This window comes from Lathyrus oleraceus, chromosome 3 (assembly GCF_024323335.1).
Source record: "Lathyrus oleraceus cultivar Zhongwan6 chromosome 3, CAAS_Psat_ZW6_1.0, whole genome shotgun sequence".
NCBI classification, from domain to species: Eukaryota; Viridiplantae; Streptophyta; class Magnoliopsida; order Fabales; family Fabaceae; genus Lathyrus; species Lathyrus oleraceus.
In genome coordinates this window covers 306,974,956-307,047,044 of record NC_066581.1, presented here as the reverse complement: position 1 = coordinate 307,047,044, position 72,089 = coordinate 306,974,956, and the positions used below count along the sequence as shown (strand labels likewise).

Here is a 72,089-nt window from a genome sequence, read left to right as displayed (position 1 = left end):
TTAGAAACTACCTTTGGGGTTTTTAGTAATCGGAAAAACCTATGCTTCTTCCTCTTATCTTGACATACGCGACGTGTGAATGATCTTTAGTATTTGTATTCCTTTGCGAAAAACATGGAAAAATTTCATGCATTTGCATATCATCAACATGAATTGCATATCATTTTCATAAACCAGAAACAAAAACTTACACCATATTCTACCCTTTGTCCAGTAACGCTGACTACTCGACACCGGTTCAAGACACGCCACAACTACAAGATGACACTCGAACAACTTAAGGCAAACCAAGTTTCGATGAGGACATACATTGACGCTATGCAGGCGAAGATGGATCGTCTGCTTGAAACTACGTTGCTCTTAGCCCAGAAGGAAAAAAATGTTGTGACTAGTGCCAAAGCCAGAAAAGTTGCTGCTTAGTTTGGATTGCCCTCGCTTAGCATCCCTGGAGTAACTAACCTTGATGGTAACCCTTCCCATCCTAGAGGAGGACCGATCCTTATTCCTATTCCAATGGACAATGTGAACCCTCATGAGCATTCTGCTACATCTGCTCGACATGGATCCGTGATGGGAGATGAAGATCAGTATGATGCTTTCTTTATGCCACAACCTACCAAACCTGTCGTTGGAGGTCTCCTAGACCTAGCTGTTGAGAGACTCCATGCTTTGGAAGAGAAATTAAAGTCCTTGGAGGTTCACACTACTCCCGATTTGGACGTCGTCGATATGTGCTTGGTGCCAGGTTTGGTGATTCCGCAAAAATTCAAAGTCTCGGACTTTGACAAGTACAAAGGAATTAGCTTCCCTAGAACTCACCTTAGAGCTTATTGTCGTAAGATGGCTTCCCACATCAGCAATGATCAACTCTTGATTCATTACTTCCAAGATAGCCTCAGTGGGACATCCTTGGAGTGGTACATGCAGTTGGAGAGAGGACAGGGCCAGTCATGGAGAAACCTCGCTGAAGCCTTTCTCAGGCATTAGCAATACAACACTGATCTAGCGTCCAATCGCACACAGCTGCAAGACATGACTTAATGCAACAATGAGTCATTCAAGGAATACGCCCAGCGTTGGAGAGAGCTAGCAGCTCGTGTCCAACCTCCTCTAATCGACAAGGAGTTAATTGATATGTTTATGGGAACTCTTCATGCTCAATACATGGATAAAATGGTAGGATCCAATTTCCCAACTTTCACTGAGGTCATTTCTATGGGGGAACAGATTGAGAGCCAGATCAAGAAGGGAAATTGGATTGCGCTGTCAATACTTCAAGTGGAGTAAAGAAGCCATATCCCAATCTCCCGAAGAAGCCAGAAGGTCAGGCCAATGCCATAATGGAAGGAGGAGGATATAGGGCACATCCGTATGTTCCTATGCCTTACCATCAGGCTGTTGCTGTCATCCTAACACCATATCAACAACCCTATCAGCAACCATATCAATAACCTTATCAGCAGCCTGTAGCGGTGTATTCGTCGCTATATGATTTATTGATTAAACCATGAGCAAGGTATACAATGATTTTCGAGTCGCCACCGAACTTTTATTTATCCAAAGGACTGGCTAAAAAGCGAACAAAAGCCTAAGAAGTTTTACACGTAGAAAACTAATAAAAAGATCAGAGAGTCTGGGTAAGGGGTAAATTACGCAATGGGAAGGTGTTAGGCACCCATCACGTCCTAGGTACTCCTAGGGAGCCCTTTTCACACTTGTTGTATTAAATTGTTGTTTGTTATGACATAAGTATTGTGCAAACATGATTGGGATGATGAGAAAAGAATATACAATTTTATTATTGGGTTCGAACGGATGAACCCGCTGCCTACGTACCTTCCATCAAAGGTAAGGATCAAAACGCCGTAGTTCGGCTAAAAGATTTCCAAAAGTTGGTGGATTCAATTTTAAACAATAGCACTGAGGCTCTTCATTATCAATGGGAGAAAACTCGACCAAGACCAACATCCACCATGCGAGGATAGCTTCGACGTACTAGAGGGGTTAACCCTGTTTTCAGTACGGAAGTCTTATAGTCGACTCACTAAAGATAAGGTGAGGTTTACATCAACCACAATGATAATTGAAACCTATGGCTAATGGGTGAAAAGATTAACAATGGACAAAGCCAAAACAATTGAATGTGTGAAGTTAATTGATTGTGCTTGTGAAAGTAGGGTCAAAGTATGATTAAGATTGATTCAAAAGAAGTATTATGAAATGGAGTTTGAAAAAAAGTCAAGGACTTGGGGTCCAGGTTTTTAATTTGAAAACATGAAGATGTTTGCACAATATCTATGTCAAGTTTGAAATCAAAGTGTGAAAAGGTTTAGGACATAATGGGGATGAATGGATGGGTATGGATTATAAAACTTCTTAGAAGGTTCACTTCTTGAAATCATATAGAAGATGATTCAAGTGTGTCCTTTGGAATGGGCAATAATAATAATAATGATCAAATAAATGATACCGGATGCCACTCAATGGACTTACTCCAATCTCACAAATAAAAAGCGGATACCGGATACCAATAGATGGATTTACACCAATCTCCTAAAACAGAAATGGATATCAGAAGCCACTCAATGGACTTATACTAATCTCCTCAACAAAGAAACTTGGATACCGGATGCCAATCTGTCTGGGCTTACACCAATATCCAACATATGATCATAGGAAAACAAATGCCAAATTACACGGACTTACAATTGTATCCTCACATACAACAAACAAATGCAACTTATGATCACAGGAAAGCAAATGCCAACTTACAGGGACTTATAATTGCATCCTCACATAAACAAAGAAAAGCAAAACATGGACGTCAGATGCCAATCTATCTGGGCTTACTCTAACCTCCACAGTATGGTCCTAGGAATACAAATGCCAACTTGCAGGGACTTACAATTGTATCCTCACATACAACAAACAAAATAACATGTGATCATAGGAAAGCAAATGCCAACTTGCAGAGACTTACAGTTGCATCCTCACATACAATCAAATGCATCAAGCAAAGATAAGATGAGTGGCCAAGGTGATGGTCTTATACTCACTTCCACATCATAGGAACAATAGCCAATGAATGGTCTTACAATTGTCCTCAATGGGTAAACAACAATGACAAGTCATAAAGACAAATGAGATGATCATGCAATAATGAGCAATTAATGATGATAAATGAATAGAGCATGCAAGCAAACATGTGTATATGAAGCAAGCAATCAGTCAATGAAGGTCAATCAGCACACACTATAACCAAACAGAGAGGCTCATACAAGAGGGTTAGGCATTGAAGCCAACTGGAATAGGGTCACTGGTGCTCTTAACCTTGCCATTGAGGGGGCTAAGGTGAAGCAGATGAAAGGATATGAGGGGTGTGCCTCATTGCTCTTATCCCTGGTCAGGGAGAGCATTTGAATATCAGAAGGTGTGGGAGTTCAGAAAGTAGGAACTCTTTCCACAGATTATTGACTCGATAGATCTTGGGTTTGGATCTCAATGCTACAACCATGTAATGGGAGCAAGGAGAAGACTCACAGAATAGTAGGAGATAGGTTGCTTATCTCTTTGATCTACCAATTGCCTTATTTAAAGGACTTTTCCTGCTTGGGACAAATATAAACACACACAAGCATTGCCTCTTAAGGAGGACTTCAGACAGTTGCCTGGCCAAGTAACAGGCCAGGTCTTCCAGACTACATGAAGAAAAGGAATTATACCTCAATGCAAATTTCTATAAAGCAAAGCAAAGCAAGTTCAAAGAACTAAGCAACTAATGGTACCTGAAATAGTCAAACAGAATTAGTACACAATTCAAAAGTCAAAGCAAAAGGAGGTAGAAACCAACAGTCAAAACAAACAGACAAATGTGCAAAGCACAAGACTCAAGTCATATGAGTCAAGCCACCTACAAAGATGTTAGCTCATGATAAACAATCAAGCTTAATCAAATTGCATTGTTCTCTTGGAAGCATTTGTTGCTTAACCTGAAAACAATGAACTCAAACATAAGCAACAGGACCACTAGGACAAGCCTAGGGTCAAAAGAGGATGAGAAAGTTAAAACAGCAAATGATATCCAATCAAAATCAAGTTCAAACATATAAGAAGCAAGCTCAATTGGTCCCACATCCATATCATTCATCATCATGATTTCATAAGCAAAGGAAGTCAAAGCATGGCAAATGAAAGCTCATAGAAGTCAACAGCAAGACTCAATTCAAAACCAATCATAAACAATTCAAAAAAATCATCAAATAATTCATGATCAATCACAATCCATAATATGACATTCATATCAAATTTCAGCTCATTTGGATCATGGGAAGATAGTCAATGAAAATCAGAAAGTCAAAGCAAGTTTAAGCATGCTCAAAGAAGTCAACCAAACATGATCAACTTGAAAAATTCATAAATCAGTGATAACAAATGATAAATGAATGGGATCAACACCATGGCAAAGCTTAAGATGTCTAGTAATCACATGTCAAATTTCATGTTCATCAAATAAAGTATGAGAATTTCACAAATGAAATGGCAACATGTATCACACAAGTCAACATTTTGGTCCAACAGGGTAGAAAATCTCAAACAATTAGGAAATGACACAAATAATTCCAAGAAAATTCACATGTGAACTAGACATACAAAGGTAGGTTCATGCAAAAATTCACACCAATTGGAGGTCAGGAAGCATGGTATCAAAAATCATGAAGTTGCATATCATTGGTGTGACACAAATTGTCACACCCTAATTCAAAAATTCATAACTCAATGACCAGATAAGATAAATTCACAAACTCTATATCAAAATCACCATGGATGAGTCTAGTTTATGCACAAAATATTTCAGGTCAAATGGATAATGCATGACTATTTCACAAAGGATTTGGCAAAGGGTACAAAATATGCATACATGTCACAAACCCTAATACCATTTAAAACTCGACCATGCAAAAATTCTGGAAAAATCATGATAAAATACTAGACATCAAGCAGAGCACAATGGAAAAATTTTCATGAATTTTGGATTTGATATGAAGCTGTTATGATTTTTGTAAGATTGTGTAACAAAGTGAAATAAATATTGAACAATAAAATGAATTAATTGATTTAATATGTGACCGATGGCATTTGTGTAATATTGGTGTCCTTTAAGTGAAACGGTGCGCAGCATGTGGGTAGGTGGCACGCTGGGACAGGTGCATGGCAATAGCACAGTAACATTCATGCAACACAAAAGGTCAAAATGCAGAAAACACGATGAAATGGAATTTCTGGGTTTCTAGGGTTTGCTACAGTGGTGTTCATCACCAACAATCAATCGAAAAATCAAAGTGTCCAGAAACAGCAATTAAGCACACCATTCGAACAAGTAAACCAAATACATTCATAATCCAGCCATAGTTTTCAGTAAATCGAAACATACAACACAAATCATACAAGAACATGTTTGGATGTAAAATTTGAAAACCAGATTTCTCACATAAATCGACCATTTCAAGTGATACAAAGTTCAATGGACTCAGCAATCTAAGATCTATCATAAACATCTCATGATTTTTGAAATAGAGAGAGTTGAAAACTTACTTGTTCTTGAAGGAATTTGTGAAATGGCTGTTGTTTGGTGTAGTAAGCTCGAAACAGATGGAGCTTGTGGTTTGAAATGATGACTGGAGGGTGGCTTGTAGCTCAACAACTCTTGGAAACGCTCAAATCGAAAATCACCATTGATGTGTGCTTGGAAAAACAGAACCTGAGAATGCTGTTCCAGCTGGTGTATGGTGCTTCAAATGGCCTCCAAATGGTTGGCAAAATGAAGAACAAGCCAGTAGAAATCGTGTGCTTTGAAGGTTCTTACAGAATTTTGATATGAAGGAAATGTGTGTTTGTGAGAGCAATCGATTTTTTGAGTGAGTGTGAGGCTGCTGCTAGGGTTTAATTTGCAGAAAAAGATGCCTTTATACTTCTGTTTAATGAGCTAAGTAAGAATGCTAAACATGATTATCTTAAATGAAGCCAATTGCACCTTTTGCTAATTTTCACCAAGTGCACATGGAGGTGTATGGTCTGCCCGAGTTTGGGCCTCAAACATGCTTCAAATATCATCTCAAACAAATCCCAATTGGCCAAAATGCTTAGAAACCAATATTTGAAAAAGTCAAAATTTAACTTCACTTGAAATTAAATAATGCAAGTCCAAAAAGGTCATTTTGAATGGTGAGGTTTTGATGAATGATGAATACATTTTTGGAAAGAGGGGAACAAATAGGACTTGTAGGAAAAAACCCCATCAAATTTGGCCAAATGGTTTGAGAGATATGGCTTTTTGAAGTTCACAAATTTTTGAAAATGATTTGATCATATCTTGCAAACCATACATGGGAATTGAGAGTTCTTGGACTTTTTGGAAATGGGAGAACAAGATCTTCAACTTTAATGTTGGGCAAAAATTCATTTGAAGCTTGTATCATGATGCAAGATTAAGATCAAGAAGTTTCCATTTTTGGCAAATTTGAATTACAGGTCAACTTTCTATTTCTGGAAATTTCTTGTCTGACTTTATTTTCTTCACTGTGGATGCTTGACATGATATATGAAGCTTGTATAAGCATGAATGAGACCTCTCAGACCAAATCCCATCACCAAATCACTGATTAAATGGACAGTTGACCAAGTTTGACTTTCTAGGGTTTTGCTTGACTGAAGCACCTTCTGATGAATTCCAAACCCTAATTCCTTGATATCTTGATTCCAAATGATGTCCCAAGTCATATGAACTCTTGATTATTGATCATGGTGCCCAAATTCTGCAAGAATGGCCACCATCCACTGCAATGACTGACTTTGACTGATTTTGACCTAATGGGCTGATGATTGCTTCAGCTGCAAGCAACAAGGTTAGATGACAATATTTTTGTACTTTTTTGGTTAGTAAACATATGAAAAGCAAAGATATACAAATGCAAAGCATGCTTGGTGATCAAGAAACACACTCACAAGGCAAACCACCCATTAGGAGGGAAGCTAGGGCATGCAATGATCCTTGAGGCCATGATATGATATGATATGGGCCATGAGGGATCTTAGGGCCCAAAATTGGGGTCTTACAGATGCCCCTATTTAAGGTCATTCTAGCCGGAGAAGTGAAGTTTAGAAATCTTCATCTCGACGCGGTAGAATGGGCTTAAATAACAGTAATGAGACAAATTTTTGGTCCCTAAGAGACCTCATGATGCGAAATGTATGCATGCAAAAGACACAAATTCTGTGGGGAATATGATTCACACAGAAGAAAAGACGATCCATCGGAGTAGTACACTCACCAGGAACAGAGACTCTAACAAGACTCTAGTTGGGGATAAACAACACTGACACAGCGTAAACAAGACACGACTCTGATTAAGGGAAACAGAAAGAAAGATTGGAGACCTCACAAGGGAGTGAAGGGCTCACACTGGGGAAAAGAAAATTCCAAAGGAGAATAGATCCATTGGAGAGACACAAGCTGACTCGTGGGGAGAAGCAACAAGAAAACTTTACCGGGGAAGCACCAAAGAAATGAGATGTCACCAGTATAAGGGTAACAAACTCAGGACAATCTGACTCCACAGGGGGACCGAGGTCATAATAGGGAGCAGAAAGGAAGGAACACCAAGGATACCGGGTTGTAGGTATGTAACAGGTGACCGATCAAAGCGTGAATTAGATGTGTGTTCCAAAACACTCATCATCCTGAAGAGAGCGAAAGCAAACTTGTTTATAGGATGGATATTTGATTCTGTAAAGAATGCAAATCTTACTCAGTTGGGGAAACAAACAAAGTGTTCGACAAGAGAGTGCATGAGATATATTATCTATAGCCGTCAAAACGTAGATAATGTACTCGCATGGAAAATTATCCTGAACCGGGTTGTAGGTTGTTTATAGGATAAGATCCGAAGACGTGAATTGGTTTGTGTTCCAAAACACTCATCACCCTGAAGAAAGCTAGAACAGCAGACTTGTTTATAGGATGGATATTCAATTCCACAAGGAATATGAATCTTACTCGACTGGGGAAGATCAACAAAGGATTCCGACCAAAGAGCGTATGAGACATAATATCCATTACCGTTAGAACGTGGATAGAATACTCACATGGAAGATTATCCTGAACCGGGTTGTAGGTTGTTTATAGGATAAGATCCGAAATCGTGAATTGGTTTGTGTTCCAAAACACTCATCACCCTGAAGAAAGCTAGAACAGCAGACTTGTTTATAGGATGGACATTCGATTCCACAAGGAATACGAATCTTACTCTGCGGAGAAAACAATCAAAAGATTGACCCAAGAGTGAACGAGATATAATATCCATTACCGTCAGAACGTGGATAGAATACTCACATGGAAGATTATCCTGAACCGGGTTGTAGGTTGTTTATAGGATAAAATCCGAAATCGTGAATTGGTTTGTGTTCCAAGACACTCATCACCCTGAAGAAAGCTAGAACAACAGACTTGTTTATAGGATGGACATTCGATTCCACAAGGAATGCGAATCTTACTCAACTGGGGACACAAACCCAAAGAGTGCATGAGATACAATATCCATTACCGTCAGACCGTGGATAAGAATACTCGCATGAGATATATTATCTATTACCGTCAGAACGTAGATAATAAACTCGCATGGTAAGAAACACCAGAGATACCGGTTACTGGGTATATAATAGGTGATCTACCGAAAACGTGAATTGGTATATATGCCAAACACGCATCATCCAAAACACAAACTGGTTAAAGGATGGATATTCGATTCTACAAAGAATACGAATCTTGCTCAGCTGGGGAAAATCAACAAAAGATTCCAACTAAAGAGCGCATGAGATATATTATTCATTACCGGCAGACCGTGAATAATATACTCGAAAGGAAAAGACACCAGAGATACCAAAGTATATAATAGGTGACTATCCAAAACAGAGAGACAATCGATACCAAGTATCCGGGTAAACGAAAGACAACTCAAAGGGATAAATTGCAAGCATCCGGCAATTATCCGACAACAAAGAAATATTCGATTCCACAAAGGGAAATAACGAATCTTACTCGACTAGGGAAACACAAAAGGCTTCGACTAAAGAGTGCATGAGATATATTATTCATTACCGGCAGACCGTGAATAATATACTCGAATGGAAGATTATCCACAACCGGTTACTGGGTTAATAAAGGATAAATCAACCGAAAAGAAAGGCATCGGGATACCAAACTAGGTATATAATGATGACCAATCAAAAGGAACAACAGACATTACCAACAAAAGGGTAAATGAAAGGCGATCTGCTGAGGATGCATTGATGAAAATCAATGATCCGGGGAACACAATCACTGACAAAAGGTGAAAGGACCCGCTGGGGATAAAATTGCTAGCATACGGCAATTATCCACAAAAGACTTGCTGGGGATATAAGTGTTGATCTGAGCAACTCATCAAAGCAAAGGAAAATCAACATCAAGAACTAGATGAAGATAACCACAAGGGAGATTGTCATCGGTTGGGATGAACAACAAAGTTAACTCTGCAAGTGGAGAGAACGGGGTTTACAACTACCGGTTCGTAAGTAAAAAAAACCGCAAAGATAGGACTTACGACTGCTGGTTTGTAGGCAGAAGGCCAAAAAGGTGGAGGTAACCACAAAATTAGGGTTTACATCTACCGAATATGGGGTAGAAGACCAACAACTCCGCGTGGGGATAGAACAAATCACAAATCCGCACGGGAAACCAAGATAGGGTTTATAACAAACCACAAACTGCTGGAGAGCAGGAAAATAGGATTTACAACCACCGATATGAGGGTAGAAAACCAACAACTCTGGCTGGAGAATAAAAGGTGTATAACCACAAATTTTGTCAAGAAAGCCAGGAGAAAAGTAGGACTTATAACTACCGGTTCGTAGGTAGAGGCCCACGACTACTCCACTGGTGAACAACCCACTGGGGAGCACAAGACATTTGACAAATAGCCAATTCGGGAATAATCCGAAAAGACGGACTGAATCAAGACATGTCCTAATGAGGATGTAACTCAAATAGGAAAATCCATCCCAATATATGTGTTGGGAGGAAACAGAAGAAACCGTCATCCACGAGGATATATCTCAGTGGGGAACTGCAGAAGGAAAGACCGACACTTTCTGCTTATGGGGTTGACTCTATATGGAGAGATTTTAACACCCGACATCTGCTTGGGGAGATCTGTAAAGAGATCTATATCACCCAAAAGCAGGGCACAACAAACAAAGGATATATGGCAAGAAATGCAACATGAATATCTGAATGTTTTATGAATATGCATGAATATGCGTGATTTATGTTTGATGAATGCTGACAAAACAAACAATTCTAACACAACAGGTCCAGGAACAAACGCCCGGTATTATACTTCCAGGGGAAAAACCAGCTGGAGAGCCAATCTGCGGAGATCCATATGCTATAAAGCAAAGATCTGCGGGTACTGCTGAAGAAGCATAGGATCAGAGATATCAGGAAACAACCCAATCCGGGTACAGAAAGTCACAACGGGCGAAACAGCCACCAAGACAAATCTGTCGGGGAACAAGAGAAAATCCAAGATATCTGCAAGGGATCCCAGTGTCAACTGAGAAACAAAAGGTGCATTGCACAAGCGCGAACTGCTGTAGAAGCAACTCCACATAACTCCGCTGGGGAACAACCCACTGAGGGAGAATGATATCATCCAAATAGAATCTAACTGCATAAGCAACTCTACTGGGGAAAACTGTCGGCTACTCTCTTGGGGAACAAACCACTGAGGGAGGACAGATCAAACAAGTAGATTCTGCAACGAACCACTCTACTTGGGGAGAGTACACATAGCAAACTGATCACAACAAGTAGATTCTGCAATATAAGCCACTCTACTGGGGATCACAGACAGTCAGGAAATCAATCCGTTCTCTGGAGGCCAAAGCCATCATCCGACCATACTGGGGGATTGAAAGAGTATTCAACAGGCGAAACTTGCCACAACAAACATTCTGCAGACTACGCTGAGGAAAAGATGGTTGAAATACTGGGATGTCGACCCAAATCATCCACTGAGTAGGAAAATAAATCCTGCTCTGCTGAAGAGAAAAACTCTGATGGAGAGATAGCAACAATTCCGCAGACGACTTCGCCGGGGAAAAGGTAAAGTACCGGGTATCAAACCGCTGACTTACCAAGCCTTTTAAAAGGAAAGCGATCGTGCTGAGGAAACAGACAATTCCGCTGGCAACTGCACTGGGAAGAGTGATAACAACTCTGCTCGCGAATCCGATAGGGATATTAATAACATCTCTACTCGTGACTGTGCTGAGGAGACAAATAAAGTCTGGGGCAGGCGACCCACTGGAGAAAGTGACGGGGCACCAAGATGACAAACCATCAACCGCCGAAACTTCTACAAGAAAAACACCCATGCTAGGAAAACTGCTGCTGGAGAAAACGAAGTCTTCAACAACATTCTGCTTGCGACTATACTGGGGAACAACCCCAACAACAACTCTGAAGAAAGAAGATACAACCAAATCAAGAATATGAACAAATGTCTTACCTGTTGGAAATCATGCCACCCTCGGGAGAGCACTGAGATATTCTTGAGTATCCTTTCAATATTGTGAATGTTCACTTTGTTTAAAACAATGTTTTGAAAATTTTGATTTGTTTAAAACAATGATATTTTATCAATTTAAAACATGCAAAACATTTGTTGAATTGAAACAAATAAGAGTGCAAATAATTGGATAAAAAGCTCAAATTTATTTGATGGAATGGTAGCCTGCAAATGGCAAGACTCCATAGATCTGTACAAATTTGAAATCAGTGATATATATTGGAAGAGGGCTACATTGAACATAATGATCCTTTCTCTACCAATTTAAATCTCGATGTATCCGAAGCTTCAGTTGACGACGAATCGAGAATCTTCTGACGAAATGACGACTGATGAACCAGAAAGTCTTGTCAGGATGCAGTTACTTGCCAATTCCCTAATTTTTGCCTAGATTGCCCCAGGATGAGGTACTCAGTCTAGCGGGATGCAAATATATCTCTTTTTTTCAAGTCTCTAATTTTTGCCTGGATTACCCTTGCGGGTTCTCCACCGAGACGCTCATTTTTGCCTAAGCCGCCCTTTCGGGTTTTCAACTTAGCGAGTTATTCTGTTTTTTTCATTTGCATATACTTTTTTTTCTAGGCAAAGTATCTCTTGACTGCATCTGAATTCACAGGACGAGTGAAATCCTCCCCATCCATTGTTGTAAGCATCAAAGCTCCGCCTGAAAAGGCTCTCTTAACAACATATGGACCCTCGTAGTTTGGAGTCCACTTGCCCCTGGAATCGGGCGCGAAAGACAAAACTTTCTTGAGCACAAGGTCCCCTTCTCGGAACACACGAGGCTTAACCTTCTTATCGAATGCTTTCTTCATTCTCTGCTGATATAACTGACCATGACACATGGCAGTTAACCGCTTCTCTTCGATTAAATTCAATTGGTCATAACGACTCTGAATCCATTCAGCATCAGTCAACCAGGGACTTGAGGGTATAATTTTTCTTTTTCTTTTTTCTTTTGAAGAAATATTTGGAAAAATTTTCCTGATTTTTGATTTTTCCATCTTTTTCACCCTCTTCTCTTTTTTCTTTTTTTTTTCTTTTTTTTTTAATTTTTGATTGCATTTGCAATGCCCCAGTTTGACTGTTTTGCTGATTCTCATGATACAGCTGAATGAGCTCCTCTTTGTGCTCAAGAAGGCGGGTAATCTCATCAGGAATCCCCTTCAACATCATCTTCCTCTGCCTCAGATACAAGGACTTCAAGATTGGGAGATGGCGTTGGATCATTATGTTCAATGGGTTTAGAAATCCCTGCATAACGATTTTGGATAATGAAAAGCTTTTGAATTTTAAACAAGCAAATCATTTATGCAGATGAAAAAGCTTGTTTTCTTGTTTTCAGGGTTTTTTGTGATCACTGATTTCATGCAAAAGCAAAAAGTGAAAACAAACGGAAAAACAAATGTTAAACAATGCATTAATTGAATGAAAATATCATTGTATTAAATGCTGCCAACAATGTCATCACTTCTCCTTTTGGCATGGGAGAAGGGTTTTGAACAAAGTGAACAAATCACGCTGACTTATGAATGACCGTAGGAACATCCACAGCGACCCAATTGTGGCAGACACCACCAGGAATGATGAAATTGTTCAGATCTTCTGCATCTTCTTCCAAGATAGCAGCCTCTTCTTCTTCTTCAGGTTGATCAGCATGGATGAATCCTCCACTTGCAAACAAACCTTTCTCCTTAAGTGCCCCAGAACGGCAACCAATGCCAGCCCGGGATTGGTTAACCAGGAATAAATCCATCAACAGTGCTTAGTCTGGCAAATTCCTCCTCTGAGTCCACAACTCTCTTGCTCAGGATAATCCATCAATCTGGCAGAGTTGGCTCTGGTATAATACCAGCAAAGTGCGTCTTCAAAATAAATGAAGATCGCAGGGTCAAACCACAGGACGGGAGACCGGAACAAAACACCTGCTTATGCAAATGATGCATGAAGTGTTTATGCATATGCTTGTTTTTATTTCAAAGGAACTCGAGGGTTCTATTCGCAAACTTTGAAATATTTACATTTTGATCGTATATGAGAATATCTCATCAGATAGATCAGGTGAAAAAATTTTCCCGGTTTTTTCATGTTTTGAAATTTTTTGCAAATAAACTCCTTTGAGTTCCTTGAAAATTTTCTTTTTTCTGATGATATGAATGCAGATGAATGCGTGAATGTATGAATGCAACAATCACACTCAAGGATCAAGCAAAGCACACCAAACAAAGGTCGTGGGAAAGCTCAATGTATCCCTAATATCAATCATCCATTTTGGTGGATTTAGGTTTTCACCTTATCGACACCCAAGTTCCATTGATATTAACGGTACGTGAACCGGCTCGAACATCCTTAATATCAACCAACCGCTTTGGTGGATTTTAGGTTTTACACCTGATCCGGGATCCATTGATATTAACAATGTTTGAACGACTCAACCACGAATCACGGGTTTGTTGAGAGTCACGAGCATGGAGTCTCGGTTAAGAACCACCCAAAGGGAATGTACTAGGGTTTAAACCTGCCAGACATGTTCTATCAGAGGTTCCCATAATCATCGTTCCATCTCTCGAATATTATCGGAGGAACGAATACTCGTATTCCAAGAATATTCTCAAGAGAAACTCTTATGAGTGTAGTATCGCGTAACAATCGTATCAGAACTGACATCTGAACGACCTCCGCACTACGGTCCTAAAAATAGGCCAAGATGGGTTTGGTAAACTAAGGTCCTTGGCTTCTGCGGCACATGATTGAAAGAATAATGCCTAACCACAAATAACTTGTGTGACATTATTAATCCAACATGACCTCCACCAAGTGAATGGACTCGCAAGTCAACTGGCTAAGGAATACTCCACACCAGTCAACAAGACTATGCCATTCTCCTATCCTAGAGAGCACTCGAGTTCGGGTATAGAACTCATCTCACAGATCACCAAAGCAAACAGCAATTGTATATCAAGCAATTCAAACATTACAATCAATACAGTGATCCCAAATTGTACAAAAATATGTCATATAACAAATAATAATATAGCACAACAAGGGTGAAAAGTAGGCAATACCACCAGGGATTCTGTTCTTCCCCAGCAGAGTCGCCACTTTTCTGTAGCGGTGTATTCGTCGCTATATGATTTATTGATTAAACCATGAGCAAGGTATACAATGATTTTCGAGTCGCCACCGCACTTTTATTTATCCAAAGGACTGGCTAAAAAGAGAACAAAATCCTAAGAAGTTTTACACGTAGAAAACTAATAAAAAGATCAGAGAGTCTGGGTAAGGGGTAAATTACGCAATGGGAAGGTGTTAGGCACCCATCACGTCCTAGGTACTCCTAGGGAGCCCTTTTCACACTTGTTGTATTAAATTGTTGTTTGTTATGACATAAGTATTGTGCAAACATGATTGGGATGATGAGAAAAGAATATACAATTTTATTATTGGGTTCGAACGGATGAACCCGCTGCCTACGTACCTTCCATCAAAGGTAAGGATCAAAACGCCGTAGTTCGGCTAAAAGATTTCCAAAAGTTGGTGGATTCAATTTTAAACAATAGCACTGAGGCTCTTCATTATCAATGGGAGAAAACTCGACCAAGACCAACATCCACCATGCGAGGATAGCTTCGACGTACTAGAGGGGTTAACCCTGTTTTCAGTACGGAAGTCTTATAGTCGACTCACTAAAGATAAGGTGAGGTTTACATCAACCACAATGATAATTGAAACCTATGGCTAATGGGTGAAAAGATTAACAATGGACAAAGCCAAAACAATTGAATGTGTGAAGTTAATTGATTGTGCTTGTGAAAGTAGGGTCAAAGTATGATTAAGATTGATTCAAAAGAAGTATTATGAAATGGAGTTTGAAAAAAAGTCAAGGACTTGGGGTCCAGGTTTTTAATTTGAAAACATGAAGATGTTTGCACAATATCTATGTCAAGTTTGAAATCAAAGTGTGAAAAGGTTTAGGACATAATGGGGATGAATGGATGGGTATGGATTATAAAACTTCTTAGAAGGTTCACTTCTTGAAATCATATAGAAGATGATTCAAGTGTGTCCTTTGGAATGGGCAATAATAATAATAATGATCAAATAAATGATACCGGATACCACTCAATGGACTTACTCCAATCTCACAAATAAAAAGCGGATACCGGATACCAATAGATGGATTTACACCAATCTCCTAAAACAGAAATGGATATCAGAAGCCACTCAATGGACTTATACTAATCTCCTCAACAAAGAAACTTGGATACCGGATGCCAATCTGTCTGGGCTTACACCAATATCCAACATATGATCATAGGAAAACAAATGCCAAATTACACGGACTTACAATTGTATCCTCACATACAACAAACAAATGCAACTTATGATCACAGGAAAGCAAATGCCAACTTACAGGGACTTATAATTGCATCCTCACATAAACAAAGAAAAGCAAAACATGGACGTCAGATGCCAATCTATCTGGGCTTACTCTAACCTCCACAGTATGGTCCTAGGAATACAAATGCCAACTTGCAGGGACTTACAATTGTATCCTCACATACAACAAACAAAACAACATGTGATCATAGGAAAGCAAATGCCAACTTGCAGGGACTTACAGTTGCATCCTCACATACAATCAAATGCATCAAGCAAAGATAAGATGAGTGGCCAAGGTGATGGTCTTATACTCACTTCCACATCATAGGAACAATAGCCAATGAATGATCTTACAATTGTCCTCAATGGGTAAACAACAATGACAAGTCATAAAGACAAATGAGATGATCATGCAATAATGAGCAATTAATGACGATAAATGAATAGAGCATGCAAGCAAACATGTGTATATGAAGCAAGCAATCAGTCAATGAAGGTCAATCAGCACACACTATAACCAAACAGAGAGGCTCATACAAGAGGGTTAGGCATTGCAGCCAACTGGAATAGGGTCACTGGTGCTCTTAACCTTGCCATTGAGGGGGCTAAGGTGAAGCAGATGAAAGGATATGAGGGGTGTGCCTCATTGCTCTTATCCCTGGTCAGGGAGAGCATTTGAATATCAGAAGGTGTGGGAGTTCAGAAAGTAGGAACTCTTTCCACAAATTATTGACTCGATAGATCTTGGGTTTGGATCTCAATGCTACAACCATGTAATGGGAGCAAGGAGAAGACTCACAGAATAGTAGGAGATAGGTTGCTTATCTCTTTGATCTACCAATTGCCTTATTTAAAGGACTTTTCCTGCTTGGGACAAATATAAACACACACAAGCATTGCCTCTTAAGGAGGACTTCAGACAGTTGCCTGGCCAAGTAACAGGCCAGGTCTTCCAGACTACATGAAGAAAAGGAATTATACCTCAATGCAAATTGCTATAAAGCAAAGCAAAGCAAGTTCAAAGAACTAAGCAACTAATGGTACCTGAAATAGTCAAACAGAATTAGTACACAATTCAAAAGTCAAAGCAAAAGGAGGTAGAAACCAACAGTCAAAACAAACAGACAAATGTGCAAAGCACAAGACTCAAGTCATATGAGTCAAGCCACCTACAAAGATGTTAGCTCATGATAAACAATCAAGCTTAATCAAATTGCATTGTTCTCTTGGAAGCATTTGTTGCTTAACCTGAAAACAATGAACTCAAACATAAGCAACAGGACCACTAGGACAAGCCTAGGGTCAAAAGAGGATGAGAAAGTCAAAACAGCAAATGATATCCAATCAAAATCAAGTTCAAACATATAAGAAGCAAGCTCAATTGGTCCCACATCCATATCATTCATCATCATGATTTCATAAGCAAAGGAAGTCAAAGCATGGCAAATGAAAGCTCATAGAAGTCAACAGCAAGACTCAATTCAAAACCAATCATAAACAATTCAAAAAAATCATCAAATAATTCATGATCAATCACAATCCATAATATGACATTCATATCAAATTTCAGCTCATTTGGATCATGGGAAGATAGTCAATGAAAATCAGAAAGTCAAAGCAAGTTTAAGCATGCTCAAAGAAGTCAACCAAACATGATCAACTTGAAAAATTCATAAATCAGTGATAACAAATGATAAATGAATGGGATCAACACCATGGCAAAGCTTAAGATGTCTAGTAATCACATGTCAAATTTCATGTTCATCAAATAAAGTATGAGAATTTCACAAATGAAATGGCAACATGTATCACACAAGTCAACATTTTGGTCCAACAGGGTAGAAAATCTCAAACAATTAGGAAATGACACAAATAATTCCAAGAAAATTCACATGTGAACTAGACATACAAAGGTAGGTTCATGCAAAAATTCACATCAATTGGAGGTCAGGAAGCATGGTATCAAAAATCATGAAGTTGCATATCATTGGTGTGACACAAATTGTCACACCCTAATTCAAAAATTCATAACTCAATGACCAGATAAGATAAATTCACAAACTCTATATCAAAATCACCATGGATGAGTCTAGTTTATGCACAAAATATTTCAGGTCAAATGGATAATGCATGACTATTTCACAAAGGATTTGGCAAAGGGTACAAAATATGCATACATGTCACAAACCCTAATACCATTTAAAACTCGACCATGCAAAAATTCTGGAAAAATCATGATAAAATACTAGACATCAAGCAGAGCACAATGGAAAAATTTTCATGAATTTTGGATTTGATATGAAGCTGTTATGATTTTTGTAAGATTGTGTAACAAAGTGAAATAAATATTGAACAATAAAATGAATTAATTGATTTAATATGTGACCGATGGCATTTGTGTAATATTGGTGTCCTTTAAGTGAAACGGTGCGCAGCATGTGGGTAGGTGGCACGCTGGGACAGGTGCATGGCAATAGCACAGTAACATTCATGCAACACAAAAGGTCAAAATGCAGAAAACACGATGAAATGGAATTTCTGGGTTTCTAGGGTTTGCTACAGTGGTGTTCATCACCAACAATCAATCGAAAAAATCAAAGTGTCCAGAAACAGCAATTAAGCACACCATTCGAACAAGTAAGCCAAATACATTCATAATCCAGCCATAGTTTTCAGTAAATCGAAACATACAACACAAATCATACAAGAACATGTTTGGATGTAAAATTTGAAAACCAGATTTCTCACATATAAATCGACCATTTCAAGTGATACAAAGTTCAATGGACTCAGCAATCTAAGATCTATCATAAACATCTCATGATTTTTGAAATAGAGAGAGTTGAAAACTTACTTGTTCTTGAAGGAATTTGTGAAATGGCTGTTGTTTGGTGTAGTAAGCTCGAAACAGATGGAGCTTGTGGTTTGAAATGATGACTGGAGGGTGGCTTGTAGCTCAACAACTCTTGGAAACGCTCAAATCGAAAATCACCATTGATGTGTGCTTGGAAAAACAGAACCTGAGAATGCTGTTCCAGCTGGTGTATGGTGCTTCAAATGGCCTCCAAATGGTTGGCAAAATGAAGAACAAGCCAGTAGAAATCGTGTGCTTTGAAGGTTCTTACAGAATTTTGATATGAAGGAAATGTGTGTTTGTGAGAGCAATCGATTTTTTGAGTGAGTGTGAGGCTGCTGCTAGGGTTTAATTTGCAGAAAAAGATGCCTTTATACTTCTGTTTAATGAGCTAAGTAAGAATGCTAAACATGATTATCTTAAATGAAGCCAATTGCACCTTTTGCTAATTTTCACCAAGTGCACATGGAGGTGTATGGTCTGCCCGAGTTTGGGCCTCAAACATGCTTCAAATATCATCTCAAACAAATCCCAATTGGCCAAAATGCTTAGAAACCAATATTTGAAAAAGTCAAAATTTAACTTCACTTGAAATTAAATAATGCAAGTCCAAAAAGGTCATTTTGAATGGTGAGGTTTTGATGAATGATGAATACATTTTTGGAAAGAGGGGAACAAATAGGACTTGTAGGAAAAAACCCCATCAAATTTGGCCAAATGGTTTGAGAGATATGGCCTTTTGAAGTTCACAAATTTTTGAAAATGATTTGATCATATCTTGCAAACCATACATGGGAATTGAGAGTTCTTGGACTTTTTGGAAATGGGAGAACAAGATCTTCAACTTTCATGTTGGGAAAAAATTCATTTGAAGCTTGTATCATGATGCAAGATTAAGATCAAGAAGTTTCCATTTTTGGCAAATTTGAATTACAGGTCAACTTTCTATTTTTGGAAATTTCTTGTCTGACTTTATTTTCTTCACTGTGGATGCTTGACATGATATATGAAGCTTGTATAAGCATGAATGAGACCTCTCAGACCAAATCCCATCACCAAATCACTGATTAAATGGACAGTTGACCAAGTTTGACTTTCTAGGGTTTTGCTTGACTGAAGCACCTTCTGATGAATTCCAAACCCTAATTCCTTGATATCTTGATTCCAAATGATGTCCCAAGTCATATGAACTCTTGATTATTGATCATGGTGCCCAAATTCTGCAAGAATGGCCACCATCCACTGCAATGACTGACTTTGACTGATTTTGACCTAATGGGCTGATGATTGCTTCAGCTGCAAGCAACAAGGTTAGATGACAATATTTTTGTACTTTTTTGGTTAGTAAACATATGAAAAGCAAAGATATACAAATGCAAAGCATGCTTGGTGATCAAGAAACACACTCACAAGGCAAACCACCCACTAGGAGGGAAGCTAGGGCATGCAATGATCCTTGAGGCCATGATATGATATGATATGGGCCATGAGGGATCTTAGGGCCCAAAATTGGGGTCTTACACAGCCGTATCAATAGCCATCTTACCAACAGCAATACCAAAATCAACAGCAACGTGCTCCACAACAACGTCAACCTAACCAACAGAGGGCAAGGAGGCCAGAAAGACATTTTGATCCTCTGCCAATACCATACAGCAAGATCCTTCCCTACCTGCTAAAGAATGAATTAATCGTTTTGAAAGAGCTAACGCCTACAACTCCACCCTATCCACCAGGCTATGACGCCAATGCTCACTGCGAGTATCATATGGGTGCCCCAGGGCATACAGTGGAGAATTGTAAGGCTTTCAAACACAAAGTCCAGGACCTGATTGACAGCAAAGCAGTTTCTTTCACACCGGTTAGGCCAAATGTTGTGATAAATCCCATGCCGGCGCATGCGGAGCAGAATAAAGTTCGAAGATAAAGTTTCACACTGCCCTGAACGAGCAGAACAATTCCTAAATGAAGAATCAAGAGATGAAGATCCGTGTCATTGAATGAAGGCAATCATTATGCCATTTTTACCGTTTCGCATTCTTGTAATTTGTTCTTGATTGTTTAAGTACTGTATGCTTTAAACATTGTTATTTGTATTTGGTCTTATTAATGGGATGATTATGCATGTTTTGAACCAATCTTTTCATATTCACTCATTTATTGCATTTGCAAAGCACAAACACGTACTTTTCCACTTCACTTTCTTTATCACACTATTGATTAGTAAAAGTCGGAAGGAGGATGACAAAAACAAAATACTCATAATTGTTGACTGTATGCTTCCGGATAAAATCCTGCTAATAATGTACAAGCATTATTTCAAATCCCCAAATACCGGAGAGATAAGGAGTTAATCCCTAGTCAACCACTTCGAGCCTAGAAGTAGGAGTTTCTTTCTGATCTTAAAAAACCCTTACGCTTAACCAGGGGCAGGGTAGTGTTCAGTTAATCTGACTACGCTTCAAATCACAAGAGGAAATATCCCATGTGAGGATCAACCACATGATATTCTTCGCACACATCCTGAAGTGTCGAAGGAACCATACAAAATCCAAAATATATGTTAGTTATTCTTCAATGACCAATGACTTGGCAGTCACAATTCTCCAAAATAAAAATCAAAGAAAAATCAAACACCCTAAAAGGAGACTTAGGCAAAAACTGGGGCAATCCCGATGGATTAAAGCTTCAAAAGGCGGTCCATGCAAAAATTAGGGATCAAAACAAAAATCAAAGGAGATAACAAAAGTCCTCAACAGAATAAAACAAGAATCGGTGACCACCATACCAAAATCAAAAGGTCACCAATATCCATAAAGAGTAAAACAAGATGGCTGCCATTCAAGAGATTTGCACTGCTGAACTCTTGTAAAAGTAAAGCTTGTGTTGAATTAATTGAACGTAGGATTGGAAATCATCATGAGGAAGGGGTGGGTTAAAATAGACCTTGAGCCTTATATCCTTTTGTTTTGATAACCATGAACCAAACCACGTTACAACCCTCAAAATACCTAATTGAAGTAAGGTTTATTTTGAAAGCATACTACAGCAAGGTTGCGTAAACTGACTCCTAGAGATTTGCTAATTTTCTATTCTCATTATATCACTCACACGCTAGCTAAAATCAACACCGTGTTTGGACTCATGGTCCACTCGTCACACACTACCACGACACTCCAAATGAATGATTGTTTTTTCAAAACTTGCATAATTATTGCATTAAAATCACCATTTCTTGAATGAACAATTCTTAAGCTGCAAGTCAATACTTGACATCAAGGAAATTCCAACAAGGGGCAATTCAAGAGGCATTTGATCGTTGGTGCTGACACGAATCAATGCCATCTCATAATCCTATGGATCAGGGGCATGGCATCTTTTTGACTACGTTGACTTAAGAAGTAGTCAATGTAAGACAAATCTCCAAGCATCGGTTGATCATGGAGGAAAAACACTTCAATACTCAGCCCAATCAGGGGAAAGTTACTCCAGGAGTACAATAAAAACCAACTTCTGAAGATCATTCGATTAAAGAGAACCGTCTCAAGGGCTGGCTAATCAGGGGCAGACCATTGCAAGATTTAGACATTGGAGGAAACAGACTCAGACCATGTCATGGGATAATCACCCCTAAATTTTCCTTTTAATGAGAATTCCGTTAAATACCCTATAGATTGGGGCAATACAAGTTGCAAGGGGCAAATTCCCTCCATATCTTTAAGTCGGTCAAGCAGACTATGTCAGACACTGGAAACTGTCTATGATCACAACCAAAACGTCAAAAGTTCATGCTAGTACAACATCAGATGTGGGCAAGATTCCTTGGGACACGTCAAAGGCATAATCACCATGCGTTGAGCACGTCGCCATGCTCAATTACAGGCTGGCCAAACATCTCAGAAGAAGAAGTCGAGATCGCCTCAGGGGCAAAGACGCGACGTAACAGCAAGAAATCAAACTTGGGGCACCAAGAGTATCCATATCCGTTGTTTATTCATCACATCATCAACTATCGAGTGTCGGGAAGTCAGATCCTTTCACCTACCAATGGTCCAACCCACATTGACAGTTACCAGAAAAACCAAAGCCCACCTTGTTGACATCCTCACAAAAACAAATACAACCAGCATTGGTATCTAGAAAATACATCGCCTTTGAAAAGGGAGGCCAATCCCAAACAAGCCAATCATCCTTTGCATTCAAACATGCACTGCATGCATCACCTCGTACATAACGCATACATGGCATTTATGCATATAACACGAATCAAGATCCAAGGTTTAGTCGTAGGTATCCAGGCCAACCCTCAGTTGAGTCATTGTTATTTTCTCTGATTGAGTTCCTACCTTGTATTGTTGGGTGTTCCCCATTGACTTGCATCCTTTAACCTTTTGTTGTTGAGATGTCATCCTTAGTAGAGTCAATGATTTCTTTGAATAAATTCCAAACTTGTTTGTCCCTCATTGAGCGATCCTCAGTGAGTTGTTTCCTTTAAACCTTTTGTTGATGTAAATTACATCTTCCCGAGAATATTTCTCTGCAACCTTTTGTTGTTAATACCCCAAGAAGTCTTACCCATTAATGTTCCAATACTACCCAATAAGTCGGGTTTAGTGAACTTTGTCAGTAGCCTTATTTTTCCAATGTTTTTCTCACTATCATGCTTTTGATGGAAGTCCCTTAAGGAATATTATTAATCATCGTCCTGTTTAAGATAACCGTTATCCTTTTGGTAATGTTAAATCTTGGGCCTTTATGATCTTACCGTCATCCTTTTGGTGTCGGCGATCCTTGAAGTTTTGGTATAACCTTCATCCTTTTGGTGAATGGTGACCTCTCATTATTAAAGCTTATTATCATCCTTTTGGGGTGATAGCAAGTTTCGACATTTGTGATCTTACCGTCATCCTTTTGGTGTCGGTGATCCTTGAAGTTTTGCCCCAACCTTCATCCTTTTGGTGAATGGCGACCTCTGCAATTATTATAGCTTACCGTCATCCTTTTGGTGTCGGCGATACTTGTGATGATAGGGATCCTTGTCATTTTGGTTCAACCATCATCCTTTTGGTGATGGCGTCCAGTTCGATCTAAACATCATCCTGTTGGTGATATAAATTATGGAGTTCGGTTTAAGCTATCATCCTTTCGGTGATTATGACATTGGGAAAGTTTAAGCTCACTGTCATTCTTTTGGTGTCAGTGATATTTGAAGTTATTATAACTTGGTATCATCCTTTTGGTGGTAACAAGTCTCGAAGTTATGATCTCACTTTCATCCTTTTGGTGATGGTGATTATGGACTCATTATCATCCTTTTGGTATAACAAGTTTTGTTATTGGTTTCACCTTCATCCTTTTGGGGATGGTGATTGTTGACTAATTATCATCCTTTTGGTGATAACAAGTTTTGTTGATTGATCTTACCTTCATCCTTTTGGTGATGGTGATTGTTTATTTATTATCATCCTTTTGGTGGTAACGAGTTTGTTGTTTAATCTTACCTTCATCCTTTTGGTGATGGTGATTGTTGACTTATTATCATCCTTTCGGTGGTAACGAGTTTCGTTGTTTGACCCCACCTTCATCCTTTTGGTGATGGTGATTGTTGACTTATTATCATCCTTTTGGTGATAACAAGTTTTGTTTTGATCTTACCCTCATCCTTCTGGTGATGGTGATCATTTGAGTTGTTGACTTATTATCATCCTTTTGGTGGTAATAAGTTTCGTCGTTTGATCTTACCATCATCCTTTTGGTGGTAATAAGTTTCGTCGTTTGATCTTACCATCATCCTTTTGGTGGTAATAAGTTTCGTCGTTTGATCTTACCATCATCCTTTTGGTGATGACTACCTTTGAAGCTTAGTATTCCATCATCCTTTTGGTGATGATGATCCTGAAAATCGTGGTAAATTACTATCATCCTTTTGATGGTGGCAATTTTTATTCTACTGTCATCCTTTTGGTGCCAGAAAACCTTTCAGTTTTAGTCCCACCATTGTCCTTATATCAATAATGACCCTGGCAAGATCGGAGTATCCTACTCCTAATGCCTTGGTGCTTTTAGAACTCGTTACTTGTTTCTTTCTGCATACTCCCGTTGCATTGCAAAGGAAAAAATTCGGGTCTTTTCCATATTTAATTATCTTCCACCATGAATGTACGAAGACTGTTGTCCTTCTTACCTTCTGGTTCAACATAATTAAATAGGGGCAACTGTCATACCCCAATTTTGTCCAGGCAATTCAAAAATTTTGTTAAACATTTATAACCGGGGGACGTGGTGCATAAACTCAAAGCTTAAGTATCTTTATTGGATCCAAGCTTCACAAACCTCAATCATGTCTAGTATTCTTTGGGTGGCTTCCCAACCTTAAATCCTTTCACCATTCATAGTTTGTTCTCCTTTGCATGGGTTGATTTGAGCATTCACTTGTTCATAGCCATTGACCCTAGTCCCAAACTCTTGGTCTAATGAAAATTTCATTTATGCTCAGTTCATTTAATTACTCTAGGCACATTTCTTTCTTGGTTTGTTCATCTTGTGTCCTATGTCGGCTCGTTCCTAAGGAGGTTCTTAAAGCATAAGGTGTTCTTTAGATCTTATACTATCCACACATGTCCATTGGTTTGATTGTGGTTCTCCCATATTTTATTCATGGATATTTTGTTTAGGTTGTAGTCTTGTTCACATGTCCATATGCAATATATCAAAAAACTAATTCAAGTCATTCCCATACAATGCCATTCATAAACAATCATCAAAATACCAAAATTTCATTTACGTATTGATTATCCAAGGTCCATGTACATAAAGAATTGCAAGTTTGCCTAGTTTTACAAACAGTTGACTTCCGATCAATTCATTGACCCTACTCCACGAACCTACATTGGTTAACATAAATCTAGTCCATCTTGTTCCATGTCTACCTGCTTTCACTCTGATTTCAAAAAAAGGGCAGATATACTTGTTCATACCATACCTACAAAGTCAACTAGGGCGTGTTTACCCACAATGAACATGTTCATGTTTACTCCAAATGTTTCAAACAAGATTCAAGCATATAGGAACACACATAGTTAGAAAATTCATACATAAATGTCCATATGTAACAATTCCATCTCTTAATCATACTTATTACAAATGTGAGTTACGGCCATTTACAAGGTGTAAAAAGGAAAATCCTTGCCTAGGATCCAAATACGTAATTTTATGTCAAGCCGGAAACAGCGGATCATCTGACCATAACAGACTCCTTGTGCTCTTTTCTTCAAAAAGTTACAAGCCACGTCTTAAATAAGCATATTGCAACCTGCACAATTGAGAAAACAACCACACATTCTTAGTAAGTTGAAAAAGGAGAGTCCAAGAACGAAGTTGCTACACTGGCAACAAATTTTCCGCCAACTATATTCCTACAGTGTTCGGCATTTTTAGTGCAAATAGGGATTGAAGGCATAACTGTCAAGTTAGGCCTATGGGATACAACCAGGCAAGAGGATTACAATAGGTTAAGGCCTTTGAGCTACAGGAAAGGACGTTCTCGCCTTGGGTTTTTCTGTTGATTAGTCTTGACAGTTACGAGATTGGTGTTCAACGAAGTGGGTCTTTGAGTTCCAGCTTTTTGCTCCAGGCGTTCCTGTTGTACTGTATGGAACCGAATTAGATCTCTGAGAAGACAAACAATATCTGGCGGATCATCTTGGTATGGTGTCGTTGACTACTGAGCAAGATGAAGAATTTTAGACACAAATTGGGGCTATGTACAATATTGAAAGCAACCTGCAGAAATCAACAAAGCAGATATCAGTTAACAAAATTACCCTGCTATGACAGTCAAGGGGATCTTAGTGCACAAACCCTTTTGAACCAAATGTGGAGCAACAACCAGGACATGAGCCGAGCTTCATTTGAAGCCTTGGCCAAAAATGCTCAATGATACACACACCCTGAAACATAAACCAGAAAAATCAAGCTACCCAATCCATAACCAAAACCTGTCACAAGCCCGCTGCAGGACCTTGAAATACAAGCCAATGGATGAGGAAACCTTTGGTGAGATAACATGTTCGACGTGACTATGGACCTAGCAGGCATAACCATGGAATCCAACTTGCAACATGGAGAATTGGCCAACTTGTATCAGCGTATGAGTTCGTAAAAGGACCCTGTAATGCATCAGTAGCAATGAAACTTGCAGCAACCACATGCCGAACCAAACCAATATTCATGTCATCAAAGAATAACCAAACATCAAGACATGTTCAATAAATATCTTGCAATTTTCATAATAATAATCCAAGCCAAGATCCATATTAGCAATGAAGACAAAAAGATTGAAATTTCAATTAAGGTCAAGGATTTAAAGAGAGCTAAGTTACAACACCAAATAATATCTGAAGTACTTAAAATAAATATTGACAGATACTCACTTATTTCAAAATTAAATAAATCATACCAAATATCGGGGGGACCACCCGAGTCCTGGGAGGATGTTGCCACATTGCGGTAACAAATGAGTTCTCTGTGGTTTCCACGATTCGAATCCAAGATAAATCAGTCCCCACAAAATTTAAGGGAGATGGTATTTTATCGGGTTTTGATTCTGCGATCTTTGCCAGCTCATGATTCGAAAACCAACCGTTTTTGTTCTATATAAGGAGCCTTCCAATCAGTGCAGGGGAGAGGATTTTTCGGCACCGTTACTCTGTCAAAAAAATAAATAATAATCAATAAACTCACCAAAAGTTCATATCACAAATAACTATCCGAAGCTTCTTACCAGAAATCCGGATTAGTTGAAAAACAGACCATTACAGCTTGAGCCAAGAGGAAGGAGAAGAGGTGAAGAGCATAAAAGGGCGAAAGGAAGAAAAGGAGGAGAAAGCGACACACCTCAAGGTTGGATTACACCACCGGCGAGCTTCATATTGCCTCACTCCTTGTTGATTTGCATATCCTTTTGTATAAATGTTGCGCGTACCATTACTCTTTACCGTACCGTTTAGATTTGTTTATTTGTTTTTGGTTTTTGAAATCATTAGGTTTCGTTAGCATATGATTGAATCTATAGTGTAGGGATAGTTGTTTGTTTGCTTCGATTTAGGTTTTAGGTTTAGGACGAATTGTGAATATGTTGAGATCCTGTAGACTTCGTTCATAGATCCAGGATGAGGGTTCAGAAAAGGTTTTCTCATATCCATGGTTGGAAGGAAGAAGAGACGAGAGACGAATTGGACGTTAGGGTTGGCGTGTTATCTGATTTATCTAGTAGTAGCGTTTTACAACTTCAATGTTATTTAATGATAATACATGATCTTATTGGATATTAAGTGGTGGTGAGTCTCAAGGCAGCGCATGCGCCTGCCGCGTGTGGGAGGCCAAATCTGTGCCCCTTCGCCTTCCATTCACCTTCGTTTGCTTTTGGGCAGACCGTTGAGTGGGCTTAAGGCCCATTTCTTTTTTTAATTATATTTTTTTAAAGCTGATTGGTGTTTTGTGTGGGAAATCATGGGCCTCAAAGCCCATTCCTAATCTGTCATGGTTCATTTTTTGGGGCCTTACCCCCTATTTATCTCCTACACCCCCAGTCTGCTGATGCGTTCTTTTCGCAAGTATACGAAGGTGAATGGAAGATTGTCGAATCCACAGAGATTGTCGAATCCACAGAGACCAAGTGTCAATCTATCGTTATCTATTGTTACGGTGTTTATCTAAGGTAATCAAAATAGGGGTTTTTAGAGTGTACAATGAAAAATAAAGTATTAAATAAAATTCAATTAATAAAGACAGGTTCGAATGTAATTCACATAATCAATTAATAATCCAAGTGCTTGCTAATAGAATTACTTATGGGCAGTGTTTCCTACTTTGAAAAGAACCAATTTAACGGGAACTGTCGCTTTCGCGTATTCAGAACCGAGGTGTACTCCCTAATCAAACCCTCTTATTGTCACTTATAAAAAGGCACGCATTGCGTTAGAGTAGTAAACCTATTTTCAAGAAATATAGTATCTTGACTAAGTTGAAAAGTATTTTGACCTAGGTTTCTTAACCAAAAGAGGTTCTCACGAACCAGACTCTAAACTTATAAACGCGTCCGAAAATAGTTTTAAAATCACTTTTCCTTTTAAGTTAAAAACTCCTAATGAACTAAACAAAGCGCTTTCGCTGTATTTGAAATAGTTAAAAACAACTAAGTTTATTAGGATGTTGGATGACTTTCGATCTTATCCAACGGAAATTAAGTGCGGGAAAACTTAAGTTGAAAGTCAAAATAGCCCTTAAGTGTTTCCACGAACAATTGTACGGATTATCAGTTCAATTACGATCCTTACATTCTAACCTTTATAGGTTTAGCTAGACATGGTAAAGTAAAGGTGCATTTTAATTTAAATAAAAGTAGTGCTAGTGCGGAAAGTAAATAAAAGTAGTGCGAGTGTGAGAAATAAACGAAAGTAGTGCGAGTGCGAGAAATAAATGAAAGTAGTGCGAGTGCGAGAAATAAATAAAAGTAGTGCGAGTGCGGAAAGTAAATAAAAGTAGTGCGAGTGCGAGAAATAAACGAAAGTAGTGCGAGTGCGAGAAATAAACGAAAGTAGTGCGAGTGCGAGAAATAAACGAAATAAAGGAAGTGCGGGAAATAAATAAAAGTAGACAAAGGTAAAGCAACAAAACCTGCTCCAATCGGAGGGTTGAATAAAGTGCGAAACGGAAATGAAAATGGCGGCAGGATTAACTTCCTTCCAAAGTGCTCCAAACTCGATTACAGACTCGATTACACAGTTGTGGCAACACTCCGATGTGAAGCGATTACCACTTTTACAATACTAAATATATGCCTAGTTGTAACTAAGTTTGATCTAAGTTTGGATGATAAAACAAATGAAATCGAGTCTCTATTTATAAGCAAGGAAAATAATGGAAATGACAAGGATGCCCTTCAGTTTGACTTTGGGTGGGAAACTTCTTTCTTCTTGTGGCGCCCGCCACAACACCATGGCGCCCAAATGGAGATAGTGGGAGACGTGGCAGTTGATGGGAAGTTGGACTATGACACGTCATGGTTGGACCCATGGCGCCAGCCACAGTGGGAGCCACAAGTGTAAAATGATGATTTTTAGGCTTTTTAGCTCATTTTCACTCCTTTTCTCGATCGGGGCTCTGATTAGACAAAAAACCTGAAAACAAAGAAAAACATAGTAATAACATAACAAAATAGTAATAAAATAACTAAAATGCATGCGAAATCGGAGTCGAAAATAAGGTGAAATTCAGTGTCATCAAATTCTCCCACACTTAAACCCTTGCTTGTCCTCAAGAAAAACACTAAAAAGCTCATAGAAGAAAAATTGGTGTCAACGAGTGATTCAGGCTAGAAAGGCTTCTAAGTTCAAGTCGGGATGCAGTGATAGGTACTAACTGAGTGAACTAAGGGTATCGTGATGACACTTATCCGCAGACACGGACACAAACTCCATTCCTATATTAACCAACCCATATTATCCCACAATACCTAGGCCTACCTCTTCATCTATTTTTGGGTCCTTTTCATTCAGGCGCAATCACATTAAGCCCGGTATCCGTACATGCTTCATAGCAGAGTGACCTGTTAGTGATTCTGATCCTAAACATGGGATTTATGGCACATAAATCTGTGTAAACCCTTTTATTTGACCCAAATGCAGTTGTGGGGGATCAGATAGTTATCCGCCCTACCGAGTTCAGCGCCAGATACCTCTGAACCAACTAACAGCGGGTGAGTTTTTCTTTTTCTTTTTCTTTTTCTTTTGCAGCAAATTTTTACAACTTTTTGGTTTAAATGACTTTGTGAGGGTCACCTATACCAGAGTTGCCTTTTCTTTTCTTTTATTTATTTCACTGGATCATTCACTTATGTTCATCGGTCCCCTACGTAGAGGATGCGTAGGCCGGAGCTGACTGCTAGAATAAACTACTGAGGACTATACTGAAATGATGATTAAGGCCATGGTATATGGGGTTTTGGGAGTGATTCCTATATTCATGAAGTCTATGGTGCTAAAACAATACTGATGTTTCAAAAAGTTCTCCCAAGTCACCACATCCTTACTCAAACCCGTCTTAAAGCCCAAAAGCTTTTAGAATAACACCGTTTTCTTTTGCAAAATTTTTTTGGTAGGGCTAAAGGAATGGGGAGATTAGACTGTACTAAAGATACACTATACTGGTGATTCGTCAGACTCATGCATTATCTAAAACACTCAAACTAAAAGCAAAATAAAACAAAGTGAACAACTAAAAAACAATAAAAATAAACAATCTAACTAAAACAACAAAGAAAAATAGAAAGCGATAAAATCTCCTCCCACACTTAAATCGAACATTGTCCCCAATGTTTTGAAAGAAGATAAGAGGAGAGTAACCTGTCATCCTACTGCTGACCGCTGGTTCCTTCGCCATCCTGAAGTGGACGACGGGATCGACTGTGACGACGGTCTCTCTGATCCATCCTAGCCTGTAAGGCATCTTGAGCAGTCCTCACCTCTCGAAGGTTGCTTAAAATGGAACCCTGAGTGGCCTCTATCAGCGCAGAATATTGACGGTGGTAGTTCTGCTGACGAGCTTGCTCGTTTGTGATCGTAAGCAGGGATTGTACAACAGTCTCATAGGATCTATCTGTCCTCCGCTGCGATTCTTGCATGAAGCTCATATTGTCTGCCAGTTGTTGTTGAATGGTGGAGAGTAGGTCATCACGCCTTTGCTCTCTAGCCATGTGGTCGCGCCACATCTCCTCTGTAATATAGAAGCCAGGAGCAGAACCTGCAAAAGAAGAAGATGGTGCGGTGTATGGTGGTGAAGGGTGATGGGGGGACACGTGAGGTACGGGAGATTGCTCTCTCCGATCAAACTCTTCATCAGTGTCGTGTCCCTCCTCAATCGGCACAATTTCATATCTCTCAAAAATTTTAGGTTGATTGTGCGAGGAGCTAAGGGATCTAAAGTAGCTATATCATTGTTCAGGTTAAGAGCCCGAGCAATAGACGTAATGAGTCCTCCAAAAACAATAGGTCCCGCTTTATTAAGAGTTAAAGCCATATGAGCAATCATAAATGGGACTGAATTAATTCTCCTATTTGTGAGGCTTCCTTGCAAAAATAGAAGCTCTCGAGCATTAACCTTGTTTGGATTCTCCCGGCCAAAAATAGTACATGCCAACAAATATCTAAAAACTCTGATGGCCGGGTTATGGATGGTCGAGGCAAGAATTCCTTCAAAAGAATTTATTGAAGTGTTAGACAATCTCTGCCATAAGGAAAACACCTCGACCGACCAATCTGAATCCAAAGGCCCCTCACAAATAGCACATTCCCCATGAGGAATTCCTAACAGACCTGCTAGTTCGTCGGTACTAAATTCATACTCAACAGCAAACATTCTAAATCGAACAGTACCAACTGTACTAGCAGTGTTAGGATTGATAATATAAATTAAAGAACTTAAAAACTCGATTGTCAATCGCTCAAAGGTAGGCTCTCTGTTTGAAAAGATAGTGTGCAAGCCTAAATTATCCAATAAATGAAAAATGCTATGGTAGATACCCAAAGTGTAAAGACAATTATCATCCACGTACCTTGTCGGGAGAATTTCCCGATTTTGTAATCTTTCGATAATCCTCCTCTACCTATCTTCCGGTTTCCCTTCACGAAGGATAAATCCGTTGAACTCCATTATTTAGCTCTTGGAATGTGATGAAGAAGATGAAGATGGGTTTGTATAAAGGTGAGATTTTTATGAATATTGACAGATGAAAATGAAAATGGAAGTTGGGAAAGTGACTTGTATGGTGGGAAGATGACAAATGTGGGAGCTTTTATGGGGTTCAAGGGAGTTTTTGGAAGGTGAAAAAATGGGTTTTGGAGGTTTGAAGGTTTGAAAATGGTGAAAAATATGAATCTGCCCCGAGCTTTATCAGACGCCGTGGCGGGCGCCACATATCCATGGCGGGCGCCACAAGGGTAATTTCAGTTGGGCCGGATTTTTACTCATTTGGCATGGGCTTCTCCATTCTCTTTTCGGTTTGGGGGTCCGGATAGCATTTGCATTGTTTTTTTTCTAATGAAATGAGGCTTGCACAATTTTATAAAAATAAAACTTAAACATTAGACTAATAATTAATATAATTAGACTATAGTATAAATATAAATATAATAAACACACATAATATATATATATATATATATATATATATATATATATATATATATATATATATGGAAATATCAATGTGCTAACATAGTTAAGAAAATATACCAAATGCAATAATATAAAATAAGTTAGGAAAATGCGAAAAATATAAGCATAAATGAGACAAAATAAAACGAGATGGTAAAATCAAATAGCAGGGGGTTCGTCTGCCTGACTGGATCCACGAAGTACGGCTATCTCCTGACGAAGCTCTGCGATCTTCTGGTACAAACAATCAGCCTCGGTAGATTGTGTAAGATTGGATACCGCCATCTATAAGGTAAGGTCAGCCACCTCCTGCCTAAGCTCGGAAATCTCTCTGCGACACTCGGCAATCTGCGTGCAGATGTTTGGGGTCTGCAAAGATAAATTATTAGAGAGCACAATAATCCTGGGTGAAGGAGGTGTAAGGGTATACTCAGCAACAGGTGGGGATCTAGGCTCCTCAATAGTCTCTCCATGACCCTCCAAAGCATAACTCCAATTAGTTGGGTCATGAATACTGGTCATCATCGGATCTGGCAGTGTAAAGTAGTGTATCGTCTCGCTATCAATCAGCAATCTGAACTATCTGGGATTGAAAGAGGATTTCCTCATCTATCCTCTGGTCAAGTATAAATCGATATCCATAGTAGTGTACCCACAGAAGGTCCTGAGATGTAGCAGCTTGCGGGATAGACCTAAGGCGATGGCAATCTGTGTGACGATCCCTCCTACATGAATAACTCATTCGGATGATCTGGCAACACTGCTAAGGCCACACAACAGAAAGTTCCCACATGCCACAGGGCGAGACTGGGATGCATAAAATAATAAAATATCTCTTCCTCACTCAGCAAAGTCTCAGCATCTGGTCTTCCAAGGAAAGAGTGTGCTAGTATCATCTGGAAGTACCTTATAGCAGGGTTGTGGATAGTCTGGGACAACTGAGTAGAAGGATCCTGACTCCCTCCACCAGAGATATCACTCCAGAATTTCTCCACTTCCTTACCCAGAAAGTATCCCATCGGCGTCTCAGGGATAGCGTCGGGGGTGGTCTGAAAACCTAATAAGTCACCGAACTCCTTCTGGCTGTAAGAGTACTCAATCCCAAATAGCCTGAAAACAGCATACCCATCTGGTCTGGAGTAAGGATCATAATCAAACGAGTTGAGGAACTCCAATGTCAAGTTCCTGTAGGTGTTGCTCAGGTCGTTAGCGAATTCATCCCATTGGAGTTGGTGGCACAAAAATCTGATGCTCGGCTCAATGCCTAGGGCTTCCATGCAGTGCTGGTCTGAATAGCGTGTAGGAGCCATAAGGCGCTGGTAGAGAGCTATGTAATGCTCCCTCTGGGCATCATCTCTGAAAGCTACGTGCATGTCATCAAAGTTCTGCATCCTGCAAAGGTTAGGGAAAAGGATCCTGAAAACACAAACATTGCAAATGATATTTAGTCCTGATAAAAATATGATTAAAAATAAAATAAAGTAAATAAATGCAAAAAAGTAAAACAAGATAAGAAAACCGTGGGTTGCCTCCCAAGCAGCGCTTGTTTAACGTCGTTAGCTTGACGATCAGAATTTATACACCTGTCGTAGGAATCGGTGGACCTATCAGAGTGTGGTGGAGTAGTCTGTTGGAATGTCTCCTGCTTCGTAGAGCTTCAGTCTTTGCCCATTCACAATGAATGGACTACATGTATCGTTCTTGATTTATACAGCTCCGGATCTCAGAATCTTAGATACTTTGAAAGGGCCAGTCCATCTTGAACGCAACTTCCAGGGAAAAGTCGTAACCTAGAGTTGAACAGGAGAACAGGGTTGCCTATATTGAAATCTTTCTTCACTATTCTTTTGTCATGCCAAGCTTTTGTTCTCTCTTTGTATATTTTGGCATTCTCGTAGGCAGATTGCCTGAGTTCTTCCAGTTTGTGGATGTCAACGATACACTTTTCACCAGCGGTCAGGTAATCCAAATTCAAAGTTTTAATGGCCCAATAGGCCTTATGCTCTAATTCGAAAGGTAAATGACAGGATTTTCCATAGACTAGTTGGTAGGGAGTTGTTCCTATAGGGGTTTTGAAAGCGGTTCTGTAGGCCCATAGTGCTTCTTGGAGCTTCTGAGACCAGTCTCTTCTAGATATAGAAACAATTTTTTCTAGAATTTGTTTTATCTCCCTATTGGATACTTCTACTTGGCCACTAGTCTGTGGGTGGTATGGTGTCGCTGCTCTATGCCTAACTCCATATTTGCTTAAAAGTTTATTAAATATTCTCGATATGAAGTGTGATCCTCCATCGCTTATGACTAAACGGGGTGTTCCAAATCTGGGGAATATGTAGTTTTTAAATAACTTGATCACCACCCTAGTGTCGTTTGTGGGTGCAGCTATAGCTTCAATCCACTTAGACATGTAGTCCACAGCTACTAAGATATACTTGTTTTCTAAGGATGGTGGGAAATGTCCCATGAAATCTATACCCCAAACGTCAAAGAGTTATATTTCTTGAATGTTTCTTAGAGGCATTTCGTCACGTCTTGAAATATTTCTTATGCGTTGGCATCTATCACATTTGACAATGCAAGCATGGACATCGCGCCACATGGTAGGCCAGAATAGGCCAACTTGAAGAATCTTGGCGTATGTCTTAGAGGTGCTCGCATGTCCACCATAAGGTGCAGAGTGACAATGCTCAATTATACTTTTTACCTCCTCTTCTGGAACGCATCGGCGAAAAATGTCGTCTTTACCCCTTTTGAAAAGGAGCGGTTCGTCCTAATAAAAGTTTCTCACATCATTGAAGAACTTCTTCTTGCAGTGGTAGTCAAGATCAGGGGGTACGATATCAGCAGCTAGGTAATTAACAAAGTGTGCATACTGTAGCGGGGTATTCGTTACCATTAGAGATATTGACTAAATCCAAGGTAAATCATACAAGTCGAGTCACCACCGCACTTCTATTTATCCAAAGGAATGGTTAGAAAGCGAACAAAAACCTAAAAGTTTTAACAAAAACTAGTAAAAGAGAAACAGAGATCTGGGTAAGGGGGTTGGTTATGTAATGGGAAGGTGTTAGGCACCCAAAACATCCTAGGTACTCCTAGGGAGTCCTTTTCATACTTGTTGCAAGGTTGTTGTTTTATGAAAGTTTATTTGTGCAAACATGACTGAAGAGATGAGAAGAGAATATACAAGTTATTTACATTTTGTGTTTGGATGGATAAACCTATTGCCTATGTACCATCTTAAAAGATTAGGATCAAAACCTCGTAGTTCGGGGTAAAAATCTCAAAACGAGTTGGTGAATTGATTGGTCCAAAAGCCTTGAGGTCTTTTGTTATCCAAGGGAGAAAACTCAACCTAAAACCACAAATCTACCATGTGAGGATAGCTTTAACATGCTAGTGAGGGGTTAACCCTATAATAAGCATGGAACACTCATTGTCCATCACTAAGGATATAGGTGAGTATTACATCTACCACAAGGATAACTCAAACCTAATAGCTAAAGGTTATGGAAAATTTGATTAAGAAAGTGGCCATTGGAACCACAAAAAGACATTTGAATGGGTTATATTTACCAATTAGAAGTATATACAAAAATGGTCAAAGTTGACTTAAAGATTCAATTCAAAATAAGTGTTATGAAAAGAAGGTTTGAAAATCAAAAGCCTAAGGCTTAGGTTTCTAATGTTTGAAAACAATAGTTAAATGTCTGCACAAAAAGTTTTGGCTTGGGTTAGAATGGAGAGAAGAAGAAGAAGGGCTAAAGTCCTAAGCAAAGCAAAAAGATGAGGGATGAAGAATCAAAACCACAATGGAGTCCCTCTCTTGAGATCATAGTGATGATCCAAGTAACTCCCATCCTTTGGAATAAGCAATCACATAAAGCATAAGCAATCATCAAACAAGCCTCTTAAGAGATCCTCAATGTATCTTGTGCCTTTCACTTTGGATGAACACGGCAATGGTCCTCCAATTAAGCTCAAATGGGAACCCCTAGCACAAGAACACACACATCAAAAGTTCCATGAAGTAAATCAAGAATGGACAAAAGTGAGTTTAGAGATTTGGTCCATATTCATCATTAAGGTCCTTTTACTCCAATTTTGCATAGGGAATGTCCTAGAATCTAAGTCCATTTCTCCATTCTTTGCATAGGGTATGTCCTAGAATCTAAGTCCACTTCTTTGCATTTGGTTCTCAACCATCAAAACAAAACACAAGCATAATAATATATACACAATTATGTGCTCAAGTGAGCAAAAGGCAAATGACATTAACATAAACATGTGCTCAAGTGAGCAAAGAGAAAAGCAAATGGATAATATGTGCAAGAATAGTAAATTGCATAAAAGTAAAGAGCAAAAAGTAAATGTTAATTGTTAATGGTTAGTGTTAGTAGTTAGTGTGCCATAAGGCAAATTTAGCGCTATGTTAAGCAATCGTAATTGGACTTATGTAGAAGTCACAACTATCTGAGGCCGGTCAATAATAATGTAGGCAACAACACAAGTTAGAATTCTTGATTAGTGAACCAAGTTCCAACAACTTGCCATGCCAAAAAGAAAAAAGAGAATTGATCTTGTATTGGTTTAAGTCCTTTGCATGATTTAGAAAACAACCTATCCTTAATGCAAAGCCATTCACTTGATCAATTGATCAAGATGAATTAGATTTGAATCAAGGAAGATTAAGTCTCCCTAATCAATGCTAACTTATCAACCTTCAACTCATTGATCAAAAGGAAGAAAGAAGAAGAAGTAAGAAGGAGATGAAGAAAGGATAATGAAAAATGGAAAGATCAAAATGCATCAAGTGAAATAAGATGTACCAATCCATATGTATTGACTAAATGACATTGAAAGTCAAAGTCAAACAATAAGAAATCAGAAATGAGATGGAGATTGGAGATCAAACAATAAGCATAATATTTTTGGCATTTTTAATATTAAAATAAACTTGAATTAAAAATAAAAGAAAGGTCAAACTTCAAAACTACTTCAAATCAACCTTGAAAGGTCCAAGTAATTTATCCCAAGTTCAACAAGGTCAAACAAAGTTTGACAAAAAAATTCAGCATTTTTAAAAGTCAGAAACTATTTTTAATCAATAAAAAATGAATAAAAATAACCTAATTGAACTAAAATCTCAAATAAATCTCAAATCAATTACAAAATTGATGAAAATATTTTTCATAGATCCATCATCATTCAAATAGGTTAGGAAAATATTTTTGTATTTTTGAATATCAAAAACTATTTAAAATGAATTAAAAACAACCAGAAAAGAAAAAATTCATGAAAAATATCAAATGACAATAAAAAATATTAAAAATCAGAAATAGAAACTAGAAATTATTTGGAGACTAATGCAATTGGTCCCATAATTTTTGGATTAAAAATGAGAGAGATATGAATTTTTGAAATAAAATGAAATAAAAGAAATTAGATCAGAAAATAGAAATTCAATAAAACCAGGAGCGTCAGATCTGAGCTCATTAATTGAGCTGGCAGATCATGCGCTTCAGATGTGCGCTCCCACCATACTCTTCAGTCAATGCGTGCACACCATGTATTTAAAAAAGTCAAATAAAAAAAAGGCTGAGATTAGATCGTGCACATGAGATCCAAGGGCTGTGGTTTGATCTGGCACTGGGACGACCACCGGAGCCACCTTCTTCTCCGGTGAGCCTCATAATTCCGGCCAAAGTTGCAGGTTTTCATACCTTCACCAATTTGCACGATCCTTATACCAAAATGAAGTTGGGGTGATGTGCATCACCCCTGTAACCTTGAATCACACTCAAGATTCCTATAAGTTATGAAATCTGAGGTGGAAGATTCAGGTATGAAAAATGCAGATCAAAGAAAAATGAAATTGAAGCTACCACTAGCTTGCCTCTCAAGTGAGGACTTCAGAAAACACTTTGGCCAGGCAAATAGATCAATATATGATGAGTTTCGAAGAGAATACCAGTTGAGGAGCACACTTGAATTCTGGAAATTTGAGCTTGATTCTTTGCTTTCTTTGCCAAAACAGAAGATCAATGAGCTAAATGGTGAAGGTTTAGAAGCTTTAGATCCAAGGATTCAACCAGATGTAGTTGAATTTTGGATCTGAAAAATTTGAAAGAAAGTGAGATAGCTTCTTTGGTAATGGTTATGGATTTAGTTGTGCAGCATCTCAGGCGCCATTAGGTTGATTTTTGAAGAGAATGGAGCATGCTATTTATAGCCAAGGCTGATGCAAGCAAGGAGAAATTCGTGTGCATGGAACTTGGACTTCTCATGCATGGGCCTGTACAGGAGCGTGTAAAGCCCAAAAATGGATGAAAATGCAAGTTGAACTCAAATGCCAATGGTTTGGACGTGTGATTAGAGCTGCATTGGCTTGTGCATGAAGTTATGATGTGAATTCCATAATTGAACCTAAACATTCACCTCTTCGAAAATGCCAATTAGAAAATCCAAACATAAGCATGTGGGTAATGGTTGGAAAGGTCTTGATGTAAGGAACAATTGTTATGTTGGGCAAAAATCCATTTGAAGTGTGGAAATTGGTGAAATTGGAGTTTAAAGTGTAATGTGCAAAACATGTCAAGGCAAGGTTTCCAAATTTGGCCAATGTTCAAGCCCCTCTGTTTTGATGATGAAAGCCTCAAATGGAAAACCCTCCAACATCAAAGTTATAGATATTCTCAAGACAATCAAAAAGGACTTAAATTGTGAATCATTTGGATTTTTGATGAAAGAGTTATGGGCACTTGAAGTTGGACTTTTTGCCTTTTAATGCATTTGACCCAAAAGGACCTATAATGTCTTGCATTATCATATGTATTTCCTTTGAGATTTTGAAATTTTGTTCAACATAACATTTGAAGTAGACATCTTAAGCTTTCCAATTCATTTGATCCCACCTCCAAATCATAAAAAATTAATGATTTATGTCCTTGGGAAGTTGACGCAAAATTAGGATTTCAGTCAAAATGACCTATAATGTATTGGAATGGTAGATGGCCTTCCAAGCTTCAAATAAATTTTTGATGAACATGAAAGTTGTTCATATTGTCCTTAAGAACATTTTTTCCTTTGGAACCATCTCCATTTGACCAACACATAAAAAGTTAGGTCTCAAAGCATGTCAAAATAGTCAGATGAATTGACTGATCAACTTCCTAAGTCCATGACTCATATCTTGATGAATTGATGATTGAGGACACTCAAATAAGTTCAAATATGCATGAAATGATGAATTAAAGAACTTCCCTTGATTGTATTTGATCATGGGCTGAGGTTGCTTCAAGAGCAAGGCATTGTGGTGCACAGATGAATTAGGGTTTCCTTGGGGGCACAAACCTCAAACCCTTTGACTTGCTTTGATCAAAATGATGAATTGAGATGCTAGGGAGGCATATTTGATGGATGAGAGCTTTGGGAACCATTACCATGCTTGCTATCATCTTCTCCTGACCTTATTACGGCACAAAGGATCTCCTTGAAGTTCTTGACCTGGTGATTGCTCAAGCTACAAGCAAAAGATGTTAGTGACATATTTTTGTGCTTTTAGTTAGTAAACAAAATAAGAAAAGCAATGATATACAATTCAAGCATGCTTAGAGATCTCAAACCACTCACAAGAAGTCCCTCCCAAAGGCAAAGGGAACCAAGATGCTAATGATCCTTGAGGCAATGCAAATGCAATGTTATGATGCCATGAGGGATCTTAGGGACAAAATTAGGGTCTTACACATACCATGGCACGTTACTTACAGCTAAGGATTTTTGGAAGTGCTTATGAGGGCCTAGGCTATTGTCTTCAATGGCTTCTAGTCTAGCTATCAGTCTATCATAGGCAAAATCATCACTTATGGGTATTAAGTTAGGTTTCAGATGTTCTAGCCTAGAGAGGTGATCAACTACTACATTTTCTGTGCCTTTTTTTTATCTCTGATATCTAAATCAAACTCTTGTAGTAACATAATCCATCGGAGTAACCTGGGCTTGGCATCTTTTTTACTCAATAGGTAATGAATGGCAGCATGATCGGTGTAAACTATAATTTTGGCTCCTACTAGATAAGATCTAAATTTGTCTATAGCGAAGACTACAGCGAGTAATTCCTTTTCAGTTGTTGCATAGTTAAGTTGGGCAGCGTCTAGGGTTCTACTGGCATAATAAATCACATGTAATTTTTTATCTTTCCTTTGTCCTAGAACGACTCCAACGGCATAATCACTAGCGTCGCACATTATCTCAAAAGGTTCTGACCAATCAGGGGGTTGCATAATAGGTGCTGATATTAAAGCTTGCTTTAAAAGATTAAATGCTTCATTACATTTTCCATCGAAAATGAATTCAGCATCTTTCATTAAAAGGCCAGTTAAAGGTTTAGTTATTTTAGAGAAGTCCTTGATAAAACGCTGGTAGTAACCAGCATGTCTAAGGAAACTTCAGACTTCTCTGATAGTTTTGGGTGGTTTTAGATTCTTTATTACTTCTATCTTAGCTCTATCTACCTCAATACCTTTTTCGGAAACTATATGTCCTAAAACAATCCCTTCGGTGACCATGAAATGACACTTCCCATTTTAGCACGAGGTTCACCTCCACGCATCTCTCCAGGATTTTCTCAAGGTTAGCAAGACAATTTTTGACATCAAATCCGCAAACCGAGAAATCATCCATAAATACTTCCATGATACCATCTAGTTAATCTGCAAAGATTGACATCATGCAGCATTGGAAAGTAGTTGGGGCGTTACAGAGACCGAATGGCATTCGTCTGTAGGCAAAAGTTCCATAAGGGCATGTAAAGGTAGTTTTTTCTTGATCTTCAGGGTGGATAGATATTAGGAAGAATCCAGAGTATCCGTCTAGATAGCAGACGTAAGAGTGTCTGGCTAGACGCTCCAACATCTGGTCTATAAATGGTAAAGGGAAATGATCCTTCCTGGTTTCTTTATTTAACTTTCTGTAGTCTATGCACATCCGCCATCCTCCTTCCATTCGTTTTGCTACATGTTCGCCTTTATCGTTTTGCACTACTGTGATGCCTCCCTTTTTAGGTACTACATGCACAGGGCTCACCCACTTACTATCTGAGATCTGATAGATTAGACCTGCCTCAAGTAACTTAAGAACTTCTTTTTTAACAACATCACTCATTATAGGGTTTATTCTTCTCTGATGTTCTCTGGAGGGCTTTGAATCTTCTTCGAGCGAAATCCGATGCATGCATACGGAAGGGCTTATACCTTTCAGATCAGAGATATTATATCCTAAGGCTGAGGGATATCTTTGTAAAGCATCTAAGAGTTGGCCTGTTTCCTCTTGGCTCAAGGTAGCACTGACTATAACTGGACGGTTCATCTCTTCATCGAGGAGCTCATATCTCAGGTTCTTAGGCAGTTCCTTAAGTTCTAAGGTTGATTTCTTAGGGCATGGCATAGGATCTGGGGTAAGGGATAAACATTCGTAAAGGTTATCATCGATGTAGGGTTTCCTAAAGTCATCATCTTCCAGTACGAGGGTTGATGGCAACTTAATCGTTTTTATGATTTCTTCTTGTTCTATCTCCCTAACGCATTCATCAATGATATCTATGGCATAACATGCGTCTCCCATCACAGGTGCCATAAGAAATTTTGAAAGTATAAATTCTATTTTCTCGTCACCTACCTCAAAGGTCAACTTTCCTCTCTTGACATCTATTATGGCTCCTGCAGTTGATAAGAACGGTCTACCTAGAAGGATTGGTATATCATTGTCCTCTTTGATGTCCATGACAGCAAAATCAGTAGGGATAAATAACTGACCTATCCTAATAGGGACGTCTTCTAATATGCCTATCGGATACTTAACAGATCTATCGGCTAACTGAAGTGACATCTTAGTAGGTTGTAATTCTCCTAAGTTTAACCTCTCACAAGCTGCTAAAGGCATTAAGCTCACACTAGCTCCTAAGTTTAGAAAAGCTTTTTCGATGACATGACGTCCCAAAAGACAAGGAATGGAGAAATTTCCAGGATCTTTATCCTTTTTGGCTAACTTATTCTCGAAAATAGAATTGCATTCCAAGGGCTTCGGATCGTCGAGTCTACATTTGTTGGTAAGGATGTCTTTGAAAAACTTTGCATAAGAAGGTATTTGGGTAATGGCTTCTGTGAAAGGGATTTCTACGTGAAGTTTTTCTATAACCTTAATAAATTTCTGATACTGGTTATTGATCTGGGTTTGTTTGAGTCTTTGCAGATATGGTATCGGTGGTTTATATGGCAGGGGTGATACATAAGTTTTATCTTTAGGTTCTTCTCCTTTTTCTTGACCTTCCTGTTTTTCAGATTCCTCTGGTTCCTTTACTTTGTCCATGGGTTCGGTATATTCCTTAGAAGTTTTGGTTTCACTCAATATTGAGTTAAGTGGCTCATCATAAGCGGTCCCACTTCGTAGGGTAATGGCATTGGCTTGTCCTCTCGGATTCTGTTGAGGTTGTCTAGGGAACTGTCCTCCAGGTGTGGTCTGAGGGGCTTGGTTTAAAGCTACCTGAGAGATCTGGGTTTCAAGCATCTTAGTATGAGTAACTATTTGGTCAACCTTGGTTCCTAACTGGGTAATCAGTTCATTAACGTGAATGTTCTGGTTCATGAACTCTTTGTTTTGTTGGGTTTGAGCAGTGATAAAATTTTCCATAATTTTCTCAAGGCTCGGCTTTGGTGGCACAGGTTGCATAGGTTGATTTGGTCTTGGGGCTTGGTAACTTGGTTGTCTCGGAGGCACATTATTTTGGATAGGGTTATTGTTCTTATAGGAGAAGTTCGGGTGATTCCTCCATCCAGGGTTGTAGGTGTTTGAATATGGGTTCCCTTGGGTGTAGTTCACTTGCTCAGAGTGGGTTTTGTTTAAGAGATTGCATTATGCAGATTAGTGTCCTTTGGTTCCACATATCTCACAATCTGACGAAACTGCAGCTGCAGTATTCGGGTTTATGCACATATGCTCGACCTTGAGTACCAATGCATCCATTTTAGCTTGTATCATGTCTATAGAGCTTAACTCATGTACTCATCCTTGGGCTTACTTCTTCTCAATTGTCGCTCGTTCAATTCCCCATGATTGATGGTTTTGAGCCATATCTTCGATGAGGGCACTAGCTTCAGGATAAGGTTTGTTCATCAGTGCACCGCCTGTGGCAGCGTCGATGGTCATCTTAGTGTTATAGTGAAGTCCATTATAGAAGGTCTGAATGATTAACCAATTTTCTAAGCCATGATGTGGGCATGCTCTTAACAGCTCTTTATATCTCTCCTAAGCTTCGAACAACGATTCTCCTTGATTCTGGGTAAATCTTGTTATATGGTTTCGAAGAACGGCAGTCTTACTTGGGGGAAAGTATCTAGCAAGGAATACTTTTCTAAGGTTGTCCCAAGTTGTAATGGAATTAGGTGGAAGGGAATATAACCATGATAGGGCTTTATCTCTGAGGGAGAAAGGGAATAATCTTAAATGGATTGCCTCAGGAGAAGCTCCATTGGTTTTAGAAGTGTCTGCTAATTGGAGAAAGATTTTTAAATGTTGGTTTGGGTTCTCAGTAGCGAGACCTGCGAATTGTCTCTGTTGCACTAGTTGCAACAGGGAGGGTTTAAGTTCGAAATTATTCGCTGGGATGGTTGGGTTTACTATACTAGAACTAGGTTCTTCGTTGGATGGTTGGGCGAAATCCTTAAGAGGTCTATGATTTTGATCTTCGGCCATAACTCTCCTAATTCTATGGAAAAATAAACGTGCGCGAGTGTAACGTTCAGGTTCCTCCAGAGGATATACTAAGCTTCCAGTGCTGCGAGTTCTTCGCATTGACCGGCAGGTAACAACCTAAGTCTAAACGATACAACAACAGGGTACGAAATTTGACGAGATTTGTCCCCGTTAACGGCGCCAAAAACTTGATGCGTGTTTTTCACAAGTATACGAACGCGTCAGAGTAATATAAAAGATTGTCGAATCCACATAGACCAAATGTCAATCTATCGTTATCTATTGTTACGATGTTTATCTAAGGTAATCGAAATAGGGGTTTTTAGAGTGTACAATGAAAAATAAAGTATTAAATAAAATTCAATTAATAAAGACAGGTTCGAATGTAATTCACATAATCAATTAATAATCCAAGTGCTTGCTAATAGAATTACTTATGGGCAGTGTTTCCTACTTTGAAAAGAACCAATTTAACAGGAACTGTCGCTTTCGCGAATTCAGAACCGAGTTGTACTCCCTAATCAAACCCTCTTATTGTCACTTATAAAAAGGAACGCATTGCGTTAGAGTAGTAAACCTATTTTTAAGAAATATAGTATCTTGACTAAGTTGAAAAGTATTTTGACCTGGGTTTCTTAACCAAAAGAGGTTCTCACGAACCAGACTCTAAACTTATAAACGCGTCCGAAAATAGTTTTAAAATCACTTTTCCTTTTAAGTTAAAAACTCCTAATGAACTAAACAAAGCGCTTTTGCTGTATTTGAAATAGTTAAAAACAACTAAGTTTATTAGGACGTTGGACGGCTTTCGATCTTACCCAATGGAAATTAAGTGCGGGAAAACTTAAGTTGAAAGTCAAAATAACCCTTAAGTGTTTCTACGAACAATTGTACGGATTATCAGTTCAATTACGATCCTTACATTCTAACCTTTATAGGTTTAGCTAGACATACTAAGGTAAAGGTGCATTTTAATTTAAATAAAAGTAGTGCGAGTGCGGAAAGTAAATAAAAGTAGTGCGAGAAATAAACGAAAGTAGTGCGAATGCGAGAAATAAATGAAAGTAGTGCGAGTGAGAGAAATAAATAAAAGTAGTGCGAGTGCGGAAAGTAAATAAAAGTAGTGCGAGTGCAAGAAATAAACGAAAGTAGTGCGAGTGCGAGAAATAAACGAAAGTAGTGCGAGTGCGAGAAATAAACGGAAGTAGTGCGAGTGCGAGAAATAAACGAAATAAAGGCAGTGCGGGAAATAAATAAAAGTAGGCAAAGGTAAAGCAATAAAACCTGCTCCAATCGGAGGGTTGAATAAAGTGCGAAACGGAAATGAAAATGGCGGCAGGATTAACTTCCTTCCAAAGTGCTCCAAACTCGATTACACAGTTGTGGCAACACTCGATGTGAAGTGATTACCACTTTTACAATACTTAATATATGCCTAGTTGTAACTAAGTTTGATCTAAGTTTGGATGATGAAACAAATGAAATCGAGTCTCTATTTATAAGCAAGGAAAATAATGGAAATGACAAGGATGCCCTTCAGTTTGAATTTGGGAGGGAAACATCTTTCTTCTTGTGGCGCCTGCTACAACACCATGGCGCCCGCCATAAGAGTAAAGTGTGGCGCCCAAATGGAGATAGTGGGAGACGTGGCAGTTGAGGGGAAGTTGGACTATGACACGTCATGGTTGCACCCATGGCGCCAGCCACAGTGGGAGCCACAAGTGTAAAATGCTGATTTTTAGGCTCTTTAGCTCATTTTCACTCCTTTTCTCGATCGGGGCTCTGATTAGACTGAAAACCTGAAAACACAGAAAACATAGTAATAACATAACAAAATAGTAATAAAACAACTAAAATGCATACGAAATCGGAGTCGAAAATACGGTGAAATTCAGTGTCATCACTGGCCTTATCTTTATTATTATTATTTATTTCATATTTTGATCTTAGTATGTAATTAATAAAATATGATGATATTAGTAGTAAGATATATTATTGTTTCAACCTTAATTATTTATTTTATCCTTCTTTTTGAATTCATAAGTTTGTCCTCGTATTAGAATATGATCAAGTGAATGGTTAATTAAGCATGGATGAATATGATAGTTATTTGCTCCCCATTTAAGATGAGTCGTTGATCAAACACTGAGTAATCGTCCCCAAATCCTATCAATTCTATAATTCAAAACCTTTTATCTACATGCTTCCAATTTTTTTTGCTTTGGACGAAAAAGAGTATAATAAGCGCACGCTTCACTATCTCTCGAGTATTCGAATAATAGGCGTTCACCATATTGCTTGAATTCTCGTCGTCCAATCAAGACATTAATCGTACGAACTTCAAATAATTTTTCTAAATTGATATGATACTTAAGAATATTTTTTTAAATATAATTTAAAATTTAGATGAAAAGGATATAGGAAGTGTTCGCTTCACTATTTCTCAATTACTCGAACGATTGGCGCACGCCATATTGCTCGAATCTTTGTCATCGGATTAAAACCTTAATCGTGTAAATTCCAAAATTATTTTACTATATCAAATATAACTTCTATAAAAAACTTTATTTTTATAAATTAAATTTCGGATGATAAAAGAATGGGAGGCGTTCACCTCACCATTTCCCGAATAATTGAATGATTGGCGCTCGCCATATCGCTCGATTTCCTTTTGACTTCCGATTAAGACACGCTAAATAAACTTGGATAAAGGAATGAGTGGTGTGCGCCTTATTGTTCCTAGAATAAGCAAGTAGGAGGCGTACGCCTTACTACCATCTATATTCAAAGTCCGCGAACAAACTTTCAATAATAATTCGAACGAAAAAGGAGTAGAAGGCGTTCGCCTTATTAGTCCTCAAAAGAATTGAACGATTGGTGCGTACCACATTGCTCAATCTTTTGTCATTCTTCAAAAATATCTCAAACATATCAAACCCAATTTCTCGCCCCCGTGCGATCAAAACAAACAAATAAAATATCAAACGTATCAATTAAAGTTGTCACCCTCGTGTGACCAAAACCCTTTTAAAAAAAGAACACTGTTTAATCCTTTCTAATGCGCACAGTCGTTCATTAAAAAGCACCGACCAACAAACTAGTGATTAAGCCTCCGCCGAGAGTAGACAAGCCAATGTTTAGCCTTTAGAACACGATCTACACAATCGTTCATTAAAAAGCACCAACCAACCGTAGTTTTCCGAACTACGAATGCTCTGATTTCCTTATTGCACGATAAGGATATGTAGGCAGGATATTGTTGTATCTTCGCGAGCACACTAATAAAAAACCTCCCTTTCCCCCTTTTGAGGTCTTCACCCATCTCTATTATCAATTATAATTACTCGAAGAAAGCGAATAACGTTCAACTAACATCCAAATAGCAGATTGGACTAAAAGGTTCCCGTTGAGTACAACGAACATGAGGGGTGCTAATACCTTCCCCTTGCGTAATCGACTCCCGAACCCGAGTATGGTTGCAACGACCATTATTCCATTTTCCTAAAGGTTTTATCGATATTTTCCTATTCCTTCATTGGAATAAATAAAGTTCGGTGACGACTCTGTTCGAACAACAATTTTTCCGCGTCCATCGTGAGGGATCGCATTTTTCGAGGTGCGACAATTAGCATCCTTCATTTCCATGGTACTCCATGGGTACCATTTAAGTTGTTTGCGTGTATGGGTATTTATCTATTTATTTACTTTATTTTCAAAAAGAGTGTGAAAGAATGATATTTGGGCTTTTTATTATTGTGCTCGCCAAGGATTATGGCCCTTGTGCCTACGTATCATTTATTGGATGGTGAAGAATCAGAGCTCTATAACTCGGAGTAGAAAATGTTTGTAGGTTGGTTAATTTTACCTTTGAGAAAAGGGTTTTCAGTGTGGTGCCTTAAGGCACAAAAATGAGTTTGATGGATTGATGTTGGTTTTACCTTGAAAAAGGGTTTATGAAAAGAGTGTTTATGATTAGATTGCACTAAAGTATATGGGCGGAGACGAATATTCTAGACAAACAAGCCAAGCGTCTTGTTTCCAAAATAATCAAAGTATGGGTATGAGAGCTCCATCCTTACTCATTACCCACCACTTAAGGCTCGTGGCGCACAATACTAACCATAGTTTTATTATTTTTTGAGTTTGATTATGAAAATGCCGTTTGACGTTGGATCAAGGGTTTATTGCTTTGATTATGAAAATGGTGACATATAGTGAATTTACAAAGTAACCAAACAAGAAAGTAAAGGGTCTCATTGTAAGGTAGCCCAAGAGAAAACTTTGTGTGTGTAAAAGTTACCTAAGCTAACAAGTGGATAATGGTCTTACAGTCATGTCTCCCTAGGGAAGTACCCTGATACCATCCTTACAATAGGATTATAAGTTACCGATGAAATACAAGGTTAAGGAAAAATGTCAAAATATTAGGGCAAGGTCTCCAAGAAAGGGTCCTAAATGAATCCTCTAAGTCCAATGATTGATTACAAGTGAAATACATCTTTTTGGTCTTATAATTTTATCATGTTTTTGTTGTTTTTTATTGTATGATGATAATAATTACATAACAATAATAAACATGCACGAGGAGTATATACAATAATGATGATGATGATGATGAATACTTGGAAGTAAATTACAATGCAATATAATTGGCATAAAGTAAATCACAAGATGATAAACAAGATTCACAATAATAATGGTTAACAGTATCAAAGTTAGTGATGTATAGTCAGTGATTAGTTAAATGTACAAAGTAAACATTTAAGGATTATCTATCCATAGGTCAAAGGACTCAAAATATGGTGCATCAAGGTATAACTTATCATTGATTGCAAAGTATTGAATATGATCCATGATCATCTAACAATAGATTTGAAACAATGAAAGTTATACAACCCCAAGTCCATCCATCAATGATTTAACAAATGGAAGATTGTATTACTCAATGATTACAAGTTAACAAGTGAATGATGATTAAGTCAAGTAATGAAACATAAGAGTTAAAGGGTTAGTAGTTTATGGAAACAAAACAAGTCAAATGGATCAACAAGTTAGAAACACAAACATGGCTTTATCTATGCATCAAATGACTTAAGTATGGTTAAATAGAGGCAACTTATCAATACCTTAAAATATCATGAATAATCCATTGATCATTCATTGATAGATTTGAAGCATTGGAGGTTTTATCAACCCTAAAAAAACCAAATCAATGACCAAATAAATTTCATCAACCACCATCAATCAAGACATGAAAAGTCAACAAAATAAGTCAAAATAAAATAAACATAGGGTGGGATAAAATAAAAGGGGAAAAAATAACTAAAGTATGTTTAGAAAATATTTTGATCAGAATAAAAACAAGAGGTGAAATAATTAAAATAAAAATGAAAGAAAATAGTTAAAAATAAGAAAATAAAACAAAAGAAAGAAAAAAGGATAAAATAACATGGGGAGCGCTGGTGGTTGAACCCCTGACCTTGGGGTCAACCCCTATCCACTTGGCCAAGCGCCTTGTGGTGACTACTAAAAATGCTCAACAAATAATATATTCAGTCAAACATTAAAATAAAACACGCGCGCACAACATCCAATCAGAAGCAGACACATAATATTTTCAAATTTGAGAACGCGCGAGGTAACGACCACTGAGTCATTTTCAACCTCAGCCCATGAAATTTCAGGTTTCAAAACTCGTGTCTTTGGAGGGAATCAACCATGGATTTAACCTCCACACACCTCGTCGTTATCTTCTCCATACTCATGAGAAATTGATTGGCTCTGAGTGTGGAGTATTTCTCAAGAACTCCAAAATGGAACTTGACCTAAAAATTAAATTAAATGGTGAACAATGGATAATCAGAACTTAGACCATAGGGTTAAGCATCAGTGAGGAATTTTGAGCAAGAGAGTAACTTGTTTGAGTGAAAATTATGAGTGCAACTACCTTGTCGAAATCAATCTCAGAGGGGGAATCCGATGAGTGTGGATAGCTCAGGGAGGGTGGTTGTAGGTGGTGTTAATGTTTCATAAAGTTTGAGGGAGGTTTTATGAAGGTTTCTAGATCGTTATCTTAGGTTGAAATGAATCAAAAATTCAAAACCAAATCTCTGTTTTTGAAGGTAAAATGTGGTTTCGAAGCAGAGTTTTCTTGGCTTGAAAAGCTTAGTGAATTGATGGAACACCTTCCTTTATTTATAGGGAAGGTGTTTGGATGTTTTGCAGGGAGAATGAAAGAGGTTTGCTCAGAAAAGGGGTGAGGCTCGAAACATGACAAAGTGAGACTTGTGGAGGAAGTATTGTTGTGCTTCTGACTTGGTTTGCACTTCAACTCAGTTGGTTTTGCACCTTAACATCATATAGGTGAAGCAAGGGACTTTGATCAAAGTTGCTATGGTTTTTGCTTTTTGCCAATTTGGGAAATTTTTCACCTTTTGACATTGGCTCGGGTTTGCCTCCATGTGACTCATTTCCACTCAAGTTGACTTGTAAACATGTCACACAATGTTATGTAACATGTCTTGGGTCAAAAGGGATAAGAACACATGAGTTTAATGGCTTAAAACATCAATATGCAAATTCTAGTTAAGTGTGATATGATATGTGCACCATGGCAAATCACCAACTTTGAGCTTGGGCCAAATAAAATTGGCTCGTGCATTTTGCATGAAACTTATTCCAATTGCTCTTTGCCATTCCCTTAATCATATGCAAAAATAACCAGGTCAAAAGGAGTTGTGGTTTTAAAATGGCATTGAGGAAAAGTGGAGGTCATGGGCATGATTCTAGGTCTGGCTAGGCATCTTGACTAGCTTGGCCAAACCAAAAATTGAGGTCCTTTCTCAATGAATTAGGTCTTGGACCTTGAAAAAAAGTTGAAGAGGAATTCAATTAGGAAGTTTATCTCAAATAAGATCTTGAAAGGTGAAGAAGTTATGGGGTTTGGACTAAATGGTAGGCCAATTTTGCCAAAATGTGACCAACCAACATGACCTAGAAATGTCATTTTGGGATTTCTTGATTTTTAAGGTACCATGATGGATGTTTGAAGCTCATATGATTTCTTGATTTTTAAGTTACCATGATGGGTGTTTTCTTGATGAATTATGGTGGAAAGTGACTTGAATTGAAGGTTAATGAAGTGTTGAATGATGGGATGATCAAGTGAGTCAAGGAATAAAATCAAAGGATTGCACAAATTAGGGTTTCTTGGACCACAAGTTTCATCAAGAGCCATAGCCATAAAAATTAGGGTTTGGGGGGTGCAAGAGGTGTATTGAGGTGATTCACATGGTTGTGGCATAAACAAAGTTTGGATATTAGGGGTCCACAATGGTATGGCCAAGACACAAAGTGAATGAGGACTTGTACAAGCCATTGAGGATCAAGAACTAGGGTTGAGGTCCTTGGGTGACCAGATGAATCTTCACATGTCTTCAATGAGGGCTCACCATCCAATTAGGGTTTTGGAGAGTGATTGAGATGAGCTGAATGATTCTCCAAGGTTCAGGGATGTTTGAGGATGATGATTAGGGTTAAGGTGGCTTGGACATACCTCAACATGATCAAGGGATCTTAAAGCTTCATAGATGAACCCCATGCCTTGAGTTTGTGGATATTATAAGTGTAGATGCATATGAGATGATATATGAGGGATACATGCTCATGAATTATGGTTATGGAGATTATATGAGGGTATGGTGAATTTGAGGGTATGACAGTTGTCCCTATTTAATCTTCTCGGACCTGAATGTATGGATATCAACAACTTCCAGTGCTTTCAAGGTAGAAGAGTATTAAATACTAAAAGAGTAACCAAAAATTTGCCCTACTGGGGGTTAAAGTGATATAATTGATTTGTTTGGGATTATATGTGGGACAATGTTTACAGGATGGCAAATGACCTTGATATGAGTTCATCTGCTTGGGGAAATGAATGTGATATTTGGGGACTTTACTAGGGAGAAGATGGTTATGATGATTATGATATGCAATGTAATGTATGTTATGAAACATAAGGATCTCTTAAAGGAGGAAAATTTGATGATAATACTCCAAGAAGGAAAGTGGGGAAAAGAAAACAACTTCTTTGGGGATAAGTTCTTATATAAAAGAGGTGACTACCCCTAGCAACATCTGGGGAGGAAAAAAGTTCAGCGATTATTCCTAGCAACGACCAGAATACCTGACTCTGATGGGAGATTTAGATTCAGTGACGATTCCTAGCAACAGCTGGAATACCAAACATCTATTGGGGATATCTTTAAGTTCAACGATGATTCCTAGCAACGACTAGAATATCTGACTTTGTGGGGATAATCTCCAGGTTCAGTGATGATTCCTAGAAATGGCTAGAATACCTGACTCTGCTGGAGAGAAAAAAAGTTCAGTAATGATTCCTAGCAATGACAGGAATACCTGACTCTAAGGGGGAAAAGAAGTCCATCGATGATTCCTAGCAATGACTAGAATACCTGACTCGGCTGGAGAAAAAATAAGTTCAACGATGATTTCTAGCAACAGCTGGAATACCTGATGCATGCTAGGGGAAACCAAATAGTTAAGTGATGATTCCTCACAATGGTTGGAATACCTGACTCTGGATGGGGATGGACGAAAGTTCAGTGATGATTCATATCAACGGTCAGAATACCCAACTCCAGAAGGGGAGTATTTGAAGGTGATGACTCCTAGCAATGGATGGAATGTCCGACTCACGGGGAAACAAAATAGTTCAGTGACAATTCCTAGCAATGACTGGAATACCTGACTCTATTGAGGAAGATCTTCAACAACTACTGGGAAGTTCCGAAATCTGACAAAGACAATCCTAACAATGGCTGGGGAGAAATGAGTGTCATACCCCAAAATTCACCCTACTCCGATACAATTTTCATCTGATCCATGACCCTACTGCACATGCATACATTCATTATTTCAAAAAAAAAATTGGGTAACCGGTTACCCTAATTAGGGTAACCGATTACCCAGACCAAAAACTGATGTTTTGGCCATTTTGGGACTGTGTAACCGATTACCCTAATCAGGGTAACCGATTACACCTGCGCAGACAGCAGAAAAAGCTCTGTTTTTTACCCAGGGGACCTTTTCATTCACCCACTTCAACCCCTTTGCTTCCCCTATAAATAGAGCACTATCCCCACTCATTTTTCAAGCTTGAAAGCCACAAAACCTCTGTCCAAATCACATTCAAGCTCCCTCTTTTCAACCTAAACCCTAACTCACCCAAACCCTCTTTTCTCCTTTGAACCACCCAACCACCATGTAAAAAATCCACCATCTCCACACAACAAAAAATAGTAGCAAACTTGTAACCTTCACTTACATAATCATTCACCACCACCACATAAACATACAACTTTCTTCCCTCCCACTTTTCTACCACAACAACCATAACCACCCTCTTCCAAGCTTTTTGCTTCATTCTCAAACCCAAACACAACAACAACCTAGTTTTGACACCACAATCTTGGTAATATTTTGGACTCAAACTCCTTGATATTTTTGGTTTTGTTTTGTGTTTGAAAATGGATTTTTACTCTTGGGTTTTTTGAGAGATATTTGAGTCAACTTTGAGACAAGTGGTTTTTGTTGGGTTTACACCCTTTTGGGGATTTTTTTGCTCTTACTACTTTTTATTCACCATTTTCAATCAAACTTTGTTTCTTGTTATCATTTACATTTATTTGGTTGACGAGATCTATTAGATCATGACTATGGTTGTTTAGAGTTGATAAAACCTTAAATGTTTCAAACCTATTAATGATTGATCAATAGATCCTTCATGATACTTTGAGGCATTGATAGGTTGCCTCTATTTCAATCATGTTTGGGTCATTTGATACATAGATGAAACCATTTCCTTTACATTGTTTCTTGTTATCATTTAATATTTATTGTTGACTTGTTATTACATTTATTTGGTTGATGAGATCTATTAAATCATGGCCATGGTTGTTTAGAGTTGATAAAACCTTCAATATTTCAAACCTATTAATGATTGATCAATAGATCCTTCATGATACTTTGAGGCATTGATAGGTTGCCTCTATTTCAACCATGTTTGGGTCATTTTATACATAGATGCAACCATTTTCTTTACATTAACTTGTTAGTCTATTTGCTTATTGTTATTCTACTAACCACTAACCACTAACTACTAACTCCTAACATTTACATTATTGCACTTTACTTCCTTGCAATTTATTTTATTGTTCATTTACATTCACTAACCATTATTATTGTGATATTGTCATTCTTTATCTTATGATTTACTTTTATGTCATTACCTTGTAATTTACATTCAAGTACTCATTATCATCATCATTGTACAAACTCATCATGCATATTTATTTACTTGTTATTTATTTTATTGTCATCATACATTAAAAATAACAAAAACATGATAAAATGATAAAGACAAAAAATATTCACTCCACTCTTAATCAACTTGGACTTAGAGGATTTCATCTTAGGACCTTTGCTTGGAGGCTTTTTCATTACTCTTTGTGATACTTTGTAAGCACTTGGATTTTCATCCGTAACTTACATGCATGTTGTAAGAATGGCATCATGGCACCACCTTAGGGGGACATGTTTGTAAGACCATTATCCTTTGTTTAGCTTAGGTCACTTTTGCACACAAAAGGCTTTCTCTTGCGCTACCTTACAATGAGACTCTTTAATTTATTGTTGGTTACTTTGCATTCATGTCGCATAAGCCAAATTTCATAATTAAATAAAACAAACCCTTGATTCAACGTCAAGTGACATTTTTATAATCAAATTCAAAACACTTAATAATTACGACTATTATTGTGCGCCACGAGCCTTAAGTGGTGGAGAATGAGTGAGACTGGAGCATTCCTACTCTTACTCTGATTATTTTGGACGCAAGACGCTTGGCTTGTTGTCTAGAATAATCACCTCCGCCCATAGACTTTAGTACAATATAATCACAAACATTCTTTCATAAAACCCTTATTCAAGGTAAAAACAATACAACTCATCAAACTCATTTTTGTGCCTTAGGGCATCATCCTGAAAACCCTTTTCTCAAAGGTAAAATCAACCAACACACAAATATTTTCTACTCCGAACTGCGGAGCTCTGATTCCTCATCCCTGAATGAGTGATACGTAGGCACAAGGGTCCAAATCCTTGGCGAGCAGTATAATAACAAAAAAACACCCCTTCTTTTCACACATTATTTTGAAAATAAAACGATAATAGTTAAATCCCATGTATGTTAAACAACCCAAATGGTTCCCATGGAGTACCATGGACGTAAGGGGTGCTAATACCTTCCCCATACGTAACCGACTTCCGAACCCAAATCTCGGATGCGAGACCGATTCCTTATTCTCTTTTAGCGCTTCCCGTACGTGTCTCTTTTCCGAGGGTTTTATCGACTATTTCCCCTCTCCTCTCCGATAGAGGTAAACTAAATAAAATTCGGTGGCGACTCTTCTGACTCTGCCTCTCTTTGGCATCTCTTTAGTCCCGATTTCGTTATCGTGAAATCCCGGTAGTGACAGCTGGCGACTCTGCTGGGGACACCAAAATTCCATAAGCAAGTCTATCCTAGTTTGGGTTGTTCCTCTTTTACGTACGTGAAGATTTATCTGTTATCTATTTTTTCTATATATATTGCTTTCTTTGCTAACCTGTGCATATTTTCTTTGTTCGCCTGTTGGTCTGAAACCCTGACTCTGTGACGAAGAATTTTGAAGGCAATAATGATTGTAAAGGAAAAAACCTTGTGTGAAGGACTCTCCACCCGAGTCTGAGAGCTTGCTTGAGATAGGAGAGGTTGAGTAATATTGATCCGCGAGGTGCCTTCCTCGTTAGGGTTGTACGAGAATCTCACTTAGTGGTAGATTCTCTTAAGGGGATTGATGACCGTCGTGCTTTAGGCGTAAGCATCTTTTCTTTTACTAGAGTCAATGACCCTAAGACCCCTTTTAGAACCTTTAAAACTATGGCTAGCCTAGACCGATGGTCGCATAGTATAGGCCACCGAGGTGCCTTCCTCATAAGGGTCGATACGAAGATCTCACTTAGAGTAGATGGCTTTGATGGAGTAGTCGCCTGATAAGTAAATTGACATAAGCGGCTGACAGTCAAGGAAGTCCATGACTCTAGGGGCAGTGTCTTACACCCAGTTTTCTAAAAGCCTTAGATCACACAAAGCGAGAACCTTGGTTTACTAAGCAGTCATTATCAACTCCATGCTTCGTCATGATGGTCCAAAACCATGAACCCATGCCTAAAAACCTGTGGAAATCTTCTCACCCATTCATTCATAAATAAACATCACATTCATGCATCATTTGCATCTCATAAGCAAAACCTTATACCACCTTTTGTATTTACCCCACTAGCTGATTTCCCGACGTACGCTTAGAACTAGAAGCATGTCTCAAGCCACTGTGGAAGAGCTCCAACAAGGCCAAGCTGCATTGAAAGAAGAGATCAGCCAACTAAAGACTCAAATGAGCTTGGTTATAGAAATCTTGCAAACACTGTTGAAAAAGGAAGGAAATCCCACACCAACCTCCATGATGGAAATTGTCTCCCCTGTGCCTCTGTCCAGCTCCACCTCACGTCATGAGTTGCTTCAGGGATACCGTCTCCAACCCGAATTGCTGAGTTTTCTTAATCAACAGCCAGTGTTCGTTCCTCAGCTAGCTCTGAGGAACCAAATGCGGAATCAAAATTGGTACTCAAGTCGGAGGCAAAACTCTTATGCTCAAGAAGGCCAGAAAAAATCAAAGAGGCCAGAGAAACAGTTTGACCCAGTTCCCATGTCATATTGTCGAGTTCTACCGCTTCTTCTCAACAGATCATTGGTGCAGTTAAGGGTACTAGGACCTCCTCCAACACATCTTCCCTTGAACTACGACATGAATGTTAGGTGTGTGTTCCACTCAGGAACACCTAGACACTCGATCGAGAGTTGTAAGGCTTTCAAATACAAGGTCCAGGAACTGATTGATTCAAAGGCTATCACGTTCACACCAAACGGCCTGGATATACTGAGTAACCTCATGCTGCCACATGAAGGCACTTCTGCAATGCCACAACCAGTGCCAATGGATGAGGAACAAGAAGCTGAATAAGAGCCTCCTTGGGCACTATCATACATAAGTTCCTACAAGCATGATGACACCGGTCTACGGTTGAAACAAGGCTAATCACGCCAGCAGTTATGTTATCATTCATTTGTTTTCATGTGTAACTTTCTTGCTTGTCATTGTAATATTCACTCTTAAAAACTTGTTTTTGCAACAATGAAATGAATATGCATGTTTTAAGTCAATCCAATCGTGTTCACTCTTATCTTACTTTTGTTTAAAAACGAAACTTAGAGGGAGAATGAGGAATATAAGGTACAATAGCTCATTTGCATGTATGCTTTTGAATAAACACCTTGCCGATGATGTAAGGCATTGCTTCAAATCCCCAAACACTGGAGGTATAAGGATGATAATCCTTAGTCAACCCCTTTGAGCCTAGAAGTAGGAGTTTTCTTCCAAGCAGAGAAACCCTCACATCTTAAACCCGGGGCAGGGTAGTCTTCAGCTAATTTGACCACGCGTTCAATTCCTAAAATACAAAGTAGGGAGTGTCCCATTTGAGGATCAACCACATCCTAGGGAGTGTCTTTCCTAAAGGATAACCATATATTTTCCCTCACGAGAGGTCGAAATCACAAATCCAATGGTTGTCCCTCGCCAACAAAAAAAGTGAGCCAGTCACAAATCCTTTCAAACCAAATCAACAAACGTCACACGATTTGTTCCACAAAAAAAAACTCTAAAAAAAAAGAGAGAGAAGAAGCCCGCTAAGTCGAAACTTGAAAGCATGGCTTAGGCAAAAATTAGAGTATCCCGTTGGACTGTAAGCAAAAAAAAACAGTCCAGGCAAAATTAGGGAAGTCAAAAAACAAAAAAAAAGCAGAAGAGGAATCAAAAACAAAAATCCTCAGCAAGAACAAAGTCGTGTGACTGCAAACACAAAAAAATAGGAAGGCAAGTGACTATCACTCCCAAAACCTTTGTGGGTTCTCTTACTACCATTCCCATCATTCTAAGAGACGAACGTCTGTGTCAAACTAGTTGAACGTAGGACTGAAGGGTATCAAGAAGAATGGGCGAGCTAAATAAAATTTTGAGCCATAAATCCTTTGTTTCTTAAACCGTGAACCATCCCACATTACAACCCTCAAAAGACCTAATTGAAGCAAGGTCTATTTTGAAAGCATATTGCATTAGAGCTTGTGTCAAAACTGACTCCTATTTGTTTTGCTAAGTATCAATATGACTTTTGTAACTAGTGATCCATTCACTATATGTCATATTTTAAGTGGACATACTTGGATTTCTAAAAACTACCATAAACATAACATTAACATAAATAATTTTACTTGTGAATGAGCATTGACATCAAGAGCGTTTTCACAATGAACATGACTTGAGAAGTTTTTGTCACCCAAAAGAGGAAAATTTCCTAAGGACTCCGATGAGCAAAGGCCATCCTCTTAGATTAATCTCACCAGGGGGAAAGGCATCTGATAACTTCGTTGAGCAAGCCACTTCAAGATTCAGTCAGTCTGGGACAACCACGTCGAGATTAGGCAAAGGAAGTTGGCCAGGGGAATTCCCTCAAATGTCGAGAAGTCAGGGGAAAAATCCATTCAAGGTTTCATACCAGTGAAGACCACCTCAAAAGCATGAGAAAGTCAAAACACTCCAAGAGATGGATGAATAGGGGTAGGCTGACCCAAGACACTGGGGCATATCAGGTCAAGATTACTTTACCCATGGTTTGCTACATAACTTGTAATTGGGGCAGTCCATGTAGATACCTAACAGATTGGGGCAAGACTGGCCATTAAGAAGAAGCATTTCCTTATATTTTGGATTTTCTTGCTCAGATCAAGCATGAGGCATCAGAATATCCAGACCAAGCTCACTACGTCAGCCCAGTTCAAAGCAAATGTCGGGAAGTCATGCTAAACACATCATCCCATAATTTGTCAACAATGAGCCTTGAAGCCAAGCAAAAATATTTCTCAGTTCCAACCATTCCTGACCCACCTTAAGGACATTTGTTGAACTATCCAAAACAATTGCATCAATCACTACGCAACAACCATGTTGCTTCACTCATACATATCATGCATCATACATAACATGAAGCCCTTCCCCAACAAGAATAATGAAGCCAAGCCTCACTTGATACCTTCCAAAATTAAAGCCTACTTGGCAAACCCAAAAATCTAATCATCATCAGATCCAGCCTGATCCCGTCCAAACCAAAAGCCATAAATCCCAATCGTGATTGGCACCTCCCAAAACAAATCTCTATCATTAACCATAAAGCCCAATTGCTATTGGCATCTCCAAAACCGAAAGCCCACTCCATATTAGCCATCACTAGAAATAAAAGTTCACTTCGTTGGCATCTTCATAAACTCAATTCCAATCAACATTGGTACCCAGAAAGTATCACCTCCCAAAAGGGAGATCAATCCAAAGACAATCAATATTCATCTTGCATTACCACATGCACTGCATACAATAAACACACATGACCTTCTTTCAAAATAAGGAAGTTGCATATCAAAAAGCTCTCTCACAAAAAATGAGAAATTCTCATTAACATGCACCATATGCATACATAACATAATAAATCCTTCCCGTCAACCCTTTGATGAGGACATAACCTGCCTTAATTACCTTTCCGTCAACCCTTTGACGAAGACAAATTACCTTTCCGTCAACCCTCTGACGATGACAAACTTTTTTCCATCAGCCCTCTGATGACGACATTTTACAACCGTTTCCTTCCGTCAACCCTTTGACGAAGACAAATTACCTTTCCGTCAACCCTTTGACGATGACAAACGTTTTTCCATCAACCCTCTGATGATGATATTTTACAACCGTTTCCTTCCGTCAACCCTTTGATGAAGACAAATTACCTTTCCGTCAACCCTTTGACGAAGACAAATTACCTTTCCGTCAAACCTTTGATGATGACAAACTTTTTTTCGTCAACCCTTTGACGAAGACAAATTACCTTTCCTCAACCCTTTGACGATGACAAACTTTTTTTTTCCATCAGTCCTCTGATGACGACATTTTACAACAGTTTCTTTCCGTCAACCCTTTGACGATGACAAATTATTTTCCGTCAACCCTTTGACGAAGACAAATTACCTTTCCGTCAACCCTTTGACAATGACAAACTTTTTTCCATCAACCCTTTGACGAAGACAAATTACCTTTCCGTCAACCCTTTGACGATGACAAACTTTTTTCCATCAGCCCTCTGATGACGACATTTTACAACAGTTTCTTTCTGTCAACCCTTTGACGAAGACAAATTACCTTTCCGTCAACCCTTTGACGAAGACCAACTCTTTTCCGTCAACCCTTTGACGAAGACAAATTACCTTTCCGTCAACCCTTTGACGATGACAAACTCTTTCCCGTCAACCCTTTGACGAAGACAAATTACCTTTTCGTCAACCTTTTGACGATGACAAACTCTTTTCCATCAACCTTTTGATGATGACACCCTTTTCCATCAACCCTTTGATGATGTCACCCTTTTCCATCAACCCTTTGATGACGATGTTCCAAACCATTTTCCATCACCCCTTCGATGATGATATTCACCAACAATCTCTCATTGAAAACAAAAATAAATCCCTACAAAAATCCAAATACCCAGTTGCAATCCCACATGCATTGCATGCATCACTTCATGCATAATTTTTCCCTCCGAAACGGAAAGTTCCACTAAAGCCCAAACATACTTGGCACAATCCATAGACCCTGCATTTGCATACCCCAGCAGCCCGAGCATACATCGACATTTTACATACATAACATTGCATCATAAGATACTCTTCATATTGGGGCAGGTATGTTTAGTATAAGTTGGATTCAAGCTCTTCTCGAAAGTGCAAGGGTCCCCGTGAACAACCCCAACAGGTTTCCCCAAAGTATCTCTTTTTATTTACCTTTTGCAAATATTGTTGGCCCTTTGTCAGTACCTTGCCTTTTGCAAGACCCCTCTGCTTTTTTGCATGGGAAAACCTTGTTTTGCCTTTTTGCAAACCTCCTTGTTGCCTTTTGCACGAGAGAGTTTATCTTTATCAACTTTGCATGTTAAGCAAAAATGAGAGATTGGACGATTGACCTATTCTCTTATCGTTTGTCACCTGATGTAGGTTTGGCAAGTCCCAAGTGGTAGCCATATTTCGAAAATTTCATCCCCGTCGTTGTGCCTGAGGGATATAATGAGTTTTTCTTGCCTACCGTAAATTTTCCTCTACCTTGTGTATGATAACCATCATATCTATTCACCTGCCTTTTACAAGTACTCTTGTGCCTTTCACACACTTTCAAAAATCAAACCTTCCCAGCCGTTTCTAGGGATTGACACTTTTCAAACTCAAACCTTCCCAGCCGTTGCTAGGGATTGATACTTTTCAAATTCAAACCTTCCCAGTCATTGCTAGGGATCTGCATATTTAGATTTCAGGTATTCCAGCCATTGCTAGGAAGCGTCACTGAACTAAAACCTCCCCAGTCGTTGCTAGGGATCTACATCTTTAGATTTCAGGTATTCAAGCCATTGCTAGGAAGCGTCACTGAACTAAAACCTCCCTAGTCGTTGCTAGGGATCTACATCTTTAGATTTCAGGTATTCCAGCCGTTGCTAGGAAGTGTCACTGAACTAAAACCTCCCTAGTCGTTGTTAGGGATCTACATCTTTAGATTTCAGGTATTCTAGTTGTTTCTAGGAAGCGTCACTGAACTAAAATCTTCTCAGCCATTGTTAGGGATTTTCACTATCTTTTACATAAGAAACTTATCCCCAACGAAGTCATATTCCCTCTCATCTTTCTTCTTGACCTTTTGTCATGAAGCTTTTCTCTTTATTTTCCAGTTGAAGAGATACTTATGTTACACACCATAACATACATTGCATATCATACACATCATGACATAACCATCATACAGCTGACCCATTTCCTCCCCGCATAATACCATAAACTATCCTCAAGAGATGATTTCATATCAAATTTATTTTCCATCCCATGAACAACCTTCACAAATACCCATCACTTCATATCACATTCATTTCATTCCCAGTAGGGTGAATTTTTGGATATTTTTATTTATTTAATCCTCTCTTACCTTGGATGTGTGGAAGCCGTTGCTATCTAAACATTCAGGTTCGAGAAGATTAAATAGGGGCAGTTGTCATACCCCAAAATTCACCCTACCTCGATACAATTTTCATCTGATCTATGACCCTACTGCACATGCATACATTCATTATTTCAAAAAAAAATGGGTAATCGGTTACCCTAATTAGGGTAACCGATTACCCAGACCAAAAACTGATTTTTTGGCCATTTTGGGACTGTGTAACCGATTACCCTATTCAGGGTAACCGATTACACCTGCGCAGACAGCAGAAAAAGCTCTGTTTTTTACCCAGGGGACCTTTTCATTCACCCACTTCAACCCCTTTGCTTCCCCTATAAATAGAGCACTATCCCCACTCATTTTTCAAGCTTGAAAGCCACAAAACCTCTGTCCAAATCACATTCAAGCTTCCTCTTTTCAACCTAAACCCTAACTCACCCAAACCCTCTTTTCTCCTTTGAATCACCCAACCACCATGTAAAAATCCACCATCTCCACACAACAAAAAGTAGTAGCTAACTTGTAATCGTCACTTACATAATCATTCACCACCACCACATAAACATACAACTTTCTTCCCTTCCATTTTTCTACCACAACAACCATAACCACCCTCTTCCAAGCTTTTTGCTTCATTCTCAAACCCAAACACAACAACAACCTAGTTTTGACACCACAATCTTGGTAATATTTTGGACTCAAACTCCTTGATATTTTTGGTTTTGTTTTGTGTTTGAAAATGGATTTTTACTCTTGGGTTGTATTTTGAGAGATATTTGAGTCAACTTTGAGACAAGTGGTTTTTGTTGGGTTTACACCCTTTTGGGGATTTTTTTGCTCTTACTACTTTTTATCCACCATTTTCAATCAAACTTTATTTCTTGTTATCATTTACATTTATTTGGTTAATGAGATCTATTAGGTCATGACTATGGTTGTTTAGAGTTGATAAAACCTTAAATGTTTCAAACCTATTAATGATTGATCAATAGATCCTTCATGATACTTTGAGGCATTGATAGGTTGCCTCTATTTCAACCATGTTTGGGTAATTTGAAACATAGATGAAACCATTTCCTTTACATTGTTTCTTGTTATCATTTAATATTTATTGTTGACTTGTTGTTACATTTATTTGGTTGATGAGATCTATTAAATCATGGCCATGGTTGTTTAGAGTTGATAAAACCTTCAATATTTTAAACCTGTTAATGATTGATCAATAGATCCTTCATGATACTTTGAGGCATTGATAGGTTGCCTCTATTTCAACCATGTTTGGGTCATTTGATACATAGATGAAACCATTTTCTTTACATTAACTTGTTAGTCTATTTGCTTATTGTTATTCTACTAACCACTAACCACTAACTACTAACTCCTAACATTTACATTATTGCACTTTATTTCCTTGCAATTTATTTTATTGTTCATTTACATTCACTAACCATTATTATTGTGATATTGTCATTCTTTATCTTGTGATTTACTTTTATGTAATTACCTTGTAATTTACATTCAAATACTCATTATCATCATCATTGTACAAACTTATCATGCATGTTTACTTACTTGTTATTTATTTTATTGTCATCATACATTAAAAATAACAAAAACATGATAAAATGATAAAGACCAAAAATATTCACTCCACTCTTAATCAACTTGGACTTAGAGGATTTCATCTTAGGACCTTTGCTTGGAGGCTTTTTCATTACTCTTTGTGATACTTGGTAAGCACTTGGATTTTCATCCGTAACTTACATGCATGTTGTAAGAATGGCATCATGGCACCACCTTAGGGGGACATGTTTGTAAGACCATTATCCTTTGTTTAGCTTAGGTCACTTTTGCACACAAAAGGCTTTCTCTTGGGCTACCTTACAATGAGACTCTTTAATTTCTTGTTGGTTACTTTGCATTCATGTCGCATAAGCCAAATTTCATAATTAAATAAAACAAACCCTTGATTCAACGTCAAGTGGCATTTTTATAATCAAATTCAAAACACTTAATAATTACGATTATTATTGTGAGCCACGAGCCTTAAGTGGTGGAGAATGAGTGAGAATGGAGCATTCCTACCCTTACTCTGATTATTTTGGACGCAAGACGCTTGGCTTGTTGTCTAGAATAATCACCTCCTCCCATAGACTTTAGTACAATATAATCACAAACATTCTTTCATAAAACCCTTATTCAAGGTAAAAAAAATACAACTCATCAAACTCATTTTTATGCCTTAGGGCATCATCTTGAAAACCCTTTTCTCAAAGGTAAAATCAACCAACCGAACTACGGAGCTCTGATTCCTCATCCTTGAATGAGTGATACGTAGGCACAAGGGCCTCAATCCTTGGCGAGCACTATAATAACAAAAAAATACCCCCTTCTTTTCACACATTCTTTTGAAAATAAAATGATAATAGATAAATCCCATGTATGTTAAACAACCCAAATGGTTCCCATGGAGTACCATGGACGTAAGGGGTGTTAATACCTTCCCCTTACGTAACCGACTTCCGAACCCAAATCTCGGATGCGAGACTGATTCCTTATTCTCTTTTAGCGCTTCCCGTACGCGTCTCTTTTCTGAGGGTTTTATCGACTATTTCCCCCTCTCCTCTCCGATAGAGGTAAACTAAATAAAATTCGGTGGCGACTCTTCTGACTTTGCCTCTCTTTGGCATCTCTTTAGTCCCGGTTTCGTTATCATGAAATCCCGGTAGCGACAATGAGGAATTTTGTTCGAGTAAGATTGGAACGTGAATTAAAGAGTATACTTATGATACAATGTTATGTATATGAAATACCGATGTATGTTCGGGCTGCAGGGGAATATGTGAATGAAAGGTTTGTAAATTGTGCCCAGTATGACTGGGCTTTGCGAGGAATAATTTGTTGGGAGTGCCAATGACGATTGGGCTTTGAGTTTGCTTGGGGAGAGTAGAACTGGCTTCCCGACATTGAGATCTAGATCCTTTAATGGCCAAGTTCCGTCTGATGCAATTGATGTTGGCTGCTCGCTGATGATTTTTGATTGGGCTAAGCCTGACGGAACTGTGTGGTTTTGAGGTGTTTGGGTCATACCAAGTATGTTGGACTAGGATTACCCTTGGATTCTTTGAAATAAAAGTAACTTCTATGTTTTCCTTTTGAAAGTTTTTTTTTAAAATTTATTTACCCAAAAATCTCCAGTGCAATGTTAATTTAAGGAAAGTCACACTTCACAAGCAAAGCAGGAAAAGTAAAAGTATTGAGCATATTTGGTGGAAACGATTTTATTGATAAATGAATGATCCCAAAAGTGGGTAAGTTATACAAGGAAACAATTCCTAAAAGAGGTGATTGCAAAAAGAAATTGAAAAACTATAATGGTAATGGAAATAGCTCGTATTTCCACCAAGTTTTGATTCTGCTAAAGTCCTTATGACCTCGAAGGTCCTCGGATCTTGATTTGAAAAAAAGTGATTGGATTGACTCGCTGGAGAGTGTGGAAGATTCTTTGCGGATCGCAACCTCTCGCTTTTATGAATCCCTAATTTTTGCCTAGACCGCCCTTTTGGGTTTTCAGCCTACCGGGATACCCAGTTTTGCATAAGCCACCTTTTCGGGTTTTCAACTTATCGAACTCTTTCTCTTTTTTTTAAGCGTAGTATTTTTTACTACATCCACATTCACAGGGATGAAATATATTCACCATCCATAGTTGAAAGTATTAAGGCTCATCCAGAGAAGATCTTTCTTACAACATATGGGCCTTCATAGTTTGGCGTCCATTTGCCCCTTAGGTCAGTGTGAATCAGTATAGTCTTCTTCAACACTAGGTCTCCGACCTTAAGGTTGCGGGGAAATACCTTCTTGTCATGTGCCCTCTTGATACACTTTTTTTTTATAACTGGCCATGGCAGATGGCTGCCAAATACTTTTCATCGATAAGGTTCAGTTGGTCAAATTTGGCTTGTACCCGTTCAATTTCATCGAGCTTGACATCACTCAAAATCCTCAAGGAGGGAATCTCTACTTCAACAGGCAGGACCGCATCCATGCCATACATGAGAGAGAAGTGGGTTGCCCCAGTGGAGGTGCGTACAGAAGTACGGGAGCCATGTAAATCAAACAGGAGCATATCATGCAAATCCTTGTAAGTTCCCACCATCTTTTGCACGATCTTCTTGATGTTTTTATTGGCTTCCTTAACAACACCATTCATCTTTGGTCGATATGGTGATGAGTTATAATGTTCGGTCTTGAAGCTCTTACATAGCTCTTTCATCATCTTGTTATTGAGGTTGGATCCATTATCAATAATGATCTTATTTGGGACCCCATAACGAAAAATGATTTCTTTCTTCAAGAAACGAGCCACCACTTGTCCTGTGACGTTTGTGTATGAGACTGCTTCCACCCATTTGGTAAAATAGTCTATATCTACCTAGATGAAACAATGTTCATTCGAGGCAGTTATCTCGATGCGCCCAATCACGTCAATGCCCCACATGGCGAAAGGCCAAGGAGATTTTAAGACATTGAGTGGTACTGGTGGCACATGAATCTTATCGGCATAAATCTGGAATTTATGGCATGTTTGCACATGGAGGTAGCAGTCAACCTCCATGGTCATCGAGTAATAGCTCACCCTCAAGATTTTCTTGACCATCATGTGTCTACTGGCATGTGTCCCAAAGGAGCCTTCATGTATTTACAATATTATTTGGTTTGCTTCTTGTTTCTTTACACATCTAAGCAAGACCAAATCATAATTCCTTTTGTATAATACACCTCCACTTAAGAAGAACTTGGTTCATAGTTTCAGAAGGTACTTCTTGTCGGTGATGGATGCATTTTCAAGATACTCTTGGATTTCCAAGTACCTCATGATGTCATAGAACCAAGGATGGCCATCAGACTCGTCTTCGGCTGCCAAGCAGTAAGCTGGTTTGTCCAGGTAGTCAATGTGGATAGATGATACTTCATTTTTCTACTTGACCTTAAACATGGATGAAAGAGTTTCTAAGGCATCGGCCAACTGATTCCCCTCTCAAGGGATATGATGGAAGGTGATCTCATCAAAGTATGGGATTATCTTAAGGACATGCTCCTTTTTATGGGATCAACTTGTGATCTCGACCTTCCCAATCTCCTTTTACTTGGATGATGACCAAGGTTAAATCTCCATAGACTTCAAGAATTTTGATCCTCAGGTCAATAGCAACTTTAATGCCAAAGATACACACCTCGTACTCTGCCATATTATTTGTACAAGCAAAGCACAACCTTGTGGTGAAGGGTAAGTGAAAACCAATCGAGGATGTGATGACTGCCCCAATACCATTACCATGAGCGTTAGAAGCTCCATCAAATATAAGTGTCCATCGTGACCCAAGTTCTAGTCCTTCCTCGGGGCCGAGTATGTTGCAATCCCTTATCAACATGATGTCATCATCGGGGAATTCAAAACGCATAGACTGATAATCCTCCAAGGGTTTGTGAGCAAGATAGTTTGACAAGACACTCCCTTTGACCGCTTTCTGGGTGACATGTTGAATGTCGTGCTTCGTTAGGGCCATTTGCCAACGGGAAACTCTACCGGTTAGAGAGGGCTTCTCAAAGATGTACTTGACTTGATCCATCTTAGAGATTAGGAGCGTTGTATGTGTAAGCATGTATTGCCTTAGGCGTTTTGCAGCCCAAGTAAGTGCACAATAAGCCTTTTCAAGCATCGAATACCTACTCTCGCAGTCAGTGAACTTTTTTGCTTAAGTAGTATATATCGTGCTCTTTTCTTCCAGTTTCGTCATGTTGTTGTAGGACACATCCCATGGATCCCTCGATAACCGTAAGGTACATGATGAGAGGTCTGTCTGGCACATGAGGCATTAGAATTGATGGCTCTTACAAATATTCCTTGATCTTCTTAAAGGAATTTTGTCAAATTTCATCCCACACAAATGCCTGATCCTTATGAAGTATCTTGAAGATTGGCTCACAGGTGGCCGTGAGGTGAGATATGAATCAGGCGATATAGTCCAATCTACCAAAAAATCTACAGACTTCCTTCTCAGTTTTGGGCGCAAGCATAGCTTGGATGACCTTGACCTTTTCAGGATCAACTTCAATACCACGTTAGCTGACATTGAACCTTAGCAGTTTGTTGGATCATACCCCAAAGGTGCACTTACTTGGGTTTAGCCTTAACTTGAACTTTCTTAACCTTGCAAAGAGCTTCTCCAGATTGACTATGTGTTCTTCTTCGGTTTGACATTTGGCAATCATGTCATCAACGTAAACCTCGATCTCTTTATGAATCATACCATGAAAGAGTGTGACCATTGTACGTTGGTAGGTTGCACCAACATTCTTTAGTCCTAAGGGCATCACCTTATAGAAAAATGTTCCCCATGGGGTAATGAAAGTTGTCTTCCCCATGTCGTCTTGAGCCATTTTAATCTAATTGTAGCCGGAGAAGCCATCCGTGAAAGAGAAGACGGAGAATTGAGTTGTATTATCCACTAGCACATCAATGTGAGGTAGTGGGAAATCATCTTTAGGGATAAATATATTCAAGTTTATGTAGTCAACACACATCCTTACCTTGCCATCCTTCTTGGGTACAGGTACAATATTGGCTATCCATTGAGGGTAGTTAGCTATGGCCAGAAATCTTGCTTCAAGCTGCTTTTGCACTTCCTCATTAATCTTCATTGCCATGTCGGGACAAGTCCTTCTTAGATTTCGCTTTACAGGAGGGAAATATTCTTTTAGGGGTAAACGATGGACCACGATGTCGATGTCAATACCGGGCATGTCTTGGTAGGACCAAGAGAACACGTCCATATACTCTTATAGAAGCTTGACCAACTTTTCCTTCACACCCTCTTGCAGGGGTGGGCCTATTCTGACCTCTTTCACTTCCTCCTCGGTTCCAAGATTTACCACTTCTATCGATTATTCATGTGGTTGAATGACCTTTGACTCTTGCTTTAGCAGTCGAGCTAACTCCTTAGACCATGAAATTTCAAGTTCCAAAACTCGTGTCTTTGGAGGGAATCAACCATGAATTCAACTTCCATACATCTCATCGTTATCTTCTCCACACTCATGAGCCATTGATTGGCTTTAAGTGCATAGAATTTCTCAAGAACTCCGAAATGAAACTTGACCTAAAAATAAAATCAAATGGTGAACAATGGATAATCAGAACTTAAACCATAGGGTTAAGCATCAATGAGAAATTTCGAGCAAGACGGTAACTTGTTTGAGTGAAAAAGATGAGTGCAACTACCTAATCAGAATCAATATCAGATGGGGACTCCAATGAGTGTGGATAGCTCAATTAGGGTGGTTGCAGGTAGTGTTAGTGTTCCAGAAAGTTTAAGGGAGGTTGTATGAAGGTTTCTGGGTGCTTATCTTAGATTTCAATGACTCAAAACTTCAAAACCAAATCTTTGTTTTTGGAGGTGAAGTGTGGTTTCGAAGCAGAGACTTCTTGGCTTAAAAAGCTTGGTGAACTGATGGAACACCTTCCCCTATTTATAGGGAAGGTGTTGGGATGGTTTGGAGGGAGAATGAAAGATGTTTTCTCAGAAAAGGGATGAGGCTCGAAACATGACAAAGTGAGACTCGTGGAGGAAGTATTAATGTGCTTATGACTTGGTTTGCACTTCAACTCAGTTGGTTTTTCACCTTAGCATCAGATAGGTGAAGCAAGGGGCTTTGATCAGAGCTGCTATGTTTTTTTCTTTTTGCCAATTTGGGAAAATTTTCACCTTTTGACATTGGCTCGGGTTTGCCTCCATGTGGCTCATTTCCACTCAATTCGACTTGTAAACATGTCACATAATGTTATGTAAGATGTCTTGGGTGAAAAGGGATCAAAACACATGAGTTTAGTGGCATAAAACATCAATATGCAATTTCTGGTTAAGTGTGATATGATGTGTGCATAATGGCAAGTCACCAACTTTGAACTTGGGCCAAATAAAATTGGCTTGTGCATTTTTCATGAAACTTATGCCAATTGTTCTTTGCCATTCCTTTAATAATTTGAAAAAAGAACCAGGTCAGAACAAGTTGTGTTTTGAAAATGGCATTGAGGGAAACTGGAGGTCGTGGGCATGATTCTATGTTTGGTTAGGCATCTTGACCAGCTTGGCCAATCCAAAAATTGAGGTACTTGCCTAATGAATTAGGTCTTGGACCTTGAAACAAAGTTGAATAGGGATTTAATTAGGACAATTGGCTCAAATAAGATCTTGAAATCTTAAAAGGTGAAAACGTTATGGGGTTTGGACCAAATGGTAGGCCAGTCTTGCCAAAATGTGAGAAACCAACATGACCTATAAATGCCATTTTGATATTTCTTGATTTTTAAGGTACCATGATGGATGTTTGAAGCTCATATTGTCATATCATGATGTAAAATGAGGCTTGGTGCTTGGTGGGGTGATTTTAGGTCAAGTCCATGGGTGAAACCAATGCATTGATAATTCAAGATCAAATTAAAGACTTGTACTATGGATGAAATGGGTGTTTTCTTGATGAATTGCAGTGGAAAATGACTTGAGTTGAAGTGGAATGAAGTGTTGAGTGATGTCATGATCTAGTGAGGCAGGGCATAGAACCAAAGGATTGCACAAATTAGGGTTTCTTGGACCACAAGTTTCATAAAGAGCCATAGCCAGACAAATTAGGGTTTTTAGGTGCAAGAGGTGATTCACAAGGTTGTGGCATGAACAAAGTTTAGATATTAGAGGTCCTCAATGGTTTGGCCAAGGCACAAAATTAATTAGGACTTGTACGAGCCACTGAGGATCAAGAACTAGGGTTGAGGTCCATGGGTGACCAAATGAATCTTCACATGTCTTCAATGAGGTCTCACCATCCAATTAGGGTTTTGGAGAGTTGTCATACGGTGAACTGGACTTTTTGTGGTTTTAATCGCAATGTCGCGGTTAGCAAGAGTCGCCA

The 72,089-nt window shown here is 38.7% G+C and overlaps 1 long non-coding RNA gene and 1 other non-coding gene across 5 annotated transcripts; one reads left to right on the top strand and one right to left on the bottom strand.

The window, feature by feature from the left end:
* Window positions 1-25,653: 25,653 nt before the first annotated feature.
* On the bottom strand, window positions 25,654-28,315 carry LOC127127298 (uncharacterized). 4 transcript variants are annotated; one of them, XR_007805311.1, is made up of 4 exons: window positions 27,799-28,313; window positions 26,954-27,610; window positions 26,764-26,852; window positions 25,654-26,685 (listed from the first exon to the last, which is right to left on the bottom strand). It is a non-coding gene; the product is annotated as an uncharacterized LOC127127298 (long non-coding RNA). The 4 variants fall into 4 exon arrangements; XR_007805309.1 differs by having other exon boundaries at window positions 26,764-27,071; window positions 27,362-27,610; window positions 27,799-28,309; XR_007805310.1 differs by having other exon boundaries at window positions 26,764-27,610; window positions 27,686-28,315.
* A 16,059-nt stretch (window positions 28,316-44,374) lies between these two features.
* On the top strand, window positions 44,375-44,481 carry LOC127133558 (small nucleolar RNA R71). The gene has a single exon (XR_007807519.1). It is a non-coding gene; the product is annotated as a small nucleolar RNA R71 (small nucleolar RNA).
* Window positions 44,482-72,089: the final 27,608 nt, after the last annotated feature.